General features: G+C 38.8%; 2 protein-coding genes across 5 annotated transcripts; one reads left to right on the top strand and one right to left on the bottom strand.

Annotated features, from left to right (window-relative positions):
• Window positions 1–8578: 8578 nt before the first annotated feature.
• Window positions 8579–18984, bottom strand: LOC148369639 (ras-related protein ralB-B-like). 4 transcript variants are annotated; one of them, XM_088331747.1, is made up of 6 exons: window positions 18826–18957; window positions 15437–15577; window positions 13368–13499; window positions 13081–13289; window positions 9168–9342; window positions 8579–9073 (listed from the first exon to the last, which is right to left on the bottom strand). In XM_088331747.1, the coding sequence occupies exons 3-6, from the start codon at window positions 13479–13481 to the stop codon at window positions 8966–8968; spliced, it is 606 nt and encodes a 201-aa protein (XP_088187873.1). In that variant the 5' UTR covers window positions 13482–13499; window positions 15437–15577; window positions 18826–18957; the 3' UTR covers window positions 8579–8965. The 4 variants fall into 4 exon arrangements, with proteins under 4 accessions (XP_088187873.1, XP_088187874.1, XP_088187870.1 ...); XM_088331748.1 differs by lacking the exon at window positions 18826–18957 and adding an exon at window positions 15691–15849; XM_088331744.1 differs by lacking the exon at window positions 15437–15577 and having other exon boundaries at window positions 18826–18984.
• Window positions 18985–23425: 4441 nt separating this feature from the next.
• Window positions 23426–44278, top strand: LOC148369638 (inhibin beta B chain). Its single transcript, XM_088331743.1, has 2 exons — window positions 23426–24064; window positions 38740–44278. The coding sequence occupies exons 1-2, from the start codon at window positions 23656–23658 to the stop codon at window positions 39513–39515; spliced, it is 1185 nt and encodes a 394-aa protein (XP_088187869.1). The 5' UTR covers window positions 23426–23655; the 3' UTR covers window positions 39516–44278.
• Window positions 44279–60785: the final 16507 nt, after the last annotated feature.

The raw sequence follows: 60785 nt of genomic DNA, 5'->3' as shown, positions 1-60785 counted from the left end.
TGTATCACCGACTTGCAAAATCTCTATGAAGCACATTCTGAACCAAATAAAGAGATGTGGATTGTGGGAGGATGTTCAACCAATGGCATATCAGCATATTCATGATTCTGTGATGCGAACCAATAGCATACCAGCATTTCATAAGACATCAAATATTAGCAAGGCATGTGACTTTTACATTCATACACACGAACCCCACAAAGCTTTATTTTTATACTTTTTTGGGGACACGCAAAACAATTGGTTGTTGACATATAGTGTATATACTGTAAAGAGGGGATGAAATAACATTTCCAAATCAGATGCTGAGATTATAAATCATGCGCCTATTTCTTCTCAGCTTGATTACTAAAATGTCTTTTTCTGTCATGTCCTGCACGGTTGTCATGGCGCCCAGCTAGCCCCACCCCTTGACACCAGCTGAGACGCATTGGACTGATTGCTCTTGGCGTACTTAAACGCCAGATCATTGCTTAACCTTGTTGAAAACCTGTTTATGCCTGTTTGATCTGAGTAATGCCTAGATTGTAATTTTGCCTGCCTTTGAGCCTGCTTTGTTTTGTTTTTGGTCCGTTTGTGTGTTGGACAACTTTACTTTCTCAATTAAAGTGACAGATCGTCTACGCAAATGAGTTCCGACTTCCTGCTCCCCGGCCCGTTTCGTGACACATTCTGGTTTCCCAAAGTCTAGTATCAAAAGTTTGCAGCTGGTTGAAATTACTGGAACGAGACTTGACTTGGACAAGAAGTTTGATAATGTCACTCCAATTTTGGCTCACTTCCACTGGCTCTCTGGCCGTTTAAGATGTGACTTTAAGGTTCTGTTATTAAAATACAAGACTTTGCATAGAGTTTCCCCCTCTTATGTATCTGATATGTTTTCTCAGTTTCCCTGCTCGGAGCCTCCGCTCAGGAAATGCTGGTCTACTTGTGACTTCGAGAGCCAAGAAGAAATCTGCAGGCTCAAGAGCATTCTCCATCTGACTTTAACTAAAGTGGAATGCTGAGACAAGATCCGCAACCTCAGTAGAAGTGTCTAAATCTAGACTTAAGACACACTTCTATTCTAGAGGTTATGATTGATGCTGAACTCCTGTCCTTTCCAGGCTGCCTGGCTGGTGGCTGAGTGAGGAAGAAGGATAGAGAAGGATAAAGCACTTGAACCTGAAGCATGTCATTATCTGCCTCAGCCAGCTGGCTATGATGGGAAGCTGGATTGTCACTGTCTTGGACTTCTTGAACAATTTTACACATTACCTATGTTTATTGTTGATGTTAGCTATGATTTGTGTGTTGTTACCCAATGCAGGATCTATCACACCCTTAATGGGGGACTAATTCTTATGTGTCTTCTTTTCAAGGATTCCTATTTCCCTAATGCTGAGGTTTTGAGTTTTTCCTTGCCCGCATGCCGGTTTCAGATCAGGGGATGGTGTAATTGTGGCCTGTGTAGTCCTTTGAGACATGTTTTGATTAGGGGTTATCCAAAAAAATTAATTTAACCTGACTAAAGTGAAAATGTTGTAAGGCGGTATCCGGGGGTCTACTATATCTGACATTTGAATGAGACTACTGCATGTATGACTGTGAAGTGACTGGTTGGCAGTCAAAATTAAAAGGTTTGAGTCAATGCTTTAACTAGAGTTAAAACCCAAAGCAGCTTTTAAGTCTTAAGTCTTGAACTCTGAACTGTAATAGCGCTTTATTGTGTGTCTGCCTTTTGTCTGTTGAAAGTTTAATTGGCACTATACCCTTTGAGTATTTTGATGTGACTCTCTGTTTGTGTGTACCACTTCTAGTTTCCTCTGCATTCCATCTTGGAGGGGAAATAAGCTCATAGCCTGCCCTTCATTGTCTGTCCACATCTGTGGTCGCGATTGTCTGTACGTTCTCAAACGCATAAACGTTCAAATTTGAGGTTAGCGTAACATGACTGTGATGTGGAAAGTAAAGTTCCAACATACGTAGTACCTGTTACTGCCTTCATATAAAATTGGCAAATCAGAGGCAAAAGGGTTATCAGTGGCGTTTAATGGCATGCCTCTAGGGCACAACTTCCTGAAGCGGAACTCTGTGTCCGTAATGGCTGTTCACACATCTGCTGCGGTTTGGCTCGCTGCCTTTGGATAATTACACAACGGCGTCTGAGTACCAGTAGGCATCACTTCTGACACGGCAGGGCGTAAAAAGCGAGTGTGAAATTTCGCACTGGTCAAGGCCCCTTAAAGTGACAGTGTGTACAGTAGACCCCCGGGATGCGGCAGCCTCGCCTTCTAAAGTTTTGTCTTTATAGTGTGAAATGAGATGTTTTTTAGCCCTTCTATACAAACCTTCCCCACTATGAGACAGAGCAGAAAAAACTGAAAATTATTTCTTGTGGCCAAACCGTACAAAATTCAAACTTTTGCAGTGTGCATATGAGATACGTCACTATACGTCATATAAAATGCTGGTTTGCTCAGAGTGATATCTTGTGTGTGGTCATGGTCTTCATTTAATTCTGGATAAAAATGGTGAACATAAAAAAAGACTATTTCAAATACAGTCCACAAGCCAACCTAAACCCCAAAATAAGATAAAAAAGAATGAGTTTATTCGAGCGCATCTAAGAATTACACATACTTGCACGTGCAACAAAAGGAAGTACAATGATGATTTCAGCCAGAAGATGGCATCCACAAGATGTCACGGTTGCCATGGCGCCTGATTGGTCCCCACCGTGTGGCGCCAGGTTCTGTCACGGATGCCACGGCGCCCAATTGGCCCCTCCCATGGACACCAGCTGAAACACGTTGGCAGATTGTTCCCTGACTACTTAAACGGTCTCTTGTGAGTCGCCTGGTGTCGAAGCCTTTGCGAAACTCCTGCTAAACTCTGTTGTGATACGTCAAGCCCTGTGAATCCCGTTTTTGCCTGTGTTTTGCCACTGTTTTGTTCTCACCCCAATTTGTTTGATTTCGATCACTTCCTTGTTTCGATCAATCTACTTCCGCGACCAACGATCTCCGGATCGAGTGTGCGCTCATTCCTCTTCTCCCCAATAAACTGTGAGTAACGTTATATGAGTGGGTTCTGCTTCCTGTTTCCTGTCCTGGTTCGTGACACAAGAAGAATATATTACATACCCCACATTTAAATCACACCAAAGGTAAATACATTTTCATTTACCATTGACATCTATATTTATTTCTAATGTTATCCAATCAAACGAATATATATTACACATTAGTAGTACTTATATAAACTACCTTTGAATTTCAATGTTTTAATTTAGGCTTCTAAAGTTGGGAACGCATTAGCCATATACCATATGTTTCTATCCCCCACTATATGGCAATTTCACTTTGTGACCCACACTTCTACTTCATTATTCAGTGACTCCTGGTGAGAAGAATAAAAAATAATAACCAAAATATAACATAATACTGTATATCATATAATAATGCATTATTTTAAGGTACCCGTATGTCGGGAAACTTGTATTTATTGAATCAAATTAGTTGAAACAAATATAAGTACATCACTCACACTGTCCATGGATAAATGAGTACTGACTGTATTAAAAAATAATTGACTTACTCCATCACCTGAAGGAATATCAGGATTGTTATGAGATTACATTGATTGTGTTCTGAAGAAATAGAACAAAGCTGGGTTAATAAATCAGGGAAAATTGGTAGTTTGCTCTCCTTGACCCTGTGCATAGTTTGCGTTCTTCCTTTTTAGCACTCGTTTGCATGACACAATGTAGCGAAGTGTAATGGGCAATTGTTACACACTGTCCCTTCATGAAGAAAAAAAAGATTGGGTCCAAATGTGTTTTTTACACCATAGAGAGGTGTTAAACAAAACATGTCTCTTCATTCTAAGTAGGTTGTAATAATTTCTGAAGTCGTCACATGAAAATGTTGTCATTTTTTGCGTGTACGTGCAAAAATCCAATGCATTTACAGACAACACTGTGGGAGCAATAGTGAAGATGTAATTCAGTGGTAAATTGTCGCATGCCAGTTACATAAAAGTAATTTGCCACACAAAGCAGGCCAACATTCCTGCAATGTCTTCCGGTGCGTGCCAGTATATTTTTTTCTCATTCATCCAGCAGTAAAACGTGTACAATAGAGGGTCTCTTCCTCCCGATACATATTTCGCACTATTTCTTGAATTGGGTGCGTTTTTGTAAAAGTTTGTTTGGACAAGAAATTCCCCGCATACAAAAATAGAAAAAAATAAGATAAATGGATGTTTTAGGTGCGTGAAAAAAAATAAACGAAGTTGCTACACTACACGCGTTGTTTCTTTAAATGTCAACGGAAAACAGCGACCCCTGGTGTTATTATAAGGAAACCGAATTGTCGGGTGCGAACTGTGGAACAAACAATGCCAGTTAAATATATATACAAATATATATAAAAGTAATTTGCCACAAAAAGCGGACAAAAGTTCTTGCAACGTCTCCCTGTGTGTGCCAGTATTTTCTTTTTTCTTCATCCAGGGGTAACATCTGTACAATGCTTCGTTTCTTCCTCCCACCCCGATACAAATTTTGCACTCTTTCTACAATGAGTTTGTTCGGTCCACAAACTTCCCACATGTAAAAATGAAACAAACAAAAAAAAAGTGTACAAAAAAACCCAACTGGACATTTCAGTTGCGATATAAAAAAAGTTGAAGTTGCCTTAGGGCGGCAGTAGCTCAGGAGGTAGAGTGCTCGTCTTGGGATCAAGGGATCACAGTTCGAATCCCGGCTCGTCTAGGTTACATGTCGAAGTGTCCTTGGGTAAGACACTGAACCCCTAACACCCCCAATAAGCAGGTTAGCGCCTTAGATGGCTGCAAGGCCGCTATTGGGAAATGTGGAGCACATTGTAAAGCGCTTTGGGAAGTCATTGACTTGAAAAGCGCTATATAAAATGCAGATCATTTCATTTCATTTCATTTTCATAGGCGTAGTTCAACAATTTTCAATAAAAATCAGCGACCTCTAGCCTTACTATCAGGAAACAGCTTTTCCCGATACAGAAAGATTGCATGCCAGCTTTTAAAAGGGGTTTGCCACACAAAGCAGTCAAAAAATCTTATGTTTTCCTTAGCGTGCCAGTATTTTTTGTTCTTCATCTAGCAGTTACATGTGTACAACGCTGTGTTTCTTCCTCCCACGCCAATACAAATTTCTACTGGGATGGAAATGCACATTTCCAAATGTATTTGTGTTTGTTCCGGCATCTTTCTAGATAAAATAATTGTCCCAAAAAGGGGGGGACGCGACATTTTAGGAGGGGGATACAAATTCGAAGTACTGTAGTCTCGCACGAATTGCTCCCCGACGCTTTTCAATGGTAAAACGTCGACCCCTGGCGTTAACATTAAAAACAGCGTTTTAAGGTGCCGCACACAGAATGGTTTTATAGAAATAAATGCAAAAGGCAGGATTTTCAAGTACGGTAACTTTGACATTGGGCAGTGTTTCTCAATCACTATCGATCTGTTAGACCGTGATCAATGTACCATAGAAAATTGCCTTAGCAGTCCATTGTTCGGTTACAGTATTCAGATTCAGATTTACTTTATTGTCATTCTAGTACACGTGTATACAGAACGAAATGTCGATACATCTGACCCGCACAGTTTCCTTGAATGTACAGATATAAATAAAATGTTGTATTGAGTTGTAGTATTGAGTGCTAATAATATGCTAAATAATTATGGCTATGTATAGTATTTTACAGTAGCGCAAATAGTGCAAGAGGAGTAGCCAACCAGATGTGCAAAATGGGCAGTCAGGTAAACAGAACAATAACACTGTAACCATAACGCTGTAAGTACAATAGTGCAGAGAAACAGATGTGCAAGGACTGGCTAGCTATAAAGAACTGCCAGTAGTGCAAAAAGTCAAACAGAACCCACAGATGTACAGATTAGCAGCAGTTTAGATTTACTATGTGTTTGAGTGACCATTTAACAGTCTAATGGCCAGGGGGACAAGACTATTGTGGAACCTGGTGGTCCTGCACCGCACACTGCAGTACCTCTTCCCAGAGGCTAGCAGAGTGAACAGTCCATGATGGGGGTGAGAGGGGTCCCTGATAATGTTCTTAGCTTGGGATAGGCAGAGCTTCTGGCCAATGTCCTGAATGGAGGGAAGAGAAGTCCCGATGATTTTCTATGCTGTCCTCGTCACCCTCCTCACACTACCCCAGTCGGTAGCGCTGCAGCCTCCACACCACACAGAGATACAGCTGGTCAGGATACTCTCTATGGTGCCCCTGTAGAATGTGATGAGGGAGGGTGGGGGCAGGCGGGCTCTCCTCATCCTCCGCAGGAAGTACAGGCGCTGCTGTGCCCTCTTAACCAGTGATGCAGTGTTCACGGACCAAGTGAGTTTGTTTGTGATGTGCACCCCTAGGAACTTGATGCTGCTGACAACCTCCACAGCCTTGTTGTTGATGAAAAGTGGGGCATGGTTGGGCTGTTTTTTTCTGAAGTCGACAATGATCTCTTTAGTTTTGTCAACTTTCAGGACCAGGCTGTTGTCCCTGCACCAGCCCACCAACTGCTCCACCTCCTCTCTGTAGGCCAGGTCGTTGTCGTCCCTGATGAGGCCCACCACTGTTGTGTCGTCCGCAAACTTCACGATGTGGTTTGTGGCGGACCTAGGGACGCAGTCGTGTGTCATCAGGGTGAACAGCAAGGGGCTCAGGACACAGCCTTGGGAGGAGCCCGTGCTGAGGTTGATGACATCGGAGATGTTCTGACCAATCCGCACTGACTGGGGTCTGTCAGTGAGGAAGTCCAGCAGCCAGTTCCGCAGGGGGGTGTTGAAACCCAGGAGTCTCATTTTGTCTACCAGGTGTTGTGGGATGATGGTGTTGAATGCTGAACTGAAGTGCAGGAACAGCATCCGCACATGGGTGTTCTTCTCCTCTAGGTGTGTCAGGCTCAGGTGAAGCGCAGAGATGGCATCCCCGGTGGAGCGGTTTGTCCGGTAGGCAAACTGAAAGGGGTCGAGTGAGGAGGGGAGACTGGAGGTGATGTGCTCTTTAACCAGTCTCTCAAAGCACTTCATTATGATGGGAGTCAGTGCAACGGGCCGGTAATTGTTGAATGATAAGATCTGGGGTTTCTTTGGCACTGGGATAATGGTGGCAATCTTAAAGCATGATGGTACTGTGGCTTGGTCTAGCAAGGTGTTGAAAATGTCTGTTAGTACACAAGCCAGCTGATCGGCGCACTCCCTAAGGACCCGCCCTGGAATGTTGTCCGGGCCTGGAGCCTTCTTCAGTGATAAGCAGAGGAACTAACACTCATCCATATTGGTAGGTGGCAGCAGATGACTATTTGTTTTTCTTTTAATATAGAAATATGTTTACTAGGTAGTGCAGAGACATATTTCAATAACTTTTTTTGTCTGGTAGTCGTTTAAGATTGCACTGCAAAAACAAAATAAAAAAAAAACGAATCCTCAAAACTGCATGCTTTGTAAATTTAGTACATCATGCGTTGAAAGACATTCTGCAATGGATCATCCCTTATTGCATATTGCTACGAGTGGGAGCTGGCGAAATGTGGTTTTGTCTCACCAGGCAGCTCTTTTCCACCCAAAAATGAACTGCACTCCTGCAGCCGCGAGCCATTATATTCAATAATATGTACCCGCGGGCGAGGACTGGCAGTTTTCTTTCATTGGGTCAGCTGGTTGATTTTTTTTTTACAAAGTTATTTTAGCCTAAAACGAATTAGTGCAGCTTTGGTTCCTAATCCCATATTGCTGCGATGGGAGACCAGCAGAAACCACTTTTGTCAGGAGGCGTGCGGTTCTAGCCCACCTGAAATGAAATGCACGGTTGTAGGTGCAATCCATTACTACCAGTCGACTATTTCTGAGAGCGCATGAAGAGAGAGCAAATGAGTGACAGGCTTCTTTCTGTTCTTTCCACCTGAATTCATGCAGCCGCGAACCATCATCTCCAGTCGACTATTACTATGTTTAGTGGCCGGCAGAGCGTATGTAAAAAAAAATAGGGAGGTGGGCTACTTAACTGATTTTTGCATATCTGTGTGGTTTCTATTAAGAGTGTTCAACGAGGGATTACAGTAAATTAAAAATATTGCATATAATTTACCCAATTTTTATTGATGTTTTCTCATTTAAGGAAAAAAGAACATAGAAAAACCTTTTTGTGATAATTTTTATCATTTTAATTATTGTTTTTTTTGTTAAATTATTTTTCACCACAAACAGATATGAAATATAATGAAAATTTTAAAAAAATATGGTGAAGAATGTGGTAAATCCAAAGAGAGAGCAAAATTATTAATAACCTGTATTACTTCCTGGGCTAAGGTGACAATAAATGATTAAAAAAAAACTGAAGCCTCTCAATTTAGGCAACCTCATCTTAGCTTTATAAAACTGCTGCAGAAAATTATTTTTAAACATTTAAGATGTACGGAGTGCCTCAAGATTTTATAATGGGAAACAAAGTGTGCATTGGCTTATAGAAGCCGGAAAAACAGTGATAATAACCCTTTTTGGGGGGGAAAGTGATATATAACTGCTGCACAATAAAATCAACTCTTCTATAACACACAAAAAAAACTGAGGATATTTTATTTTCTAAGATTCCTTTTACCATGCTAAGTTTGTTATGAAAACACACATGATCTTTTTAACATTTCGAAGCGTGAAGAGAATGCAAAATTTGTCCAGAATCAAATATTTGATGTGGATATGTGATTAGATCAGAAGCAAGAAAAGGGTCCACAAAAAGTAGGTTGGCACTGTTGACTGTTTTAGATAACCACAACTGCAAGCTGTGTTGTGATGAAAAACAGCCCACTGTAGCGACTTCCCATGACACGATTTCAGGCTGAAGAGGTTCTCATGATAAAAGTCGAGAGGAGTTGACGTAAGTGATTGTCGGCCGTCCGCAGCAGTTGTGCACTCGGCGTGCTTTTCAGCATGTTAAAGTATGCAGCAACGCTTTTTCTTCTTCTTTCCACTTGGCCCATTTTTGTCCGTGCTCTCAGCCATTTTTTTCATGCGTACCTCACGCATGAGGTCAAAGAATACCTGGGAATCAGGGTGAAAACAAATGCTTATTGACAAAATGTAAAATAATGGAGTCATTTAAACGAGTTAAAAACTCTTGAAAAGGTATGTGTACCTTATCCACGTTGGCTCTGGTCTTAGCTGAAGTCTCCACATACTGAACGCGCCACTCGCTGACTTTCTCCATCACCTCCTCAACGGGCACTTTTCGCCGGTCTTCCAAGTCCGACTTATTCCCCACCAGCAGCATGGGAATGGATTCCTCTTCTTTCACACGCAAAATCTGCTCCCTATAGGAAGAAGTCATAGAACATACCTGTTTTTGCTCAAACTTACAATGGCATCACAACTTCTTGACTCCTCCTAACCTAGAAAGCGTACACAGAGAGCCCCGCGCATGATATACAAAAGAAGAAGTACGGAAAGAGACACTGTAATCCCTTGTTTATAGTTCAGATTTTTTTTCACTCACGTATGAATATCCAAAGTACAAAACCTAGCACGTAACAGACCACTGAACTCCCAGTAAACAAAGTGACGTGATTTTGTCACGATTGCCATGGTGCCCAATTGGCCCCGCCCGTGTGGTGCCAGCAGCGGCTCGTTGACGGATTGGCTTCTAGGTCTCTAGCTTCCTATAAGTCCACGCCAGAATGCTGCCTAACGTGCATGACTACCCATTTCCCGTAAAATAAAAGTCTTGTTTGAGAAACGTCACGCTTTTGGGTCCTGATCCTGTTCCGGTTCATGACAGATTTACAACGCAGCCAAGAGCTAACGTTAGCAAACGTTGGAGATGTTAAAGTTATGAATAACTTTAGATTTCTCTTTGGTAAAGTAACAATATGTTGCCTCAAAAACTATGTTGATTTACATTAGAACAGATGTAGACATTCTTATAAACTTTATCCACATTGAGTTGGTGCCGTGCACAACCACATAACTCTAGTCGAAGCAGACACAATATAGATGTGGCTTGGGAAAGCGTACAAATTACACCCAGTTGCCCAGCATCTCAGGATATCTCGTTTGCATGTACCCCATGCACACTGTTGACCAAGTTTAATATGCAGTGTTCTCGTTTACCTGCGTCCCTGCATCCTAGACGCATCATTTTTGCTAGGGACGCATCGTCTCAAATCAACGTGCGTCCCCGGGAGGCAACTTTTTTAAACAAAATTGTCATTATTACCCGATTACTTTTTTTTAACAAAGATTTACCACCCTGCAAACTTTTCGTCAGGCAGATCCGCCATTGTTGTTTTGGTCTCGCGGTTCGAGTTTTCGTCTGCACACCGATCTCGGCGCTTCGAGATCACGTCATTGTTGTGGTGGGTGTCGTCGAGGGAAGGTGAAAATCAAAGCAAAATTGGTAATTTCTTCAGTGTCAGTAATAAGTCGAAACATAATGCAGAAAGTGATAACAACGGCAATAATTACGGCACGAAAAAACGGCGGAGAAATTCACACCTGTCAACCTGTTCGGTTTTGCCATACAAAGTACGCTTATTTTGCATCATAAAACGTGTATGACGAACAAGAAAATCTGAACGGATAAACGCAAATTTGTCAATTTTTGTTACCATCCGGTATACACCGACTATCACGAAACGGCAAATCAATCAAGTCAAACCAGTTCGAGTTGTGTAGTGTAAGGAAGTTCGTCTTTTTTTTTAGAGAACCGGCTTTTTCGGCTCAACTCATTAAAGAGAGCAGGCTCTCAAACGGCTCACTTGCTTTGATGATTGATATTACGAATTATGTAGTATAAATAAGTTAAGAAAAAAAGGAAGTATAAAAGTAGAAAATAAAAAAAAGACAGGTTTGTGGTTATCCCTTTAATCGGTATATTACGAACAATAATTTGATGCAAAAAATGAATTAATAATTTGAATTAAAAAATGTATTATTTTACTTAATTATATTTGCATGTATTTTTTCCTTCTACGGTGAATGTCCAAGCTACTTAATTTTTAAACCTTTTTATAATAAACCTCATTCATGTCGAGCAACTCGGTATCTCACAACAAAATGTTAATTAACAATATATATGATATAACGAAACACATGTACAATATAACAGGTTAAACTACATAAATAAACACGTTAGAAGAAAATATGGTGAAAGATCATTTTGTAAGGGAAAAACCAACATTTTGCAAGGGCATGGAGCCGTGGAGGTTGACAGGTATGGAAATTCTTTGAAAGATCGCGGAGGCAAGGAAAACACGTGTGTTCAAGCGAACGATTTCGAAGAAAGAAAATAAACAAAAGAATACTCTTAGCAAGAAAAGGACTTTTCTGCCAAAATGGACTAAATTTTATTCCTGGTTACGCTATGAGGAGGATGATAATGGATTGGACCTTGAGAAGGCATTACAACTGTGGCGGGACAGCAAACCACGAAGACCACGGACCGACTGAAGAGATCTTTTCTTCCTCATGCCATGAGGCTCTTTAACTCTACCCGGCAGAGTAAAAGCCCACATTACACCACACCCCCTACATTGCATATTACCGAATTTTATTGCAATATGTATTCTGTGTAGCACTATTTAGATATTCTATATAACATGCTACAGTGGGCATTTGCACGTCACATTGGGTATTTGTATATTGTATTCTTTTTGCTTTATTATTGTATTGTTCTCAGGTCAGGGATGCTGCTGGAAATGTGAATTTCCCTGCGGGGATGAATAAAGTATCAATCTATCTATCTATATGAACTGAAATATCTGAAGTGATAACTGCTTTGTACTACCAATTAACTGATGATTAAACCTGAATGAAAATATGGATTAATATAATTATTTCAGCAATATTATTTTGTATAATGTACAATATTGTTGTGAACTGAAAAATGTTGAAGTGATAACGGATTTGTATTACCAATAAACTGTGATGATTAAAACTAAATGAATATATAGATTTTTATTATATATTTGTCACCGATTTACAATTTCAACCTCGATAACACTAAATTTTGGGGACCCGTAGATCTCTGTTGGGACCCATAGATTTTTGAGCATGCGAGTCCGCGGGACCCATCACTTTTCAGAGGTAAAATGAACACTGAATATGTAAAGAAAAACAAAAAAGGAACGAAAACCAACGAAATGGACATGGGAGGACAGAAAGTCCGACTGCATTGGGTCGGCTACGTGCAATGTGATTGACTCATCGTGTTTAAGAGCGTAGCTTAGCCATAGGTCAATTGTCATAAGGGTGTGCACTAGGGCTCCTTGATTAACTGAAATCCAATCAACATTGCTCTGGAAAACTAAACATTAGTATTTTGCACATTTTACTAAGAGTATGTCGAGGTGCTTTCAAAAGTGGCAATATGGAGACTCCAAAAAGACCAGTGACTAGTGACATCATACAGACACCTCTTTTCTTCTCAACAGTCTGATGGCTCGCAAGCGGGTTAAAGCATGTCACTAGTATCAACCCTTGAATGCATAAACGGGATTAAAAATTACTCAATGGTTTGTTGTTCTTCAAAATCTTTAAATAATTTAAAAAAACATATGTATGGCATCATGCCAATAGTATTTTTACTTTATTCCCCACTAATTACAGACTCCACTCATGGAAGAATGTATGTACTGGTAAGGGCATGCATTCAAGAATTACGTACAAGACTCGCACAGAAAATGCACTTTCCTTTTAAAATCGAACATCGCATCAAAATTGCAATACTTGTCTGAAAAATCACAATCAGATTTTTCCCCAAATCGTGCAGCCTTAGTGTGCACAATTCATGTATTTTTTACCCCCCAAATGTTGTTTATTTTAACTGTATTTTTTTTTATAACTTGCTTTTCTAGTAAAATAAGAACATTTATACTGAAACAAACCAAACAAAATCGATAACATCGCTAAAAATTAGCACAATAATATATTTCTTCCCAGAGAAGCTAGATATAATCTCCCAAAATGAAAACACTGTTAAAATGAACACAATTTTCTGCCAATGGGTTAAGAACTTATATTTTGTAAAGCCTGAAAATAAATTCCAGTCCCACCTTAACTCGGCTGTGGCCATGAAGGACTCGTATTCAGTGATGGAAAAGACAAGCAGGAATCCTTCCCCGCTGCGGAAGTAGTTGTCTCGGATTGCGGCGTAGTCTTCCTGGCCTGCCGTGTCCAAAATGTCGATCTGGACGTCCTCGCCGTCCAAGACCACCTTTTTCCTGTAGCTGTCTGCCTTGGTGGGCTCGTAATCTTCCACAAACTGCAAGCAATCACACAAAGCATGGAAGATTATGAGAAAAAAAACTCCTCATTTTTAGGGAAACATGAGCGTTCCCACCTCATCGTACATGAACTGCAGAGTGAGGGCGGATTTTCCCACGCCGCCGCTGCCCACCATTATAACCTTGTGTAGCGCCAGAGACGTCTGGTTCTTGTTTTTGCTTGAGGCCATTACGCCTCACAGCTTCACCTGCACAAAGGAATCGACACATTTATTCAATCGTCAAAAAATGGTTGAAAACAATAAGTTTACATAAAGGCAATAATCTGATTGCATTCCTGGAGAAATCCGATTGTTTACATGCCTAGAGGCCAACGAATAACCGCGTATACATGGATTTTGCAAGTATTTAGATGACAAGAGTGCAGCAGGGGTGACTTTATTACAAAAATAGACATTGTTTCTGTATTTACCTTTCCACATTTAGTAAGGATGTTTTCAATTATATCACCACCAAATTCAAAAAAGGAACGTACAAAATTGAGTTCCATTGCGGTGTCATCACTGTTGTGTTTGTCCGTGGCTAGCCAAAAGCATGGACTAACACTATATATGGATCGATACAACAGTAGCATCCGCTATATAGTGATGGATGCACTTATAGAAATGTCGCAGATAAATCAATACAAATGGTGCTTTTAAGCAAGTAAGCGGAAGTTGAATGGTACCTTTTGTCTTTGTACTACAAGTCCCAGAGCGCTTTGCGGCATAAAAATATCCCAGATGAAAGAAACTGCACATTAGCAAGAGCAATCAGATTATTGTACCGTAACGTACAAGTACAGAAGAGGAATCAAAATCAATATACCAACCCAACTATTGCAGTTAGAGTAATCACTGTCGGCCTAAGAAACAAATAGGATTTCTGTGTGCATTTACATGGCTTTATACAATCAGAACACTGGCAGTACAGACACTCCCCTACTTACGACCAGGACATTACTGTAGTGCTTCTTTCTGTCGCTATTGTGAAGGTCACCCAGTATCCACCCAGAAGTTAAAAAATAAGCTTCCTTTTCCCAATTCATGTGTAAACATCTCTTCTTCACCTGCTTGTAATCCGACCACTGCCACCAATGTAGCGTGTCGTTTTGTGAGGGTAATGGATTGCTCCTTATTCATGAAAAACTACTCAGAAACACTTATGGTCTCTTTGGAGAGCAACAACCGTCAGCACCCGTTTATTGTAAACACACCGAACTCTCTCCAAAACTGAACTCTCGCAACGACTCTCGCGACATTTGTCGCCCTTCTGACATCAATTATGCGCACCTCACATTCTACGCCTACACCAGGGGTGTCCAAACTTTTTGCAAAGGGGGCCATATTTGGTGTGTTAAAAATGTAGGGGGCCCAACCTTGGCGGACGTTCTTTACATATAACAGCGATTAATTCAAATGCATTTCAGCGAGCCGTTCCGTGTTTCTCATTTGCTTTTTTATTTTAATTTCAGCTATCTTAAGCATATGTTTTGGTTCATTTGAAGGATGCATATCAAAATTCAATTGACATTGAAAAGTGAAATTAAATATTCACTTAACTTCACTTTTTTTAACACTAACTTTTTTGTAACAGTTGAAGAGAAATAATTGTACTCTTGGGTGCAAATTACATTTGAAACATAAAAAAAATATCTCACCATGGCAGTTTAATATTTACAGATTTTTTAAACACAATAACAGAGAAATTGTCATATCAACAAGTGCAGGGCTCATTTAAAATATGACAGTAACTATAAATGTTGATTGGCACACCTCTCTCTCCCTCTTGCTTGGCGAACCCGGGGACAGGACGCGCGGTGGTGATGTGCGCACTAGAGGTGTAGCACGCTTTGTGCGTACCTTACAGTCCAACCCTGCAGGCTTTCACTCCAGAATAACAAACAAACATAACCCCCCTCAATGAAAAATGATGACTTGTCCGCATTAGTGTGATGGGTGAAACTGAGATCTGGAGTGCAGGACATAGGCCAGGCCTGGCTCAATGGCAGTAGTATTGATGCGCAAGATGTCTTGTAGGTGAGAGTCCGATAGCCGTGTCCTCACATGGCTCTTATTTAAGTTCATAACCGAGAATGTCTTCGCACACAAATACGTCGACCCAAACAAGCTTAGCATTTTCTTACCAAATGCTCAAATCTCTGGAAACCTGTCCTTATTCAGCTGTCGGTAAAAGTAGGCAAGAGTAAGCTGCTGGTGCTGACCGCGGATCTCTGCATCACACTGCAGCTCAATGACCTCCAGCTGCAAATGGTCTGGAACATCATCTGTGTCCACGGAGAAAGGTGAGGAAAAAAAAGAGTGATCTCCTTCTCGATTTGCAAAGTCATGAAAGCGTTGTTTAAACTCTTCAGCCAGAGATGAAATATCTGACGCGTACCTCCTTGTTTGCACACTGACATCGCTCTGTGGAAATCTGGACATGATTTCTTGCAGCGCTGGAAAGTGTGCAGTACTGGGCTGGGTCCACGACAGGTGTCTTTCAAACAGTTGCAGCTTGATTCCAAAGGCCTTGACATGTGAATATAGTTGGCTAATGACTGCATCTGGTCCTTGGAGACTGGTGTTGAGGACAGTAAGATGCTTTGTAATGTCAACTAGAAACCCCAAATCAACCAGCCAAATAGGGTCACTTAGTCCTCCCATAGGTTGTCCTTTTTCAGCCAAAAACTCGCCGATTTCTTGCCTAAGTGAGTAGAAGCGTGACAGTGCAGGACCTCAACTGAGCCATCTCACGTCATTGTGATAGACAACATCTCCATATTCCGCATGAATCTCGCCGAGAAATTGTTGGAACTTATGGTGGCATAGTGCTCTGGAGCGGATATAGTTAATTGATTTTATCACCGGTCCCATAACATGTTCGTATCGGAGATGTTTAGCACACAGAACTTGCTGATGAATGATGCAATGGAGTTTTACAGCTTTCCCTCCTTCTTCACTTACTTTGTTACTTATTAGTGTTGCTAAACCTATTTGTTTGCCAGTCATCGACGGCGGGCCATCCGTAATTATCCCAGAAATTTTATTCCACGGGAGTTTCATGTTATCCACGGCAGCGAAAACAGAAGAGAATACATCTGTTCCTCTTGTTTGTTTTTTCAGGCTCCGTAGGTCAAGTAGTTCTTCAGTAATATTCATTCCGTTGTCTACTTCTCTCAAAAAAATAAGTAACTGAGCAGTGCAAGCTAGTGAAAAAAAAAGTCAAACTCCTATCCTCTGACACCCAATTGTCTTTTGATGTCTGATGACACCTCCTCAATCCTGCGCGCCAGTGTTACGTGCCAGGCAGACTTTGGCATACTCTTGCTGCTTCTCAGGACAGATATTTTTTACCATTGTCATCACACAGTCTTTGATAAATTCACCCTCGGTGAAAGGTTTGCAATGCTTTGCGATCAGCGCTGCTACCTCGTAACTAGCCTTTGTAGCATTCTCGTTTGACTCTCGAGCTTTTGTAAAATATTGCTGCTGTGACATTAAGCTAGCTTCAAGATGTTTCAGTTTCTCGCTGCGTTCATTACCTGTTATCTTGTCATGTGCGTCAGCATGTTTTGTTTGGTAATGTCGCTTTACATTGAACTCTTTAAAAACAGCCACTGTCTCTTTACAAATGAGGCAGACACAGTTGTTACGTATTTCAGTGAAGAAATAATCCAATTTCCACCCATTCTTGAACGGTCGGCCCTCGCAGTTAACTTTTCTCCTTTTGTTAATTATCGCCATTTTAGGAAATTGGGGGGGGCTCACATACTAATTTGCTGTTCCTATTTGAGCCTCTTGATAGAAGCATTAGAACACGCAGGTAACAGCGCTGCTGCTCAATGTATTACTGGTACATAATTCTACAAGCGGGCCAGGTGTTATTGAATCTATGACGGAGGCTGTAGGCCAGATGAAAATTGACCACGGGCCGCATTTGGCCTCCCGGACGGACTTTGGACATGTCTGGCCTATACCACCTCCAGCCCGCTGAGAACATTATTATTGTTTAATATCTCGTGCATCCATTCAATATGGTTGGTGTAAAGTGTAAAGAAGAGGCGATCTGTTTCTTTTGAAATGAAAGTGGGATAAGAAAGATTGATGCTGTAGAGATAATTGTGGGAACGCTTTTTTCGGACACTTTTTACCACGGAGCAGGACCCCTTGAAGCGCATCCCCCAAAATTAAGTTAAACTCAACTTTACTTATCTTCATAGAGCATATTCTTTTACGATATTCTTTTTTTGTAAAAACAAAACAAAAACAAAAAAACAACACAGGTTACTTATACACGCCTTAAACATACTTATATAAACCTTGAACATACATTCCACACAAAATATAGCACTGAAGCAACTTACAAACAAATTCATTTTACGATTGATCGTCCCGAACCTCGTTCGTAAGTAGGGCAGTGTCTGTAGTCTGTTTCCAATTGGATTATTGCCTGAATGTAAACGTACCCCTTGAGTAGATGGCAAACAGATTACAAAAGTTCTGTCCAAAAGACGTCTTTATTTGGTTTAAAATAATTTTTAAAGATGACGTAAAGGACGAGTTTTTAAGGGCCAAATATGGACCAATTTAGACGAGGTGAACACATCGACTATTTTTGGACGAAATTTGTTCCACATTATCCGGGTTAAAAAACAAACATAAAAACATTACATTTTTTAGATTTTGGGACTCAATCATGTCCAAACTGACCAAATTTAGCCAATATTCTAACGTCCAAAAGACATCTTAAAATACTTTTTATTTTAAACACAAACGTTGAAAAGAGTGTTTTCTGATGCTGAAAGCAAGACTACTGTATTTTTATACTAGATTTGAAGGGACTAAACAAAATTAAATCTCCAGACAATTTGGGGACTAAATCATGACGAGAACGGACCACACCAGACATAGCCCAAATTCTAACGTCCAAAAGACGCCTTTATTTGGTTAAAAAGCGAAAGTTGGGGAAAAAATAACAATAACAACAACTTTGAAGACAATGAAAGGATGACTTTGTATAGGGTAAATATGGACCAATTTAGACAAGGTGAAAAAAATGGACTAAATTTGGATGGGCTAATCACAAGTAAATTTGAGACGTCTATTTAAGGGTAAAATAATGTCTAAAACGGACCATGCAAGATTTATCCCAAATTCTGCTAATTTGTGTTTTCGTGGCTAATGGTGAGGAAGCCCGAAAAACAATTACATTTCTATTTTTCTCAAACAGGAACAATAATTCAAAGTATGTCCGTAAACTGACAGCCTATCAACGAGTTTCGACACGCCACCAAATAACTCGTCTTGGTTCCGCCCACAAACTTAACTCCTATGTTGATTGGGTCAGAATCTTTCAAAGAAGACCTCGAGAATCGTATTATTGGATGAAGTGAGTGACGCTCAAGGGATATGCTGGTTCCGATTGTACTCTCCCTCCCACGGGGAAAACAATGAGTTAGAACGACGTTACAGTTGTTAGGGGAAAAAAACAGTGAGCATAGGATACATGTACAGAAGACAACCAAACACTCACCAGCTAAGACTTGTTTCACTTGTTTGGAAAGTTTTCCGCCATCGAGCGTGGCAAAGGAAAATCTAAGTTGAACTAACAGCAGACTTTTTGTGCCCCACCTTGCGTTGTGGCCGAGGCAGCCAAAGATTGAAGCGCGACAGAAGGACTTACTCTAGCAGCTCAAAATGTCAACGAAGACGGCCAATGTTGTGCTCGTTGAAATGTATGAAAAAGTGGTGCAGATTCCACCAGATGACCTTAATTGATTGTGAATTAACATATGAATAATCCATGCCTGATATAAATGTGGAGTTCCAAGTGCATCCAGCTAACATAAAAACATTGGAAAGAGGCTCGGAGTGATACATCTTCGTTCAGTTGGATCAAGAGCAAGAACTCTAACCGGATATGACGCACATAACGTCCTGACATTAATTGAGTTTATGACATTTATTAACTCCGCAACTTACTTCTAATACAAATTATACAAAAACACCTGATATGTAAATAGAATGATAAGAATAAATAAAACGATTAAATAAAAAAAAAGTGTTGAGCACAAATAACCGTGTTGGAAAATTGGTTTTCGCTGCGTGTTGTTGATGATTATTTTGAAAAAACAAAAAAACAACGACATGACATGTGTACTGAACAAACTGTTGGATGTGCAATATTGTCTCGAGCAGTTCTGCATTGTGCATAATTGTGAGAGCCCTGACTAGTAGTTTTGTTACATTTCCCCTGTAAGTCCTCTCCAAAAGTATTAAAGACGTTAAAGACAACAAAAACACTTACTTCTATTATTACAACATTTTGCAAACGTTTCCACCGGCAATACGGGGAAAATGCAAATATTATTTGAACTATGATGAATAATTCTGTTGTTTAAAAATATAATTACAGTAAAACTAAAAAATACTGTGCTGCAGAATTGCCAAAATAAACACTAAAGAAATACCACAAAATACTACAAAACTAGATAACACTTTGATTGATTAAAACAGCAACTGATATTCGTTTCCTTTAATTATGAAAAGAAGACATAATTCCTGCTGAAATGCTGCACAAATACAAAAGTACAACTGGAGTAATTGGACTGAATTTACATGGCGCTTTTCAGTCACTGAAGACCTACCAAAGTACTTTACACCTGTTTACCCACACACCTTCACACTCACAGCCGCATTAGGGGTCCAAGGGCACTTCGACATTTAATTTGGGAGAGCCAGGAATTAAACCTGCCCCTGTTTGTCTCAAGATTAGCGCTCTACTTCTGAGTTTACGCCCCAACTAAGTTCTCCCGCGGTCTATTATCCATTAATTTTCTGCACCGTTCAACCTTAAATGTGCATGGTCCTAGTGGTGGGTACAGGTATTGTACTAGGGTACAGTGCAATAATAATACAAAAACACTATTACAGAAATACAACAGAAATTCAATTACACTAATACTAAAAAAACCCACTACGACATAAATACAACAAAAAAGTACATATATACGACAAAAAAATTACAAAAATACTACAAAAATACTACAACGGCACTACTTAATAAACTCTAAAATCTAATATTAAAAGCTACGATTCGCTTAACAATGTATGCGATGTTTGTAATGAAAAACAATAAATACATAAATAAATACAATCAACGGTATGTTTCTTAACAAAGAAGACATTAATTCGTAGTACATTTCGCTGCGGTTTTAGTACTTGTACGAAAGATGGCAGTGTTTCACCCCTTTAGTTTCTTTAGCAGTTGTTTAGTTGAAATAAGGAGAACGCTGTTCACCGTTTCGCACCAGTAACACATTTGATAAATATTAAGCTGAGGTTATTATTTAGAAAGTTTTATAAAAGGCATGCGTGTTCCTGCCCCTAATTTAAAATGTTACTTCACTTTTGCAATTTCACTTCCGCTAGAAAAGCAGCTGATCACATTTGCGTATTAACCAATTAATTTAGTCTTAAGCAATAGTGTATAATATTTGCCCACTAGATGTCGCTCTATTGTGTAGTCTAACTGAAAACAAGCGCTACAAAGCAGAGGCAATATTAAAAATACGGAGATTCAAGGTGACCAAAAAGCACAAGAAAAGATCAGAGGACCCGAAAAAAATTAGCTTAATCCAAAAGGAGCTGTAATGATTAAGAGTGATTTTGTTTCAACGGGTACTCCCAAAATCCCCATATTTCCCCCTCCCTCATTTCCCACCTTTTTTTCTTCTTTTAATGTTCTTTTTTTCATCTGTTCATTTGTTTTTCTTTTGACATTTATTTCTTCGTTTTTCCGTCTTTGAAAAAAAGAAATAACATATATTGCATTTTGGTCACTTTGAGTCTACGGAATTTGTAAACCTCCTTGTGCTTTGCAGTAGTCGTTTTCAGTTGCACTACAATAGAGAGTGTCATCTAATGGGCAGATATTAGACACTGTGCCTTTGAGACACATACGTCACACTAACGGCCATTTTATGTGCCCCGCGAGACAGAGCTGAGAAAAACACAAAGGAAAAAATTTGCTGTGTCGCATCAAAAAATGACTTGCAGTTTTAAATATGTCCACTGGATGAGGCCAAAACGAGGCGCCACTTGCAAAGCACCCTCTGTAGCTAAGTACTAATTAACCCACTAAATAACACTGAGGAAACCTATCCCGCTATTATTATTATTTGACTCGAGAGAAAAGTCAAAGACGCGCCATTTAAGGCAATATGAAAAAAAAACAAAGAAAAAAAAACAGTGTGTCTTTGCAGGGCTTTTAGTTTCTTTGCTATAATACATATGCAATTTAAGTTTTCATATTTAGAAAAACATTTTCATAAAACAATAAAAAAACAAAAAGCAGAACAACTTTTTAAACATCAAATCAATCATTTGAATTAGGGTTTGTATGCTATTTTTGTCACTTTCAGTCTGGAAGAGTCTTCCGAGGCTAAATAAACTGTATTATCATTTTTCACAAATGCACAATTGATAAATACTGCATGCGATTAGATCGTAGTGACGGAAAAATAAATATTTTGTAAAAAAAAAAAAAAAAAAAAAACAACAACAACTCATTAATCATTTTATAATCAAGTCTCATGTGAATCAGAAATTAAATGTGGTCCGCAGCTGATGACCCAATCCGGCCCAAGTGTCCAGGGCACACCACATCCCAAGAGCGACGGAGAAGGCACGTCAGGCTGAAATGTCTGGCAGGAATACCACCAATCCTGTATTTCCAATTATGCCTCCAAAAAGACCCTCAGCCTCTCTAGCTGAGGAACCCTTTCATTCGCGCCCCGGCCGAGTCATTCCTAAGACTTAAAAAGTGGTCGGCGGCGCCCTCTCTTGGCTGCGGCTGCATCGGGTCAGATGCAATCGACATTTCGTTCTGTGTACATTGTTACACAGAATGACAATACAAGGAAATTATTATTATTATTATTATTATGGCATACACTTACTAGGCCAGTAACCGACCAATTAACCTGACATGCATGTTTTTTGAATGTGGGAGGAAACTGCAGTGCTCAGAGGAATCCCACACAAGTCCAGGGAGAACATGCAAACTCCGCAAAGGAAGGCTGGTAGCTGGATTTGATGCCATGACCTCAGAACTGTGCCGCGGACGAGCTAACCACTCACCCACAGTGCCACTCTGCAAGACAGATTACGTAACATAGATATAATTTGCATAATCAAGTTTTCAACATGATGCGCATGCGCATGTCATACTTTATCGACAAGACAGCAATACCCTCGAAAAATAAATGCTTGATCAAGGAGGACATTTGGTAGCGTAACGCAACAATATTAGCGATCTGTGATGACGCTGTCAAAATCTACCAGTGAGCAAGATTAGAGCTAAATAGGCAAGATGAGTTTGGTCTAACAAAAAACGCGGAATGTTTTTTTACCCATACAAAAACTGTTGTAAACATTGTTGTACACGATTTGAAATGATCAAAACATTCATAACATGCAGGTAAAATGTTGACTGGTATGGCATACAGTCCATGCCAACCTTTTGAATTAAAAAAGCGATGGATTTTACCGTGCACTATATTAATATGCGTGAAACACAATCCGTCTCCAAAATACAAGAAAACCACAACATATGCTTGCTTATAACCAGAAGTGGCAACATTTTATCAAGACATAAATCTAATGATGTCGTTGGAGCGGTTTATTTACGAACGAAGACAGTCTCGCTTCAAAATAAATCAGCTGTAGACTAGAATACTAGTCTCAAGTCATTTTTTTGTCTACATTCGAAAAAATAAAATAAAATGGGTAGGCATTTTTAAGGGGAGAAAAGCAGTAGTCTAACGTGTAAAGTGGTAGTGTTGGCCAGTATGCTATTTTGTAGTCAAATTGAGCGTCATCTTAATTTTTCAGAGTCCAAACCTATTGTTATATCTTGACAAGCGTTTTAAATAAAAGAACCGAGAGAAACGTCTGCACCGTGTCTTGTTTCACATTAAAGCGGGGAAAAAGTTCAAGTGAAACGTGAGTAATCATTGAGAAATTCTCTCCCCGACTCCACCTACTCCATTCCTGGCCACGCCCACTAGCGTCTGGAAGGATTTGGTGTTGCAGTGCGTGGCCGGTCTCAGATGCCAGAATGGACTCGAACCCTGGCACCTCACCTTTTCCTCCTCATATTCATCCTTGGGAACTCACCAAGAAATGGCCAAACTTTTGCAACCAATTCCCGTGGCGTGGAATACGTAATCTTACTACCTGACTCGTCCTCATCTTTGTGGTCGACGTGATGTAACAGAGCGTTCTCTGGACTTGACTTTTTGGACTTTATGAGTGTGACCGAAGCGAGAGAAAAGTCCATTTTCCTTTTCTGGAACAGAAAATGACTTGTTGGTTGTTGCGATTGGCTGTGCTCTCGACTTGCGCCCTCTGCATCCTTTGCACCGCCGCGCCAAGTGTCGCCAGTGAGGCGGAGGCGCGCGTCGCGCCCAGCCAAAGTTGCGCGTCTTGCGCCGGCGTTGCGCAAACGGAGGAGGCCGCAGAATCTGGGCGGGTGGACGCAGACTTGCTGGAAGCGGTCAAGAGGCACATTTTGAGCAGGCTGCAGATGAGGAAGCGTCCCAACATCACGCACCCGGTACCAAAGGCTGCAATGGTGACAGCGCTAAGGAAGCTCCACGCCGGGAAGCTGCGAGAGGACGGCAGGGTGGAGATCCCCAACTTGGACGGACATCCTATGAGCAATGAGGTCCTGGAGGAGAGCTCCGAGATCATCAGTTTTGCAGAAAAGGGTGCGTCAATCTGTGGATTTGCAAACTTTTTTGAGGGTGAAAAAACGCCTAACTGTATTTATTCGTATATAACACACATTTTTTTGTACCCAAAAACGAATTTAAAGTTTGGGGGCGCGTTAAACACAAGGTTTTACTGTATTACCTGTATTTTTGAGCAATTATCTATCAATCGAAAAAGATCCCTGACCATATTTGCACAACATTCAATGCAGTGGTATTAGAACCACTACACTACAGTATAGGGTTATAGATGACACGGAAAAAGGCCTTAGCTTTTATCTCACGTCACACTATTTTTACGTTACCACGTTGTCGAATACTTGGGACCATGGTTAAAAATATTTTACGTAAAATATAAACACAATCCAATATACAACTCACAATTTAATTATCTAAAGTCGGCGTGTGTTGTTCAAGGTGTCCTTAAAAAGTTGAAAGTTGAATCATTTCTCTATCATTATCTTACTTTTACAAAGCTGGTCAGGCCGCGAAACACATTATATAGTAGGAAAGGTGCTTGAAAAGTGCAGTTTTGGTTCGTGAAGCATGAAAATGGCAAAAGTAAGAAAAGGCCTGTTTCAAGTACAGTCCAAAAATGAAACCCTAACCTCTCAAAAAAATGAAAAAAATAAGTGCTTATCCGAGCAGATTTAATAAATGCACGTACATGCAAACGCAACATAGCGCGTACTTGCACACGCAACATAACGTTAACCTCATGCAAAAATGGTATTACTTGCAATAACGCGTTTTCAAAAAAAGGCTATACGCTGTTATGTTTCAAAAAAACAAGTTGTATTTCATTAGTCTTATTTTTTCAAATCAACATTTAATTAGTAGTGATATCACATAGTGAGATTGTGGAAATGAATTCGTAAATAATGAAAATAACTCTCCGTGAGAGAAGGACCTTGCTGTTTACAGATTACTCATGTGATAATAGCCTTACCAACATGTGATGTGTTTGTAGAAAAAATTAACGAAAAAATACTGCTTTTCAAAATGATACTCTATGAAACAATGTCCTTACAGTACGTCAGTACAGCCATTCTCACATACTAAGTATGTAAGTAGTTAAGAAAATGATCGCATGCCAACAGTACAATTATGGCATTTAGAATATTAATTTCAAAATCGGGAAGCACGGCGGCTCAGTGGTTAGCGCGTGTGCGGCACAGTTCTAAGGTTTTGGGAACCTCCTGTGTGGGTTCAAATCCAGCTACTGGACTTCCTGTGCAAAGTTTGTATGTTCTCCCTGTGCTTGCGTGGGTTTCCTTAGGGAACTACGGTTTCCTCCCACATTCCAAAGACATGCATTTTCAGGTGGATTGGCCGGTCCAAATTGTCCCTAGGTGTGAATGAGCGAGCGAGTTGTCTGTCCCTGTGTGCCCTGCGATTGGCTGGCAACCGGTTCAGGGTGTCCCCTGCCCACTGCCCGCATAGCTGGGATGGGCTCCAGCATCCCCGCGACTCTACTGAGGATAAGCGGTGCAGCTAATGAGATGAGATGAGATGAATTTCAAAATCAAAAAGTTAATACAAATATGACCGAGACAGTCTTCTTACCTCCTATGCATAAAACAAAAAATATAATAAAAAATCAGTAGTGCCATTTTCACCTGAAGTTTGACAATCGGGAGTTTGACACAGGCTGCAATAATGACCCCAGCCAGAAGATAGCGTCAGCGAGTAAATAAGGTAAAATTCCGTACAGCACCTTTAGAAGCTTTCTAAGTCTAATTCAGTATCAATAAATTATTTCAATCATGGCCCCAAGTATTCAGCAATTTGGTACCTTCGGTAAAAATAGTGTGATGAGATCAAATCTATTGCCTTTCCAGTGCCATATATAACCCTAGTGATATAGAAATTAAGAATCAGCGCTCTTACCGCCACCATCTTTGTTCGTAAAACCCTTAACATTATCAACTTAACGTTCGTTACCGAAAATGCTTAGTTTGAGCTGAGAAAAAGTGAAACAATATTTTATACCAAATTTTCTTTGAAATTAGGGATTAGGGTTTCCCTGAATAAATGCAGCATTTAAAATTTTAAAAATCTATATTTTAAAATATTACCGTTTTTATTCTGTGTACAGAGACCTTGAGTGTCCAGAAAAGAGCTTTAAAACAAAATGTACTATATTATATAATAAATGGACAGTTTGTTTTATTTGGCCACTAGATGTTGCTGTATTGTGTAGTCAACCAAATATAATTGCTAAAAAGCACAAGGAAGAATTCAAACTATGGAGAATTAAAGCAACCAAAAGAGGCAATATTTTTCTTCTCATATATTTGTCCAGCCATTTGTGTAGGTTTTTTTTTTAGCTTTCAGGTACCCGTAGCAGCAAGATGGTTAACAATTATGTCAGCTCCCTCTGGGTGAGGTCCATGTCATGTGAAATAAATGCAAAAATCTTGACCTATATGTATTTAAAAAGCATGCACATTTATGATCTATCATCTGATGATCATCATCCATCATTATCTGCACCGTTTATCCTCACTAGGGTTGCGGGGGTGCTGGAGCCCATCCCAGTCATCCTCGGGCAGTGGGCAGGGGACACCCTTGAATTTGTGGAATTTTTCCTTATTATTCAAATCAATATATATATTTTCATGAATTATGTTTCTTACCAATAGGAGGCGCAAAATAATACGCAATGTCCCTTGAAAAAAAATTATTGGCTCTTGTCAGACTGTTGTGGCTTACTCGCTCGGTTTTACTGCATCTAAAAATCTAAAAACAATTAAAAAGTCAACTAAAGATTATTTAACTTTTGAAGAAAAAAAAGATGGTGTACATTCTGCAAAAAATAGTTTCTTTTTATCTGACACCCCCCAAAATCTGTGAATTTTAGACTATTAATAATCTGGTTTATTATGTCCAGAACAGAGGTGTCTAAGTCAACCAGATGGAAGGGCCCAAAAAAAATAAAAAACAAAAAAAAAACCTACAAGCCAATGTTCTGCTAATCTAATGATGAAAATTTTGAAAATGACACAAATAGTCTAGTTATTAGGATTTAGCGCTCTCACCATTGCGATCCGGGTTCGATTCCCATTGCATCAAATGTTTTGCATATTCGTCAATGATATTTTTGGACTGGCCAATTTCAGCTCGAATACAGTAATACACTTTTAAAAACCTTGTGTATGATCGCATCCACCTGTTACTGAGTTATTTTGTGGGTTAGAAAAAAAGTGCGCTATATACAAGCAAAAAATAAGACACCTTTTTTTTTTCCATGCAGCCCTGTACCAAACGACCCAAGGGCCATTCCCAGCCCACCGCCTAGTGGTTGCCGACTACCAGTCCAGTGAACCTAATCGAACCAACTTAAAGTCTAACAAATATATATTAATATGATCAGATAAATGAAAAAATATTTGTGGTTAAGTAGTGTGTAATATTCAACAGGCACAAAATACAAATTTTGTTGATTGAAAAACAAATAATCACACGGACATTAAATGAGAGAATAATTTTACTATTAGTGGTCCATATTTTATCTTTTAGCAAAAGTGGTCTAAAATCACTTCAAAGAAAAAATAATAGCAATTTTCTATCGTTCACTTCAGGACAAAAAACAAGTGCAAGGAGAAGTAACTTATAGTAAAAACAAATAGACGACTACTTGAGTACGATGCAACAATGAATCCAGATCATTTTAGGGGCCAAAGAAAACCTTTTTATGGGCCAGACCATGGGTCAAATTGACAGCTGAGGTGCTTGTATGAATTTGTATGACTTTGACTTGACTTGTTCAGAAAATAAATCACCAGTGCTTGGTCATTGCAATTTTTTAGTAAAATTATTTTTTTTAGTGGTTGACTGAATCTTTTTTACTCTACTTCTATAAATAACCTGATAAAGACACACTGTAGTGCTAATGTAGTAATGACATAGGCTGTTAGTTTAGAAAAACAACAGACTGGGTGACCTTCGCACTAATTAGTAACAAAAAAGTATCTGAGCTTGAAAAAGGATGGAGACCCCTGTTATAGACTGTACTGTTGTTGTTGATGTTTTTTTTCCACTTTATTCAAAACAAAGGCCGCAACCCGGTGTGGATAATGGATGAACGGATACTGTACAGTCCAGAAAACAAAAGCTGGAATACTGTTAAGGCTAGGGGTTGGCAACCCCAATAGTTGAAAGAGACATTTTTCTATTTATTGGAAAACGTTAGGAATGTTTGTCATGTTCGTCTTCCTACAGTAAGCATATAATCATATGTACAGCGAACTTGGGTGTCTCGAAAGGCGCTTTGAAATACAATGTATTATTATTATTATTATTACTATTATCATTGGGCAGCACGGCGGCGCAGTGGTTGCGGCACAGTTCATGTCTTGGGTACCTCCTGCGTGGGTTCAAATCCAGCTTCAGACTTCCTGTGCGGAGTTTGTATGTTCTCCCCGTGCTTGCGTGGGTTTCCTCCGGGCACTCCGGTTTCCTGCCACATTCCAAAAACATGCATGTCAGGTGAATTGGCCGGCCCAAATTGTCCCTAGGTGTGATTGAGCGAGTGAGTTGTCTGTCCCCGTGTGCCCTGCGATTGGCTGGCAACCAGTTCAGGGTGTCCCCTGCCCACTGCCCGATGATTGTTGGGTTGGGCTCCAGCACCCCCGCGACCCTACTGAGGATAAGCGGTGTAGCTAATGAGATGAGACTATTATTATTCAACATTTTTGGAAAAAGTCCCAGGGAGCCACTAGGAGGCTCCAAAAAGCCGCATGTAGCTCCAGTGGCGCTTGTTGCTGACCTCTGGTTTAGCCAATCAGAATGCAGAACAAGTCAAGTCAAGTCATTTTTCTTTGTATAGCCCTTAATCACAAAGAGTCTCAAAGGGCCGCACAGGTTATTACACAGACTATTATTACATCATCCCCTGATCTGGGACCAACATGAGGGCAAGGAAAAACTCAAAAACCTCAACATGAGGAAAATGAAGAAACCTTGAGAAGGGACCGCACATGTAGCATCCCCCTTTCAGGATTACCAGACAGCAAAGGATGTTGCAATCACAAATAATACGGAGATATTGTCCACGAAAAGTATAGGTTATTCATATGCTATAGAGTAGAAGTGTGTTTTAGATAGATAGATAGATAGATAGATAGATACTTTGTTCATCCCCGAAGGGAAATTCACATTTCCAGCAGCATCCCTGAGCTGAGAACAATCGAGAACAATCGAAAATAACACGGGAGCTGCTGGAGTGGCTGCCATTCGTGACGGCGCCGGAAGAAAAGATTCAATTTGAATCATTTACAAACAAACAAACAATTGAATCATGTACAAACAAACAAACAAAATATTCATGTTTCAATAAGTGGAGTGTTAATAAAATATTTCTGATACTGATATAACCAGATAAAACTAATTTTAAGTTACAAATGAATGTTGTGCCATCTCACCTTTCCCACTCTCTCTCCTGCAGTTGACTTGCTGCTGCTCGCTCCTGAAACTAATACTTACCTCTTTGTGTATTGCCTGCATATGGCGACACCCTCTTTCAGCTTGTCTGTCAGAACCTTGATCTCCTCCTAAAATGCTTAATTACTCGTATGCAATAGTATAACTGTTTCGAGCAGAATGTGGACTATTGTAGGCTGTAAGGGTGACAGTGCTCCTCTCCACAATTATGTTGCAAAGTATTTCACCGTCCGGGCGACCTGAAAAGTTTTGTCTCAAAGTTGACCCATCTGGCTTGTTTCCTCTATAGCTGTGACGTCATTGAATGAACACAATGCGTTCAAAATGGCAAATCCCAAAACAGCAATTGTGAACAGTGAATGCATTACTCTCATTTCTGCTTAGTGATGGGAAGCTTAGATTTAAACATTTCCACTGAGGTTGCAGATCGGATCTTACAACACAATGCACGGTGCAAATTCGTGAACAGTAAACTGCTTTATAGCAAGGGATTACTGTATTTAAAAAAATATTTTATAATAAAATGGCCTGGAGAGGGATGGGTCGCCACCAGGCTGTACTTGCCCAAGACACACCACAGGAAGTGGTGCCCCAACCACCCTAGTGGGTAAGGAAATATAATAAAATAAACTACAATACAATAAAATCAAAGAAAATGTTCTTTTTAAAGGCCCAAACATTTGTTTAATCAATAAAGTACTATTTACGGTGCATGTAAACATTTTTTAACCGCAACTAATCTAAAAAATAAAGATCAATATGCAAAATGTAGTTCCTTTTTTAAACCATTACACGATGATCGGTCATGTGAAAAAGTTATGATACATAAGTGGTACTCTGTTCCATTTTGAGGGAAAATCCATCTAAAATTTGAGGGATAGCTATTCATCATAGTATTTTGAATAAATAAATATGAGATTCCTTTTTCCGTCTCTCTATTTACAAACTCATCAAATCGTCATTTACAAACGTTATTTTTACAGGACAAACGTGGTTTGTGTAAAATTTATTTTCAGTAAAACGCTATGGACGTCATCAAAACGGCCATATTCTGAAATGTTCTGAAAAAAATATAAAAAAATTAGTTGACAAATGATAATAGTTGATATACTTTTCCCCTTTTTTCTATTTCTTTTTCTTCCTCTTTTTTCCACCTCATTTTTTCACATATTTCCTTTCTTTCTCACTCTTTTATTTTCACCTTTGTCACATTTTTTCCTATTTTTGCCTTATATTTTTCCTATTTCTTCCCCTTTGTTTCTTTAGTTCCGTTTTTCACATTTGTTTATTTTTCTCCAGTATTTTCTTTCTATTTTCATCTATTTCCCCACCCCCCCTTTTCTCTTTTTAGTTCAGATTATTTACTCTTTTTGTCAAAACCAGAACAGATGGTAGACCCCAACGCGTAACGTTTCACACAAAAGTTTATTGGGATATCGAGGAAGTGCGCAGAAACAAACGCCAGTGATCCGGTGCCTGCTGGACAGGAGGAGCAAGCAGCTCACGGGATCGTAGCGTGATCAGAATGCGGAAGTGAGTGGATTTGCCGGGGCAGGAGATTGAAGCATGGTCGATGGGCAAAACGGGTCAATTGCTGAAGCGAAAGATCAGAGCATGGTCGGTGGTCAAAAACGGGTCGATAGCCGGAGCAGGGGATCAGAGTGTGGTCGGTAGGCAAAAACAGGTCACTAACTGGAGATCAGAGCGTGTCGAAGGAAGGGAAAAATTAGAGAGCCGGAGACGATCGGGAAATCAGGAGCAGACGAGCAGGATATGGATGAGGATGGGACAGACGGGAGCCAGAGTCAAAGTGCTTGCCTTGCGTATGTGAAGGTTCGCTGACGGACTGATCAGGAGTGACTGGAGTACTGATTTTAAATAGGAGGGGACTCAATCAGGCAACAAGCAGCAGCTGGCACCAAACGAGCTGGCACATGTGAGGGCAATCATGACATTTTTTTGCTAGCTTTTTTCTTTTTCTACTATTTAGGTTTTTCCCTTTTTCCCAAATATAATTGATAAGGGGGAAACAAGTACACATAAAATAGTCAATAAATCAGCAAAAGGCCTGTTTAAGTTACAAATCAAATCTGTAAATAAAATGTAAAACATAAAAAAATACTAACTTAAGCAGGTCCAATGTGGTGTCTGTCCCTTTATGAACACCTTTAGCCCATGGGTTTGTTCTAAAAATAGCTCAGGGGTGATGATTCATTGTGATCTTTTAGGAAAACAATTACTAACCTGCTTTAGTGGTTTTCGGAGCCTATTTGAACCCTATTGCCAATAGTTATAAGCTAATGATATCAAAATACAGGGTTCCCAAAGGTCTTTAAAACCTGAAAAAGTCTCCAATTTTATAAATGCAAATTAAAGCCTTGAAAAGGTCTTAAACTTTGCTTACAGGTCTTTAATTTAATGCTCAAATGTCTTAATATTTTCCTGTTATTATCTGCACAATAGAGCTAATAACTGTATGACAGGTAAACTAACAAAAGTATGGAACATCGTGTTGTAAAATTATTTTTCATTTTCTCCGACTTTATCGAACTCTGACTGATAAATGCAGTGTGTTGTTTGGAAAATGCAGATTTCCGCGTTTTCGAAAGGCAGCATTATGTTATAGCTCTACGTATAACTAGTCCCTAACCCGCTGACATAGTCAGAGTAACTTTGGGATGGTAAAGTGTAGGTTTAAATGGTTGCGGTTGAGCCGTTTAAAGTAGGCTGTAACTAAGTTCAGGCTGTACCAGGGAATAAGTGGGAGGGGTCACTCAGCTGACGTCTGAACCCGTTGCGGCGCAGCAGTAGTCCGGAGCGGTGGGTTAACGGCAACAGTTGGGAGCGGACCTCCGTCATGGGGTCGCCCAGGTAACGTCCTGAACCCGTTTTGGGGGTGTAGCGCTTAATCACCCCGGACGGTTCCGGTTGGCCCCCAAAAAGTCACTTTCCTCCGCACTCGCCTGCCTGGAGCCTATGAGGACCAGGAGCGCACGCGGGCTTTGGGGGTCAGGGCTGCGGGGTCGTTGCCGGCAAGATTCAATTTCACCACGTCCCACCCCTGGGTGGGACAATCCCCCGGGGGGACCGAGGCCCCGTACTTGGTCCTGTCCTCTCGACTGCGGCGACTTGAGGGTGGACTCAGCGCCCGAGTCGGCCCGTATTTGCCCCCAACCCTGACCTCCTTGCGGTCTTGTTCACGGCTGCCACAGTCTCACCCCTAGTCAAGGTCGGGGGCCAGTCCCTTCCCTTGCAACCCAAACCACAGCCACCAGCTACACAATACCTTCCCCGCTCCTTCGGCACGGGGCGGGACTTTAAAGTCCTCCCTGTCACAGCCAGGTGAAATCGGGCGCCAGGGTTTGTCACGACGGCCTCCCGATCTGTATGCCGAATTGGTCTTGAATTTCATAGCATGTGGTCTTGAAAAGGTCTTAAAAATTTGAATGGAAAAATCCTTGGGAAACCCTTTAATAACCAGGGCTGGGTAAGGTTACTTTAACTTGATTACTTTCAATTACTTTTGATTACTCCAACACCAAATATGCTAATAAAAGACAAAAGAAACAAAATATGAATAAAATTATGACTCTCAACACGTGGTAAGCTTTCTCTCCTCGCTTTGATCTCTTTGATCTCCGGCAAAACTAACATAAAATGCGACAGAAACAAAATGAAAATAAATCCAAACAGCTTGCCAACATCATTTTTTCCGTTCCATGTGTTCCGTTACTCCCCAAGCCTGCGCAAAATTTAGTAATTTTATTCATATTTAGTTTCTTTTGTCTTTTATTAGCATATTTGGTATTGGAGTAATCCAAAAGTAATTGAAAGTAATCATGTCAAAGTAACCCTACCCAACCCTGTTAATAACATGATAACTAAGGATTTTAGAAATGCAAATCAAACTAGTGGCCCTATGCTTTAATCAGCAACAAAAATGTTTTACCCCGGAGTGCCATGTCTATTCTTGTTGCATACAATATTTTACAACATTGATATCAATGACAACGAAGACAATTAAATTCAATTAAAAAAAGTAGTTCTAATCCTAAAAAAAATGTTGGAGACCCCAGGATTAAACAGGATGCAAACTATAAATTAAAAGTTTTAATATTGCACTTGGTAAGCCATTTGTTATCTTCGTATATCCAAATAAAGAGAGCCAGTGTATAAGACTTTGAGAACATTAAATTATTTTGCATCTAAATATGACAACAATGAAACAAAATCTTCCTAATTTGTTTCATTAGGTGAGACCATCTAATGAGACCATTTTCCAGCAATGGATCCTGAATAATTACAGTAAAAAAGTCCTGTATTTTAAAAAGAAAAATCACACCTGTTACTAACAGTCCTGTGTGTTGCGTCCTCATTCTTCCGGGAAAAAATGTCCACCTCGAAATGCTCACATTCTAGACAAACAAACTTAAGCTGTGACATTATCTTTGTCACATTTTCCTTTCAGATGTTTCCGTCCTATCTAACTTGTACGAAACGGAAAACTTTCGCTTGGCGTGAAGACGCTGCAGCAAGTGTGACGCTTTAAGTTTAGCTAAAGTTCTCAGTGTCAGTTTCAATCGGCTTGGCTCCGAGTTCACAAAGTTCAGTCTAGAATAATTGCCCTAATCTTCTTCACCTGACAACTGTCAATCAAAGCGTATACTTACCTGGACTGTGCATGTGATGAGGCTCACACTTGATTCTGGTCCTTAGCCAGAGGAGAGTTGTCCTATTCTTTGAGAAGAAAAGCAAAAAAATCAGAGCTCAACAACCTTTTTGAAGATAAGAGCTAACCTAAAACCTGCACTATAAGCCGCACCTGATTATTAGCTGCACCCATGGATTTTGCAAAGAAAAAAACGTTTTGTACATACCAATACATAGAAGGAGTGTTCCAGGTTTTTGTAACCTACCTAAAAGGGGGTGTCAATAACTTTAAAATATTCTACTACTGGCTGAAATCATCATTGCAGCCCCTGTCAAGATCCTTTTGTTCCTAAAAACGCTAAAATAGAGTCTTCCTTATTCATCTTTTTGGGGGTTTGGGTTAGCATTTGGACTTTATTTCTTACTTTGTCAATTTTTATCCTGTAATAAAAGAAAACCATATCACACGCATTAAATCACTCTTCTCCCCTTCATACCCCAAGCCTCCTTTCTTCCAGCATAATGCGCTCTGCGCCTGGAAAACTGAGGGTAAAAGTAACAAAAACAAATAGGTGCGGTGGAAAAAAAGGCTCTTTGAAATAAATTGGGCATTGTTAACACATACACATACATACAAGTACACCTTAAACTACGCACCCTACCTTTACCTTTTCTTTTCAAACAATGCCTGAAACGTGGCAGTAACACAACACTAGCAGGAGCTAAATGTTGTATTGTTACAATGATCTCCCTTTGTTTGTGGAGTTAGATAACCCACCATGTATCGATTTGTTCATGCCGTTCCATTTGTAACAGGCATGTTTTCAGGAACCTAGAAATGTTTGGTATGAGTCAATGAGGAAAGGTGTTGAACACAATATTTATTGCTGGGGTAACTGGGACTTTATATAAAGTACTTGTTCTATAAATTAGCTGAATATTGTTAAAGCTCTGTGATCGAAAACCTTGGAAAATAGGCTTATACTCCGAATTTTACGGTACTTTTTTGTTCCTGATTCGTTGAAAGAGCTATCAGTTTGATGTATTCTGAAATCTTAACTTATGTTGTAACTATGTTTATGACAAATTGCAATTATTAGAGTTGTAATAGGAAAAAACACAGTGAGCTAGCTACATATACTAAACAGCTAAGTAGCAGTAAACAGCACTGTATGTGTTAAAATAACCATGCGGGAGATAAGAATTTCAAAGTAATTGTCATTTTTTTATGATTCATTACTTGAAGAAATTATATGTACTTTTCACATAAGGTAACCCATCCAATTGCCAGTCGTTTCTCTGAAGTGGGAAGTACGGGTGCCTAACAATTCAGCCTATTTTGATTAATTTTTGAAGGCCTGCAGAAAGTTTAGTTCTGTAGCTATCCAAGCATAGGACATAATGAAACAAAGCTTCAACCCTCATCCTTCATTAGAAATGAACATGAGCAAATAAACCCTGTATGTTTATAGCTTTTACTATTGTTTCGCAAATCGCAGTTGAGCATTGCCAAGTTTCTTGAAAATACTCGTTTTCAAGAAAACCTCTGAAAAAAAGCAGTTTTTTGTGAAAGGATGTATTTCAAGCAGAACTTTCACTTTGGTGCTTTTTTTTTGCATTTGTGATACCTTCAATATCTAAACAATGCTTTCCATAAAAACAAAGGTACTTTTCTTGCAAAATAATATTTGATGCGAGAATACTGAACGATTCATGTAATTTGCAAGAACTTTTTAGCACCGGTGACTTGATTTTGGTCAATTGGCGGCCGTCCACACAACACACTCTCACTCGCTAGATTGAGAAAGTAACACCAGCGAGTTAGGGATTCTTTATATGTGGACAAAAACATGATCAAAGCCATCCCTGACATCTAGTGGTGATTTATTATACTGAAATCAGCCCCAGAGGCGTGATACATACTGATCAGCTGTGCCAAAGCCTTTAGAAAAGTTTTTTTTTCAAACAAAAACAAAAAAACATATTTTTAGGTTTCGGCACTCAGGGACAGTGCTTTTGAAAACTTATTTAGATTTTATGTCACTGAATGAGTTAACTAAATTTGCACAGAACTTTGAAGCTATTTAGACATTATGGATAATACTGCAGAAATTATAAACATTATTATCTTGACTATTTATGATATTGCATAAGAAATGAGAATGTAAGAGTCTTTGACATTATGGAACCAACCCCAAAACAACAAACAAAAAAACAATAGACGTGGATCTGTGTATAACTAGAAGAAAAAAAAAGAAAAAAAGAAAGTAGATTATACGAAAAAACAAACAAACACAAATCACACTCATTCACAAATGCTTATTATGAAAACAATAAGTCATTCTGTCTCCTGTTGTGGAAATATGGTTATACAAATGTGCAAAGAGTCAGTTTTTTATTATCAATTCAACACCAACAACAGGATGTGTAAAATTGCCCAAGTGTAGCTAAAGAATTTTTAATCATCTATTTTGGGAATACTAGGATGTACGCTAATTGTTATACTGCCTGCCTGAGGCAGGGAAAATTGGATGAGTTGGTGACCAATATGTCAAAATTCTGAAACTAGTTTCCTTGCCTCTGACTTGGCACTTGTATTGTGTCACTTTTCAAGATTTGGCAATCCAGAGTACCTCAAAATACGTAACCAAGCAGATAATAGTCAAATAATGCTCTGAATATTGACGATATTTGGGTTTTCTAAGGCCATGAAAATGTACACAGAAATCCAAAAGTGCTAAGAGTCCAATTGGATAGTTACTTTTTTCATGTAAACCCATTTGGCTTAGCTGATACTTGATTTCTTCTTCTGCTGTTATATATTACCATACTACCCCCACTATGTGAATGCTCTTCTTCGTTGGTGCGGAATTAAACTCTGATCTTGCTGTAGGCTGGAATTGTACAGGCTAACTTTCTAAACAAACTTCACCCTAATTGGTTTACTTCTCCGTGACATTTCTGTTTTTTATATTGCAAGAATACCACAGTTGTATCTATTGATATATTATGTAAGTCTATTTTTCTGCTGATCACAAAATACAAACAAACACGTTGCTTGATTTCTCCTTCTGCCATATCTTATTCTTTGTTGGTGCTGCATTGAACATTATCCTTGCAATACAGGAACAAATCATGCATAGTATCTCTGTCTAAATTGCTGAGCAAGCTTTGTGAATTGGTTTATTTTTCGGCAACATTTTTTTTGTTCTGTTTGTATTATTGATAATCACATGCTTTGTTTCCAGACAATAAAATAACTAGTGTTAATCTGTCACTAATACATAAGGACCACATGTACAATGAGGTATTGTTGAACATTTAGTATTTTGAATTACCAATCGCTGTTTTTAGTGTACTTAGAAATAGTGTTAACTTAACACTAACTTAGTGAGCATATGATCCTAATATACGAGTGTTAAATTAACACTGGTCATTTTACTGTGCATGGTTATCATGTTTTTGCTTCTTCCTCTAGCATCACTGCAAGTCAAGGAACACAGTACAAAATATACAGTATTGTATCACCGACTCGTACAGCACACACAATTTTGAACTGAATGAAGAGAGGGGTTTTTAAGGGTTATTGTTCTATCTTCGCTATTCATTATCCATTATCCGTTATCGGTCAGTTCATAATACGCTACAAAGCCTAGGAGCCGGGACACTTACTCTCAGCCAAAAGGCCAAGCTAAGGTCCTAGCCCTAATGCCTTGCTGCGATCATTGCGAATGCACAGCCATCGTGGTGTCACCATATTTCTCAGAATGAGAACTGCATTGTGGGAGGTATCTTAGCCAATAGTATAAGAGCATTTAAATGATGCCATGAAGCAAACCAATAGACTAGCATTTGTGACATCATGTCTGTGCTTCTTTCTTGAGCATAACTGCAAGCTTTATGACTCATAGTGTATAAATACGGTACAAAAATACAATATTGTGCAGCAGACCAGCATTTTATATGACGTTGACCAATAGCGAACAGGAATCCTGATAAGATTTTCGAGAGGGTTTGTTCAAACCTCACTTTGTGTTTGCTGTTAAAAATGTCATATTGGAATATAATATTGTGAATGTGCTTAATTGCTGTTGAGATTGTCATGATTGTTTTCTGTTTTTTAGTGTCAATAAATTTGTTCAAACCAAAAAAACTTCCAAGTTTTTGGCCATGTGAAAACATTTGTAGTCGGGAAAACATCACAAAGAAGGTCGAAAATACCTCTTATTCCAGATTGTATTGTGAAAACATTGTAAGCTAAGTTCACCGAAGGTGGGTGGTCAACTCTATTAACCAAGCCTGGCAATTAGTTTTTTTGGTAATATGCCCTACAAATAAAAATAAACTTCTACGGTATGCTTGGTTACGTTTTTGGGGTCAAATTAAATTGTGTGTGCCCCAGGGTTTTGGGGATGTGAAACAATTTGTTGTTGATGTCGTTTAATGTGGGAAAACACAGTGAAGAGGGGCTGAAATAATGTTTTAATCACCACTGTGAAGAAAACATCGTAAAGTGGGGTTGCTGTATCCCGAGTGTCCACTGTTTGTTGTAACTTCTCCTGTTTCACTTTTCGCAGACGACTTGGTGACATCCAAGTCCAGCCTGTTCTTCCTGATCTCCAGCGAGGGGAACCAGAACCTGGACGTGACCCAGGCCACCCTCTGGCTCTACTTCAAACTTCTACCCCTGCCGGCGGAGGCACGTCCCCGGCGTAAGGTGACGGTGAAAATTTACTACCAGGAACCGGGCCTGAGTAGCAAGTGGAACCTGGTGGAGAAGTGCGTGGAGCTGAAACGTAGCGGCTGGCATACATTTGCGCTGACCCGGGCCGTGCGCTCCGTCTTCGGGCAGGGCGACCGTCGCCAGAACTTGGACGTCCGTTGCGACGGTTGCGAGGCGCTCGGCGTGGCTCCCATCCTCCTCAACCGCAACGACGAGTCGCACCGACCCTTCCTGGTGGTGCAGGCTCGGCAAGTGGACGCCAAGCACCGGATTCGAAAACGAGGCCTAGAATGCGATGGGACGGGGAGTCTTTGTTGCAGGCAGCAGTTCTACATCGACTTCCGCGTCATCGGCTGGAACGACTGGATCATTGCGCCGTCCGGCTACTACGGGAACTACTGCGAAGGGAAGTGCCCCGCCTACATGGCGGGCGTACCCGGCTCGGCGTCGTCCTTCCACACGGCGGTGGTCAACCAGTACCGTATGCGGGGCATGAGCCCCGGTTCCATGAACTCGTGCTGCATCCCCACCAAGCTGAGCACAATGTCCATGCTTTATTTTGACGACGAGTACAATATAGTGAAACGGGACGTTCCTAACATGATCGTGGAGGAGTGTGGATGCGCCTGAACTCTTTTTCGAAGCGCTCGGGTCAAAACTATAGATTATCAATCCTGCCATATGTGGAAATAAATAAATAACTACAAATATGTGCCGTATAAATAAATGCAAACGTAAATAATTCACATGATACCTACATATATGACATAATTGCAATTTATTCATAAATATATGCATTTTGTTATTTATTGTGTCATGTATTTATTTCAGTATTTATTTCGCAATGTATTTTGTCGTGTATTTTGTTTTGCGTTTTGTCACGTCTTTTGTCATGCTCGTCGTCTACTTTGTGTGTATTTTGTCGTCTATTCTAACAGGTATTTTGTTCTGTATTTTGTTTTGTATCGTGCTGTGTATTTTGTCATGTATTTTGCTAATTATTTTTTCATGTATTATTTCCCCCGATTTTGCCACAACGTAATGTTATTCAAATGAGAGACAAATTGGTTGAGCTTTTCACCCATTGGTTAATCAACAAGTGCATCAATCATTCGTCACTGATTAACCAGTAGGTGAAAGTCTCAGACGGTTTGACCCGCCCCTCATTTGAATAACATCTCATTGTGACAAAATACCTGAACAAATACACGTCACAATACATGACAAAGTACATAACGGAAAATTACAAAAAAAATAAATACACAACAAAATACATGACAAAATACACGACAAAATACATGACAAAATACATGACAAACTACACAACAAATTACATGACAAAATACACGACAAAATAAATATCAAAATAAATAAATGACAAAACAATGACACAATCCGGAGAGGAATTAATTGATTACATTTATTTTATATATTTAGGTATTACGTGATCTACTTATGTGTTCATTTATTTACATGACCTTGTATTTGTATGTATTTATATATTCATTTCTCTGTATGTCAGGATTGGTCTCCCATACTGAACCGGGCGGGGAAATGTACGCTCTCACCCGCACTAAACTTGTACATATATTTATGTTTGTAATGTACTGTGGTACCTTGACTTACGAGCACAATGATTTATATGGGATGGGCACTTTTTTATCTTATTTTAATTTTTTATTTCATTTTTTAACACACTCATGATATTCACTCATTTGCATCCCTGTATTTATTCATGGTATTTATCAGTAGTGTGGATGACGTTTATTAATTTAATGATAGCAATAGGGATTTTTAATGCAAACCACAGAAAATATTACTTCGTATGTTCTTGTGAGGGGCAAAGACAAGGGGGTACCTTACTTGAGTTTAGAACCGGAACCACTTCAGAACATAAACCAGAACCACTCACACACTCAAATTGTTAGCAATGTATCCACCAACACCACATATACACAAAGAAAAATATGTACTTTTTTCTTTTTTTTTTACATTTTTGTTTTAATGTTGGGGAGCCACACCCTAATTTACACTTAATTTGAAACAGATATTTCTATTTTTTATAATTCTGTTGGAATATTTGTAATTATAGTTTTTATTTAGTTTGTATGAGGGTAATAATTGTAATAAAAATCCTGTAGTTATTGATATTAATCATGCCGATTAAATATTTTATATTTTCTTAATTTTTGTCAACTTTTTGGGGGAGGTCACCCCCTATTTTATACCCAATTTATTTTCAATTAAAACCTTTGATTTGGCTTTTATGAGTCAATAATTTTTATCATGGTATGATTATTTTTGTCTATTTGAATCCTTTTTAACTTTATGTCTAGATGGGACCACCCCCAATTTAATGCGCAATTTGGAACAGATATTTTTATCTTTAATGACCTTCAATAATGTAATTTATAAAATTGGGGATTTTTTTTTTACAATATTGATTTTATCTAGAACTTTTTAAAAAATAAAACATTGATTCTTTTTTTTTTTAAACTTAAAAAAAAGTTTAATCCATTTTCTTGTGTACAATTTTGGGGGTGACACTCCATAAGTTATGCCAATTTTAGACCAGATGTTTTTACTTAAAACGGGCTTCAATAATTTCTAAAATTTTTGGCGATTGCTTCAAAATCATAGTTCAGTTTTTATGTAGTTATCAATTGCGATCGAATTTTGAAAGTGTTATTTTTTTAAAATTTAGAAAATAAAGACAAAAACATATACTAAAAACATATTTTACACCTTATTTGGAACATATATTTCTATTTAAGTGGGCTTCAATAAATTCTAAACTTTTGGGCTTTTTTCAAAATCATAGCATGAATTTTGTGTTTTTTCAAGTAGTGCTTAATTCCAAACAATCTTTGAGTATGTTTTTTTGTTGTTTTAAATCAGAAAATATTGACAAAAAATTTACTAAAATACTTTGATACCAATTTGGAATAGATATTTTAAATTTTTGATGGCTTTTAATAATTTCTAAAAACTTGGGCTATTTTCTAAATAATTGCGTTTTTATGTAGTCCCTAATTCTAATCAAACCTGCCTTTTTAATTCCTTTTATTTGTTCCTCTCAATAATGTTCTACTATAGTTTAACTAGTTTTATTATGAAAATAAGTTATTGTCTTTAAACATTTTTTAAATAGAGAGTTTGACACGCAGACATAGAGCAGTAAGAAAATAAACATAAATAGACACTTATAATGCCAATTTAGTTACTGTCAGTTAGCTAGTAAAAACACAAATAAAAGTTCCAATTTGTTTTCTTTTAATAGATTATTTTGCCAACAAAAGTGCTTATCAAAATTTATTTTTAAATGACTTGGTTAGTTTTAACTAACCAAAACAGGGCGGTGTGCGGGATTACGGTAGTTCCAATCACAGCAGGACACTGATCTTAGCTACGCCCCTTAAAATAAACACAGAAGTACTGATCAATATGTTCCGTCACCTCGTTTTTTTCTTTACATTGTTTATAATTTTTCTTATATTTATATTTTATAATGGTATTTTTTGAGCGTCCGTCAAATTACATGTGTACTGTATGTAGCGATTCTCGAGGTCAAGGTACCACTGTATCCACATGGTCGTGCGCTGGGAGTTTAACATTGTGACTTCACAGACACTTTTTTGCATCCAACACTTGCGCTCGGGTTCGATTCCCCCCTCACGCTAAAGAGCACTTGCAGATTGAAATGTGAGCAATAGGTGGCGTCGCTACAGTCAAAGAGACAAGTGCCACACAAGCTATGCAACCCATTGGGCATGCAAGCTGAATGCTAGCGACAAATTAAAGTGGACCCCGGTATACGGCGACCCCGCCTTATGATGTTTTCACTTTACAGTTTGGATTTTTTTTTCCGGCCACTATAGATCATCAATAAAGAATGTTTTTGCGTGCCCCAAAACTTTGCAATGTTGGAGCACATGAGATTTTATGTCTCAAACAAGCCTGTCTGTTATTGGTTGACATCATATAGAATGCTGGTCTGCTATTGGTTTGCGTCACGGCAATAAGAAAATGTCGATATGATATTGGCTGAACTCACTCCTACGATGCCTTTCTCTTCAATCAGTTCAGAATATCGTCATGTTAGTCATTCAATAATGTATTTATTCACTATGGGTTCAGGGAGAAGCAAAATCATAATGACCAAGGAAATGAAGGCTACTATTATCTTTATTAAAAAAAAAAATCATTTGTATTTTTTATTGTATCGAGTACTTGGTTTTATTTTTCTATAAATCATTTTTAACCGTTTTTCCATTTTTTATTTATTTCATTTTGATATATATTTATTTTCATTGAATGTAATTATTTTATTATTTTATTGTTTTCAAATGTTTTGTTTTTTTACATTTTTTTCTATCTATTCTTTCTGTAATTATTTGATATTAATTTGTTTTTTATATAATTTAATTTGTGATTGTTGTTTTTTAAAATCTTTTCTTTAAGTTTTATTTTAATAATATACATTTTTTGGACTTTGTTTTATATTGCTTTTTAAATTTTTGAATTATTTTTCTATTCATTTCATTTGTTTTCTCAATACTTTATTATTATTTACAATTTGTATTTTAGATTGCACCCAATCTGCAATTAGGACCTTTGTTAAGAATAAGGAAGCGTTAATTCGATGTATTCTTCTAAGGGCATGACAATCCTCACGAGTGGAAGTTTTAAAATTAGTTGCATTTTCATCCGCCATATCCTCCCTCATTTACACCTGTTACTCCGCCATACCAGCTCTAGTCACATCACAACAAAGGTCAATAAAATTTATTTTTTCCTTTAGATGTATATCTATTAATAATGTTATTTTATCCTATACACACATATTACACCTAAGCAGTAACTACTTTGTACTATTTTGTTTTGTGAAACATTTTTATCTGGGGTAACAGGGATTTTATCCCTTATATGGCAAGTTCGCGTTAAGATCCCCACCTAAAATCGGGTTAATGTCATATCCTGGGGGTCGACTGTATCATTGAAGAGTCGCTATGATACTTTAACGCTCTCTAGTCGTGCTTGATACGGAAGTAAGCTTCATCACGCCTCTCCTGCATTCCCCTCCCCCCCTGTTTTTAATCGGACGATTTGCACTGAGGAGCTGCCGACACGGGACATTCCAATTTTCAAAGATGTTATTTTTCTAAAACTGCATTCAAGGAACCAAAGAGGTGCTTATACACGAGTCTTGTCATGGGAGGCCTAAAAACTGTCGTGTAAAATCAATCATCTTCATCTCTGCCTAGAAGATGTCGTTCTTGTTGTTGTTATTTTTAAAAGTACACTTTTTGTTAGCTGAGTCGGTTATTTAGTCACATTTAGACTGAAGCACATGTTGTCCGCGTACAGTAACATTTCAACCTTTTCTTCATGATGACTGTTGCAAAAAATAAATTTCTTATTATTGAGTTGTTTCAACTTATTGTGTCATAAATAATAGGGAAATTAGTTACAGCTCATTTTATCAATTCTATTTTGTGTGTGTTTTGTTTTACCTTGTATTTAGAGAACTACTTCTAATATGATAAGAAAAATAATTTACAAAGAAATATACTCTAAATAGGGCAGCAGGGCGGCGCAGTTGTTAGCGCGTGTGCGACACAGTTCTGAGGTCGTGAGATCAAAACTCCTGTGTGGAGTTTGCATGTTCTCCCCGTCCTTGCGTGGGTTTCCTCCGGGCACTCCGGTTTCCTCCCACATTCCAAAAACATGCATGTCAGGTTAATTGGCCGGTCCAAATTGTCCCTAAGTGTGAATGAGCGGGCGAATTGTCTGTCCCTGTGTGCCCTGCGATTGGCTGGCAATCAATTCAGGGTGTCCCCTGCCCACTGCCCGAAGATAGCTGGGATGGGCTCCAGCACCCCCGCGACCCTACTGAGGATAAGCGGTGCAGATAATGGATGGATGGATGGATGTTGCTGAGTGTGTGTGGGGGGGGGGCAGTGGTAGGGGTTGTATGAGGTGAGATAGGGCTGGGACCGAGGGGGCCGGGGGGTCAGCTGACCCCGTGTCGCCTTGTTGGGCTGGGGTGGCTGCTCAGCCTTGTGGCTTTGCTCCATGGCCGGCTCTATGACGGGTGCTACTGCCTGGGGTGGAATTGGCGTGCCCAGGACTTGGTTGGGTAGGAGGATGGGAGGGGTAGCTGCCCTATGAATGAATGAATGAATGAATGAAAACTTTTAATTCGAACATAAAAATAAAAACAGGACAAAAACAATGAGTCAACAACAGAATAATGTCACATAACATGTTCGAAAAGGGGTAGTCAGCCTATTGGACCTTACACTCTATCTTTTATTATAATGTGGGTTTTTTAATGTTCAGTCTGCTCTTACCATTTTTTGGGAGAAGAATCCTCCACAAAGATTATTAGGATGAGCGATACTGGTGTTTGTGGCTAACAATATGTCTATGCTAAATTAATTCTCATTCCTTCTTTAGTTTTTTCGGAAGATAGGCACCGCCTCCGGTGAAGCTACATATGCCAAAGAAAAATAAGCAAGCATATATAAGTAAAATGACGCTATAATGTATAATCTCAAATCAGATGCACTGAGTTAGAATATAGTAAAATACATCACATTTTAACCTGTTTTATTGAACTTAAAAAAAAAAGCTCACAGAAATTAAAAATATTTTTTATGGGTGGGATAGGCTATATGTTTTTTAGGTTATTTTTCCATTAATATAGCAAAACAAAGAAAATAATACTTAAAATTAACAATCTGCCAACAGAACATTACTGCTTTAATGTAATCAAGGTTAATTTTTAATGTAAAACATTATAAACAATTTACTGTACAGGAATCAATAAATCCTGAAAGATGCCACCAGTAAATATTATGAAAATATATCTCAAATTTATTATAGAAGTGATGACGTTATCAAATTAATACTGAACTACAGATTATCTTTTGTCAGTGTTCATAAAGTAATACAGAGTGAAGTTCTGCAAGTTGAGAACTGGAAAACCATCATCTATCTGCCTGTTCATATTATCCACGTGAACAAATTTGCAAGGTCTGCTAGGTGGGGCCACACAAAAAAAAACAAACCCCGACCACTTAACGGGATGATCTTAAAAAGTTCTGACAGACGGCGCACGTATCATGAGAAAGTCTTTGAAAGGGAGATGCCTTCCTTTCATCGCTGGCCAATGCTGGAGGCTGTTAGAGATCAAATATATTTTTGGGAGTTACATAAAAAAAGAAATCTGATAATTGTCCTCTCCACAGACTATCAACACAAAAATGGTGTTCTTGTTGTATCTGTTTTTGCTCAAGTGTTTTTATTTAGGTATTTTACATGAAACAGTAATAGATCACCCACTGAAGCACACAAGATTTGAACTGAATGAAGAGACGAAAAGGTATTGTGGGAGGCATTTCAACCAATTGCATATCGGCCTTTTCGTTATGCCATGCCGCAAACTAATAGTAGATCAGCACTTTATATGACGTCGACGGATAGAAGACAGACATCTTAGAGACCTAACTCGCACAAAACAGCAAAGTTTGAATTTGAAAAGTTTTGGGGCACATGAAAATTGCCATAAATAGTGACTAAAACACATCTTATTCCATCCCATTAAGTGAAAACATTTCAAGGCGCAGATGTTGTATCCAAGAGCTCGACTGTAGTCATGACTACAGCAACATTTTAAAAACATGCACATGGGCTTTTGTGAAGACTTAAAAATGTCCTTAGAGACATTGCGTAATATTTGACCACTAGATGTCACTGTATTATGTAGTGCCACCAAAAGCGAGTGCTACAAAGCACAAGGAAGAATACAAATGATGAAAACTAGAAGTGCCCAAACCACACCATTTTTGGGGAACTTTTTGCGTAGCCTTTCACAAAGTTTTTGGTGGACAATTATGTCAGCCCCCTCCTGTGATGTGAAATAAATAAAAACTATTCTACCCATGATGTTTATCGTTAAAAACACACGTGTGAATGATAGTTCATATATTTTAAATTATTGTTCGAATCAGTATTGTTTTTTTAAAGAGTTACATTTTTTGACTACTAAAAACACATTAAACCTTTAAATTTCATTATGAGTGCCAGCTGATGGTCCACCATAGTGACCATTCGGGGTTGCGCTCTGCTTCTCGGGCCGAAAGATAATGGGGAAATGTTCCAGCTCAGCAGCGAAGGACAAACGCTTCAGGAAATTCATGGAAGCGGCTCGGCTTTAGGAGGTGAGGAATGCGATCCGTGTTGCGTTGCGGCAAGCAGGAGCCGAGACGTGTTTTAACATCGTGCTGCGGTTGCGGCAACATGCTAGCGCGCCAGGTAGCGAGCGAGCGAGGCCGTCGCGCAAGGTTGGCGGAGGGGTCGACGAGTCTGTTTGGTTTAAGTGTCGGGAACGTGCGGCGGGTAACAACTTGGCTGAGTCCGGACGGGATCCAGACGTTTAAATGTGTTTGCTTTGAATTGAACTGAAATCAAACACATAAACGGACCCTTTTCCTGTACTTGGTTTAATTTTTCTAAAGGTTGCATACTCAGACCCACTATGATATCATAATTACATTTATTCCCCAGCCACTATCCCTGTATGTATGTATTCCCCCCTCCACCCAAAAATTGGTTCCAACCTTGCTTTCGGATAGTGGAAAGGCCCAAGCACTTTTCCTTCCGAACAAGAAAAAAGTAATCCTGATGTATGCTAAAATTTCTGTCAGTTAACCTGGAAATGATGTATCTGCTTGTTATCAAAGAACAGTACATGATGTTACTCTGATAAAATCATCCATCTATTTATCATCCTTAAATCCATGCATCATCCATCCATCTGTCCTCCCTTCATGCATCCATCCTTCATTTTATCATCCATCCATCTGTTTGTCATTGATGGATTGATTACTCTAGCTATTCATTTTCCACCCATCAGTCAATTTGTCATCCAGCAATCCATTTATTAATCATTCCATCATCTATTCATCAATTTTATTCCATCCAACTCTTTATCCCTCCAATAATTTTTCACCTATCCATCCATCAATCATTCTGCTATCCATCCATCAACTGTTATTGATCAATCAATTTATCCTTCCATCAATTCCGTCAATTTTCATCCCAAATTTTTGCATCCTACCATCATTTATCAATCCATCAATTTGTTTTCATCCATCCTTCCATCCACACATTCATGTGTTGTTCATCAAACCAACCACCGATTAATCCACCTATGCATCCAATTTGTCATTCATCTGTCTACCAATCAATTAGTCCATCCATCCATCAATGTCTAAACCATTTATCCATCCGCACATGCATCAACTAGCCATTTATCCATGGGCCCACCCATCCATCAATTTGTCATCAACCCAACAATCAATTTGTCATTCATCTATACATTGATCATGGATCCATCCATCTATCCGTCAATTTGCTATCCATCCATCCATCCATCCATCCATCCATCCATCCATCCATCCATCCATCCATCCATCCATCCATCCATCCATCCATCCATCCATCTGTCAGTTTGCCATCCATCCCTGGTACAAAAGATTTTTCTTTACTATAGATAAAAACGCATACGCTTCAGATATTTGCAGGCGTCATGTGCGTGAAACAGAAACATTCATCCCTTCGCTGGAATGTGCCACAGGCTTTGGAGACGACGCCCAAAAAAATATCAACTCATAACTCTTATTTAATGCTAGATATTTGTTTGCATTGACTGGTGGCATAGATCAAGACTTTTTTGTAGTTTTATGGAAAATAAAGGTTTAGAGTATCTCATTACAAGTAAGTGGATTCTATCCTTCATCCGTTTGCTGATTCAATACTGTAGAAGGCCACAAAACCTAACATTTGCAGAAATTATTTGAGTACATTCAGTGCAGTGGCTGTTGAGACTCAGTCCATCTCTTCAGCAAAAACTGTTTTTTTCCTCCCTGACATACAAAAAAAAATCTGCCATTTTCTATATTCTGTGGAACTGGCCCCCATCCCAACTGATTTCAGCCAGATTAGTGTATACTCAGCCGGGCTGTCGGCCAATCAGGTCACACATATGGGGAGCAACAACATTGACTCAGCTTAGGCTGACATTTAATCAAAGTATTTTATCCAAGCATGTATACTTTTTGGTAGGACTCAATATGACCCAATTTGGGCACAGATCGTTATGATGATTTTGGCAGTTTTAAAAAATTACAGTTGTTTGCTAGTCGTAGGTTTAAACATGACTGGACCAATTATGGTACCTGAACATCTGTAAAGGATACAGACAACTTTGCAACTTGCTTAAAGTTCATTGCCCCTTGTTGTCATCCTGAAATGTTTTCATTTTGGCTTCATATGAATTGTTGACATCATTGCAAAAAAAATGATAGAAATAATAAGTTTCATTTTAACCCAATTCTCTTGTAAATGTTATGTTTTGCAAAATTTTATTTTATTTTACAAGTCTAGTATTATTTTTGTATTTTATCATTCTTTTAAAACTCCTTTTTTTAGTCAAATATAAAACAATACTTAAATGAGCAAAATTATGATCTGTAAGCTTCAGTTCATTTTGCTTATTTTAGGTATATTTTTTCTTATTTAACTAAAATAACTGAAATTTAATCTGAATTTTATCCAACCATTTTATTATAGTTATGTAATAATATAATACAGAAGATTACAGAAAATTCTGATGATATGGTGTGCCTTCCTTATGTTTTTAATTAAGGGTTTTGAATTTTCTTTCAGCTCAACCCAACCAGTTTATGAAGAAAAAAAATGGTATTATTTTTTTTGTCTCATAAAAAAAAAAAAATTGTACTCAAAATGTTGTGATATGAAAAGAGATAGATAATCCGGCTCATATTATGAATATTTTCTCATTTTACTAAAATAATTCTTAAAATCAATACATCTGTCCATCTATTTTCTTATTTTTAAAATAATTTGATAATTTTTCGTTAAAAAAATTGTACGGTACTTATTTTCAAATTCAGTCTTTTTTTAAAAGAACATTTTCATATTTAAGGTGCACTACTATAAGATCAAGGGTTGCATAAAAACCATGGGAAAAAAATCCTCAAGGTATGTAGCGTGCACCTAAATAAAGACACACTTTTGAATTTTTTCTTTTTTAGGTGCGCCCAATAGTCTAAAAAATACGGTAATTAAAAGCTAGTCGTAAAAGCTAGCAGTTAACATACGTTCATGACATCTACAACCGTCAGTGGCACCAAGGAGTTAAAGATGATACCAGTTGGAATTAATCACGGTTGCAGTGTTTCTTCCAAAACAAAAACAAGTTATTTTTAGCGCTGTGGTTTTGTGTGGTTTTTTTTTCGGGTACCGTATCACGCTCACCTTCAGGCAAGTGGAAACGCAAAGGAGGCCCAAAAGCACTTGAGAGTACGGCGGAACCACAGAAGTTTCTGACACGAATGAATGATTGGAATGTTCCAATACATTCACTTAACATCCCTCAGGTCATCTTTAGGGGATTTCCTTGGAGGTGGCCTGAGAAGATTGACAACTTGGAAACAAAAACTTGCATTTGACTGCTAGCGCCAGCTATTTTGGCATATTTCATTACCCTGCCATGCATTTTTTTTCAGTTTTTCTTTATAACACATGCTGTGATTATCTACAGTGCCCTATTCAATGTTTCTGTGTTTTTTTGTATATTACACAAAAGGGTTTAAGATCATCAATGCTGGAGGCTGTTAGAGATCAAGTATATTTTTGGGTGTTACATAAAAAAAGAAATCTGATAATTGTCCTCTCCACAGACTATCAACAGAAAAAGTGTGTTCTTGTTGTATCCGGGACAACCCAAGAAAATACAAAATGCAGTTTTGAAATGTTGATTCCATTTTAGAGTATTAATGCATATTAAAATCAGGCCCTATGTGAAAAAGTACTGCATTTTTTGGACCATAGGTCACTCGAGATTATCAGACAAAAATACATAATTAAGAGGGAAAAAACATATATAAGCCGCACCTTTGGCTAAACTATAAAACAAAATCTGCAACTGCGTCCAAACAATACAGTTATTGCCCCCTGAACCTAAAAGCAAGTTGGGCCAACAGAAATGAAACGTTTACAATAATCGGAAATGAGTCTTTCACATCCCTGTGGAGGAATCTTGGCCCACTCTTCTTTGCACAATTGTAAAAACCTGCCACATTGGAGGGTTTTCTAGCATAAACTGTCCGTATGAGGTCACACCACAGTATCTGAATTGGATTTAGTTGTTTTTTTTTGTAGCCAGTCAGTGGTGAAATTGCTGGTGTGATTTAGATCTGTATCCCGCTGCATAGTCCACAAGGGCTTGAGTTTGAGAGTATGAACTGATGGCTAGACATTCTCCTTCAGGATATTCTTGTGAAAAACAAAATTTGTTATTCGATCTACCACAGAAAGTTGTCCTGGTCCTGAGGCAGCAAAGCAGACACAGACCAAAAAGTTTTTGACTCATCAGTTCACAGAATGTTTCTCCAAAAGTCTCGAGGATTATTCGGATCCCTTTTGGCAAATGTGAGATGACTTTTGTGACAGTTTTTAGCTGAGAACTCTCCCATGGATGTCATTTTTGGCCAGTGTCTTTCTTATAGTGGAGTCATAAACACTTAACTGAGGCCAGCACGGCCTCTAGTTCCTTGGATATTTTTGAGGATGTTTTGTAACCGGAATGAGCCGTTGTCACACTCTTGGAGCAAGCTGTCTTAGTTGACCACTCCTGCGAAGGTTAGTGTTTCCATTTGTTGATAATGACTCTGACAGCCTTGGAAATTGCTTTCTGACCTTTTCCAGGCTGAAAGAATTCAATCACTTTTTTCCAATGTATTCTGGAATTTTTGGGGAGTGTGGCAAGTCAATTGTGTTCTTGAAATTTTGTAGCCTTCTTAACTTCTAACGAATTCAATTTAATGGATTTCTTGATTCAACAATGGTGAAGACAACCAATTTTGGGTGTGGCCTGCGGAATTGAACTCAGCTTTTGCAAAATTGTGGTTAGTTACAGCTACTTTGTGATTTGACAAGGGAAATTAATTGTTCACTTAGAGCCAAAAAGGCTTAGATTTCTTTTGTGCCGTAATAAATGGAATCAACTTTTCAAAACTGCATTTTGTGTTTCTTTGGGTTGTGTCTGTGGGATTAAACATGGTTTAATGATCTGAAACCTTTGTGAGTGATAAATATGCAAAAAAACACACAAATCATAAAGGGGGCAAATACTTTTTCATGGCACTTCTTCAAAGACTAAAGCACCTTTCGTTCTGAAGTGGGGCTCTTAAAATGAGATTGTTGTATTGTAGGTGATTGAAATTTATGGTAATCAGCTAATCTGTTCCAAACCCCTGGTATTAATGGTTAAAACGTTTGATTTTGGTGTACACTTTTAACACAAGTAACAAAATAGGATAAAGTAAGTGCTTTTTATGTATTATGTGTGTATAAGGTAAAATGAAATTATAAATTAACAGTGTCAGGATTACTGATGTGATGCACCGGTGACCGCTCCTTTGGGGCCAACTGCCTCGGACTCATAGTGGCTCCCTGTCCCTATTTAAACCCACTCCTTTTTGTCACCTGTTGTCAGTCCGTCTGCGAACATCAGTTTACTCTAGGCAAGCTTTTTTTCGATCCTGACTCACTCCTGTTTTTGCTCCTGTCTCTTCCCCGGGTTCAACCCGTTTTTTGATCCTGACCACGTCTACCCTCATCTCCTGGCTTTCGACTCGTTGCTGATCCCGACCACGTTTTTTGCTCTCCTATGCCGGCTACTGACCCGTTTTTTACATTCCCGACACCGCCATCGCTCACCATGGAAGTCCCACTTCCGCGTTCAGAGCGACCTGCTTCCCGCGACCAGCGATCACCGGCTCCAGGGTGCAATCCTTTTCTTTCTTCCCAATAAAGCTGAGACAAACGTAACGCAAGTGGGTCCTGTCTCCACTCTGGTCCTGACAAATAGACACCTTGGATGTGATGTGACTTGAGCAGGTACAGTAATATGAGTGTGTGGATCCAGAGTGGGAGGGGAAAGCAAATTACAATTTAAACTGATTTTAAAACTTCTACTTTCAAGGATTGTCATGCCCCAAGGAGAGTTCCTTGCTTAAATCGCCTCCTCATTTTTTATCTATAGTCTCGATGGCTGACTGGTTATGGCCGTATTTTTTAGCCGGGGCAACGATCGGTGTTTCTTCTTTCTTTACCTTCATTATCTCAAGCTTCGTGTCCATGGTCTTCATCTTTCATCATCTTTTTTATTCTTACTTTAGTATCACCGTAAGTCTTGCGACCCATAGTGATTAAATATGGTAATATGTCACACTTACTGGCAGTCTTTACTAAGCACAAAATATTCTTAACTAAACGGAGAGAAAGGGATTATGGGAGGGAATTCATCCAATAGCTTATCAGCATTTTCACGGTGTAGTTACACAAACCAAGAGCAGACAAACATTTCATATGACGTCGGTCGGCAATAGACAGGCATCTTGGATGCAACCCGACATATGCATGCTAGAATTTTGTACGATTTTGGGTACGCAAAATTATTCATTGTTTCTGTCGCAAGGTGAAAATAAATGACAAAGGACCAAGAACAAACATTTTTTTCCAGATCGTAACACAGTCTTATATCGGAGGACCACTGTATTAACCAGGCCTGACGATTAATTTTTTGTACTATCCCCTAAAATTGAAAATAGACTTTTATGGAACGTTTGGATACCTTTTTGGTGTCCATCAAATCGAATTTGATGTTCCCCTGGGTTCAATTTTGTAGCTCTGTAGCTTCGAATTCAAGCACTTGCTGTAACTTCCTTGCTAACACTAATAACTCCAATTTAGTCTAGAGATAAAACTCTAAAATATATGTTAGGTGGTCATCAAACATGCAACAAAATAACTTGAGAGTGATTATGCCCGATCTCCAGCCCAGAGATCTCCGTTACTTCGGGCCAACTGACGTTGAACCCCAAAGGAGAACATCTCGGGCTCATGAATATTAATGGGGAGAAAAAACTGCATGTAACCCTGATCAGAATTCACGGGGATGACGTGTAGCCCGGATGACTATTCATGAGAGGAAGCGTTTTCCTGCTGTCGAACGAACCCCCCCTCACAGGGGCGAGCACCTCCAGTAACAACTCCTTTATTCACACAAGCCGCCATCGTTGTTAGCTCATTAAGCGCTCGTTCTCAATTGTTGGTCGGATTAGAAGCTATTCTTTGGAACAGCAAAACAAACTGCAAGTTTGCAGTAAAGTTGATGTTACGCACAACATGGGTGGCAGCACCCGGCGCCCCCTACAAAAAAAGTGGGCCACGTCCATTTGAAAAGACAAAAGGCTACTGGTAACTGCCAATTAAGACTAATTACACCTTTTATATAAATCCTGTTCAAAAACAATGTACTCTGGTTGTGTAATAGGATTTTCCAAATGCTGTGAAAATTAGGTCAATTCAGTATTCCCTCAGTTTTTGTGGTTAATTCGTTCTATAGCCAAACTTATGCGTGTGTCGAGGGAACACTGCACAGAACTTTTATAAATGTCCACAGTCAACAAAAAGCACGAGGTTAGGTTTGGGTTTTGTAAAAAGCAAGATGTAAGAGACAGTTTTTATGCGATGTCACGTGCACACCCGTATGTAGAGTCGGCCATACTGGATGGGTCCAATAGACCTTGTTTGATGTTATCATGGCTCCACACCATTATGTTATTGGTCCTTCAAATGAAAGTAGAAGGTGTAAATGGTCCTTTTTTGTCTCCATACAATAGTTATGTCCCAGGGCGAGAGAAGTAAGGAATCTGATTTTCGAGGCTTAGTAAAGCAGATCGAACACCCAAGTCGTCTGTATGTGAGAGTGTGTTCTGTACATCTTATAAACGGTAGGTGATCAGAAACACAAAGTCATTTTCTAATAAATAATAGGAAAACTTCGTATTTCTTTTTGACTCTCTTTTTTAATACATTGGTAACTCTACTTAAGAATGTCTCAACATTAGAAAGTTTTAGGTTACGAAGTACCTGAAGAGGAAAGTATTGCCTCTAGTTATAAAAATTGTCTTTAGTTACAAAGCCAAAAATGCAGTACAGTACGTAACTTTATTTGCAGCCCCCAAAGTTTCCCAAACATAAACATATGGGCTGCATGTATCCCAGCATGCCCTTTGTGTCACTGTCACAGTTAAGAGTTCAGAGACGAGGAGGACAAGCGGTTCTCGCACGATGGCGGGGAGCGCGACGCAGCTATCATTCAATCAGCCCATATGAAAGACATTTTAGCAATTTTCCATGAAGTTTCGGAATTTGTGGAAAGGAATCATCTGCCTGTCGAGTCAGGCTACGTCTTCAGGTGACGAAGCTACTGTCAAAACAAATTAAATTTGTAAGTAGAGGTGCCTCTGTATTTAAGCAACATAAATAAAATACATGCTACAACTGGTTTTTGACATACCAGTTAACACTTACACATTACTGGTTCGGATATTCTGAAACTAACCAAACTGATAACAATACTACTGAATCAATGAACTACAGTAGGTCTCTACTTTTAACTGCAGACTAAGTCAAGATATTACATTGGTGTACTCGGCACTAACCTCAGCAGTAAGTAGACTGTTGATTTTGCACATTGTGTATATGTATATATGTATTGATAAATTGGTTGTAGGCATCAAAATGTTTACAGCATTTTACTGGTCGAGGGAATACGCCCATGTGTCAGGGTATGTATCAACTTCAGGAACGTTCCAGGCAAGCACACCCACACACCACACACACACACACACACACACACACACACACACACACACACACACACACACACACACACACACACACACACACACACACACACACACACACACACACACACACACATGTGCACACGCACACCTCAACAAGGCAACAACAAGGCACACTAAACCAGGGGTCTCAAACTCACAGCCCCCCGGCATGATAGTTTGAGGCCTCTGCCCTAATACAAAAATGAAAGGGACAGTGTGCATTATTTTCCCACTAGATGTCGCTGTATTCTGTGGTGTCACTGAAACTGAGTGCTAAAAGCACAACGGAAGATGACAAAATACGGAGACTGAAAGTGTTCAAAACCCACCATGTTACTTTTGAAAATAAGAGAAAGAGGAAAAGGAAAAAGAAAACAATAAAGCAAATGGAAAAGAAAAGGGTGGCATGGCGGCTGAGTGGTTAGCGAGTCTGCGGGACAGTTCTGAGGTCATAGGATCAATCCAGCTATCAGCCTTCCTGTGCGGAGTTTGCATGTTCTCCCCTTGATTCAGTGGGTTTCCTCCAGGCATTTTGGTTACCTCCCACATTCCAAAAACATGCATGTCAGGTTAACAGATCGGTCCAAACTGTCCTTTAGGTGTGAATGAGTGAGTGAGTTGTCTGTCTATGTGCGCTCTGAAACAACCTGGCAACCAGTTCAGGGTGTCCCTTGCCCACTGCCCAAAGACAGCTAGGATGGGTTCCAGCACCCCCGCAACCCTACTGGGGATAAGCGGTGCAGATGATAGATGGATGGATGGAAAAAGAAAAGAAAAAAGGCTAACTCGCCCATTTCCTCTAGCCTTGACAATGAGTAATACAACATCCCAAAAACTTTTAATGTATATTAACCCCATATTTCTATTGTAACTTGATTTAATGGCCCTAGAGACATATCAGTAATTACATTTTGTTACTTTTTACAGGCCTGAGACTGTCATGCTCTAAAATAAGTTAGGTCAAAATAAAGTTTTTTTCTTAAAAAATGGACAAAACCAATTCTTGGGTAAATTTTTGCGTTGTTTTTCAGTATCAACTTTGCAAAATCGACTACAAAAGTGTGTCGCCCGTGCAAGGTAATGACGTCAATTCTCGGTACCATGGGTACAACTTTGTAATGGAAAACGAGAAGGAGACTAGTACACTACTTCCCAGGGCACAGAAATAAATCAAATTTACTTTTCACACTATTGGAATACTTTACTGTATGTTGTGTCTTATGTCCTGTATGTCAGTTGTATTACCTAAGTATTAGCCTTCAACTAATCTGCACTTTTATTTAGGGTTAGGACTGTTCTTGTGCAACTGAACTTTATTGTTGTTGATGTCTACACCTGGGACAGTGTGAAACATTATTTTGATTTCTTAGTATGTCAAGCACAGCTGAAGAAATACATAAAATTGACTTTGAAATTGTAACCTAAGCCATCAATATTACATAACATTATGCTCATACACTTGCCAGGAATGAATTGAATTAAGATTCTAATAATCTGACCTAACACATCACTATTGAGTTTCACCATAGACTCAGTTTTATACTTCCAAGTCAAGCTCAATTTCTCTCATCCTTTTTTATCGCAAGTCAAAAATGCCTAGAGGTAGAATCTTGGCTTGGCAAGCAATAGGTCCTGAGTTTGAATTCGGTATCTTCGGCACATTTCATCATTGTCTCAAATTTTACCTCCCACAGTTTGTCATTTTTTCTACTTGATTCAATTTGATATGACACTTTGCTAAAGCTATTATCTTAATTCATTTAACTATTGGCTTTGTACAGCACTGTTCAGGTTTCCAACACAATTTCAATGAAACAAGTCTTGTTCCACAATTGTTTCCACCTTTGGCATCTAAAAAAAATGACCTTGACATATTTGAATAGAACAGCACTCCTTGAGAACAGCAAACTGGTTAAACATTTTATAATCACATTTGGACTCACTTTAAAGTGCCTCCTATTAAAAATAAACAAGGTTCAGATATATAGAAGAATTTCCCAACTTTTCCTGAGTTAAAATCTAAATGGTTTCCATTAACGTTTCTTCCACCTTACATAAGACCTCACTTCCAACCAAGGTAAAAAAGAAATCCCAAGATTTAATTTAGCACGATTGATTCAACATGTGTTGCATTTTTTTATACTTACAGTATATATTTGTGGATATTTGACCATGGAATCAATTTACTTTGCAGCTATCTTTTTATCACGTAACTGATTTTTTGGGAGTAATTCTATAGATATGTTTTCTAAAAGAAAAACATTTTTTTATTTCACCATGTGTTCGTAAAAAACGTTTGTGGTGAGAAAATAATATGTTGGCAAAAAGTACACACAGGCACACACACACGCACACACTTATATGTATATATATGTGTATATATATGTGTATATATATGTGTATATATATATATATATATATATATATATATATATATATATATATATATGTATATGTATATATAGGCTTCTTATTAATCAACAGCTGGTTCCGTACGAGACGCCTTTTTCTTTCTCGCGACTGGACAATATGCATTTTTTGGGGGGGTTTCTTGTTGTTGACTTTAAATATGTTGAGTATAAAAAAGGTTAAATTATTTTTTTATTTTTTTTGCAGATTTAGAAATATTTTAATTATATATCCTGTGTTTTCAGTGTTCATTTGTTTGTATAACAATATAAAGTTCATTATTTTTCTTCTTATATCTCCTTTTCCTCTTGTTATTGTTTTTTTTTCTTAAGTTTCTTATTTTTTCAGTTTTTGTTTTTTTGTAATGTTTCATTTTATGTCTTCCTCATTTTTGTTTTAAGTACGGTACATTTTGTGCACAAGATTTCGTATGAAGAGGTAATGTAGAGATTAAAGCAACAAAAATAACCAAAAGAGCTGTTTGGGACCAAAAAGAGACAAAAATTCAAAACTGGTAGGAGAGATGTTTCTGAAATACGTTTCGTATTCGCTCAGAAAATTTCGAATTCTTTGATTCTTTCCGCTACTTTTTTTTTTTTAGTTTTTTAAATAGTTACTTTCCCTGGTAACTAATTACTTTTATTCTAGAGTAATTCAGTAAATAACTTTTGATGTCATGGTTTGCCAATTGTTGTCACCTGCGCTCACTCGTTTAGCCCCAGCTGCCACTCGTTTCCTAATTAGTTCTCCTCTGTTTAAACACGTCATTCTCATTCACTCCTTGTCAGTCTCTCAGTTAACCTCCGCACACGCAAGGCAAGCACTTTTTGACTCTGGCTCCCGTCTGTCCCCCCTGTTCCTGTTCCGTGCTCGTCTGTCCCTGGCTTCCCGATCGTCTCCGGTTACCTGACTCATCCCAATCTCCGACCACGCTCCCTGTCCCGTCCCGGCTACCTGACATGCTTCTGATCTCCGACCATGCTTCGTCCGGGAGGGCTTCCTGTTCCTCCTGCCCAGCGAGCACCGGATCGCTGTTGTTTTTCTTCCTCGATTCCCCAATAAAGCATTGTGTGAAACGTTACGCATTTGGGTCCACTTCCTGTTCTGGTTGTGACGATTGATGAAAAATGAATAACTATAACTAATTACTGTACCTTTTTACAGCAAGGTGCCCAACACTGCTTATTTTATACTACTTTGTTATGTTTTTACCTGGGATACCGGGTGTTAAGGACGCAGGTAATTACTACAGGTTTCTATACACCGCCATAAGACAATTTCACTTTACAGTCCCTATCTCAAAACGGACAAACATTGTATCTTGTGGTTCTACCTCGCAACAAAAGAAATCATTCTTGTTACACTATAATTTTTCACATTGATGATTTTTAAAAATAATTTACACATACATTACATATAATTAACACCTATAATATGCTATTTTTCTCTGAATATCTAATATTTATATACAATTTTAATGTTTTTATTTGGGGTACCAGGGCATTAGCTAATTACCTTAGCGTTTGTGTTCCCAGCACTACAACAATTTTACCTTAACGATCCCCACAGCAAATCAGATGAATGTTTTTGGAGGTCTACTGTACTTCTACAAAAATAATTCATAATTTAAAGGACATAATTTTTATCTTTTAAAAGAGAATTAAGCTGAAAATACTGTAAAATGAGAAAAACCGTAGCAAATGTTCTGACAATGGAACTCCTTTGTTTTGTTTTTAGTTTTGTTTTCAAACGTAATCATTTTTAGGTTTTAGCACGTGTAAAAGTAAAAAAAAAGGAAGGGACAAATATATATTTTTTTGCCACAAGCCAAGATTGAATGTTCATTGAAAAAATGGAAAACGACGCATATAACTTAATAGAACCTTCTAGAGCCTAAACAAATATATTTCACTATGACCAGATAAATAAAGAAATCGTTTCTTATACCAAACATTGACAATGACATTTTCTTAAACAGCAAACTAAAAACTTGGAAAAAGGTAATCTTTCTGAAAATGATTGCCTGTTGTATGTACATACTGCAGTAAGTAGCTAGCGAATCATAATGAAGTAGTCCCTCAAGAGCATTTGAGTAGCCTGAACACTGGTTCTAAAAATAGCTTAAGAGTCATTGGTATTTTCTGTTAAATTAGATTTTTGACTGACATAAGAAGTCATTGACAAGATCACTGTCTTTAGAAATATATTTTTGGGTTGACTGGGCCTATTTCAACCCTACTTCTAATACGACCTGGTAATAACATAATAACATTGTAACATAGTAATAACTTAAGTTGCTATTTAAAGAATGTATTTCAATCTGGTTGTGCTTTGCGCTAATCAGTAACAAAAAAAGTAGCTCTCATGTTCAAAAAGGTTGGAGAACTTGCTTTAGATCATCACAGGGTCCAGAAACATGTCCTTGTGGGCTGGATATGGCTTACAGACTTTGACTTTGACATATTTGCTTTTACAGGTCCAGAGGTTCTGCTCGAGAAACAAACATTTTCATCAGTAACGATTCCAGAGAGTTGGGACGTGAAGCAGCTGCATAAAGGCTACGAAAGCTAACACTTCTCAAGATAGCAGGTGAGACGCTTCTAAGCTCTCCCTGATGATGGCAGCCTACTCAATGCAAATCACAAAATGTCCTTGGCAGTCAAGCGACAATTTCGTGCCGTTCCCATGTCCGACTCATTTA

This window comes from Urocampus carinirostris, chromosome 3 (assembly GCF_059441175.1).
Source record: "Urocampus carinirostris isolate Australia breed hairy pipefish chromosome 3, RoL_Ucar_1.0, whole genome shotgun sequence".
Classification (NCBI taxonomy): Eukaryota; Metazoa; Chordata; class Actinopteri; order Syngnathiformes; family Syngnathidae; genus Urocampus; species Urocampus carinirostris.
This window is presented reverse-complemented; position numbering and strand designations above follow the sequence as displayed.

Bases quoted from the DNA above. Each gene is read 5' to 3' on its own strand.
- LOC148369638 (XM_088331743.1), top strand. From the start codon at position 23,656: ATGACTTGTTGGTTGTTGCGATTGGCTGTGCTCTCGACTTGCGCCCTC. The intron at 24,065-38,739 runs GTGCGTCAATCT...CACTTTTCGCAG, and splicing joins CATCAGTTTTGCAGAAAAGG to ACGACTTGGTGACATCCAAG.
- LOC148369639 (XM_088331744.1), bottom strand. From the start codon at position 13,481: ATGGCCTCAAGCAAAAACAAGAACCAGACGTCTCTGGCGCTACACAAG. The intron at 13,290-13,367 runs GTGGGAACGCTC...GATTGCTTGCAG, and splicing joins TGCAGTTCATGTACGATGAG to TTTGTGGAAGATTACGAGCC. The intron at 9,074-9,167 runs GTACACATACCT...CCTGATTCCCAG, and splicing joins CCAGAGCCAACGTGGATAAG to GTATTCTTTGACCTCATGCG.